The sequence below is a fragment of the Neoarius graeffei genome, chromosome 10 (genome assembly GCF_027579695.1).
Source record: "Neoarius graeffei isolate fNeoGra1 chromosome 10, fNeoGra1.pri, whole genome shotgun sequence".
Lineage (NCBI taxonomy): Eukaryota > Metazoa > Chordata > Actinopteri > Siluriformes > Ariidae > Neoarius > Neoarius graeffei.
The window spans coordinates 92,091,629-92,163,717 of NC_083578.1; the positions used below are offsets into that span (position 1 = coordinate 92,091,629).

Sequence of the window (72,089 nt, forward strand, 5' to 3'; positions counted from 1 at the left end):
CCATGGTTCTCGACCAGAAAAGGGTGGCTTGCCCTCTCCAGGTTGGTGGAGAAGTCCTGCCTCAAGTGGAGGAGTTTAAGTATCTCGGGATCTTGTTCACAAGTGAGGGAAGGATAGAGTGTGAGATTGACAGGCGGATCAGTGCGGCCTCCACAGTGATGTGGTCACTTTACCAGTCTGTCGTGGTGAAGAAGGAGCTGAGCCAAAAGGCAAAGCTCTTGATTTACTGGTTGATCTACGTTCCGACTCTCACCTATGGTCATGAGCTTTGGGTAATGACCGAAAGAACAAGATCGCGGATACAAGCAGCCGAAATGAGTTTCCTTTGCAGGGTGGCTGGGCACTCCCTTAGAGAGAGGGTGAGAAGCACAGTCACTTGGGAGGAGCTCGGAGTAGAGCCGCTGCTCCTCCACACCGAGAGAAATCAGCTGAGGTGGCTCAGGCATCTCTTTTGGATGCCTCCTGGACGCCTCCCTGGGGAGGTGTTCCAGGCATGTCCCCCTGGGAGGAAGCCCCGGGAAAGACCCAGGACACGCTGGGGGGACTATGTCTCTCGGCTGGCCTGGGAACACCTCAGTGTTCTTCCTGAGGAGCTGGCCGAGGTGTCTGGGGAAAGGGAAGTTTGGGCTTCCATGCTCAGACTGCTGCCTCCATGACCCAGCCCCGGATAAGTGGAAGAAGACAAGATGAGAGGTATAGTTATGATAATCATTATGCTTTAATGATTTATAATTTTTCAATAAAACTCAAACTTTAATTCAAACAAAAACTACCCAATGTCCCATTATGGTGTGTGTGTTGTTCCAACGTGTTACCTGATATGCAGTTTTAAGAGTTGAAGAGGATTGTCATCTTTTTCACTTTCTTTTGGTGAAATAAAACCAAAAGAAAATGAGTTGGACATGATGAGGGGGACAGACTCATGTTATGAATGAAAATAAACCGTGAGTGAATTCAGCACTGTTGAAAAAATCCCCCAAAATATTTTACGATATTTGTGATTGTTAATGTGAACCATGCAAAAGAAAAATACAACGAATGTCCAAATGAAACGAAGGTTCACCACAGATACAGGCTTGTAGTACTCGAGTCTGACTCATGCCCTAATTTTAATGACTTGTGACTCGACTTGGACTTGAGCACTGATGACTCGGATTTGGACTCGGACTCATGCTTTAACTGCATTCGGACTTGTAAATTGGAGACGAGGACTCAGATTTTTTCTTAATTTGTTGTAACATGCCATAATAATTTGGTATAAGATATTCATATCTACATTGATTTTTATACTAATTTTGTGCAAGAGAATGCACATTCACCTGTTCATACGTCATGTTCAGGAACAAACTATCATTAATGGCGCTAAAACGCCTGGACAGACGGCCCTAGGATTGTCCGCTTTGCTTATACAGACTTCTCTTGCAGTGGGAAAAAACACACTGCTGTGTGTTCCATATGTAGAAGAACTATCGAGGAGACGATGGGGACAACCTCGAACTTCAATCGTCATTTGGTAAGGCTCCACCCAGAGAAGGAAGTGACATCCTATGTTCATTGCTCTGTTGATAGTGTGCGGGGCTTGCTGAGTGATGAACTAGTGAGTGTTAACCCTCTCTCATGTTATTTGCCCTGTTGATAGTGGGCAGGGCTTGCTGAGCAATGAACAAGCTTTTTATCTGTAGCCCGTTAACTAAAATGGGGCAGTCGAGCAGCAATGTTAGTCCAACACAGTACACTTTCACATAAAGGCAGCAACAGACACCGTCACATGGTGCGGATGGAGGCTTGTTCTTGGACTCGACTCGGATCAGTAGTGGACTTGACTTGGACTCGACTTGAAATTTTCTTTAATGACTTTGACTTGACTCAGACTTGAACACTGGGGACTCGAGACTGGACTCGGACTCAAGGTTTAGTGACTCGACTACAACACTGCACTGATATTTACTTTAATGAGGTATTTAATCACCATTTCTCTGATTTTGATGAAGTCTAATAATCTGTCATTAGATATTATGACGTGGTTATTTTTACACACACCTGCTGCACTCGGCTTCCCTGGGATTTTGTAAACAATAACACGGCCGGATCACTAAGAGGATCAAACTAGGTGGGTTTTTTTTTTTTTTGGAAAGTTATTGACGTAACTCTGGAATAATTACTATAAAAATGGTGATTTTCAACAACTATTCGACTCGTCCCGGTGGACAGGCAGATGGGGATTTGACTTGTCCAGACCGAACATTCGGTTGTCCCAGACAGTTGGACTACCATTAATGTCGAGCCCTGTAAATAAATAAATACATACATAAATAAATAAAATTTTAAAACTTGCTAAAATTTGTATTACTATTGTTTTAATGTCAGTTTGATCATTTATCTGTAGGTGGAAAGTTGTTGACCTTTTAACAATTAATTTTAGCTATTTTCCATCACTAGTTGGCTAGCTAACATCTTTACAGGCTGAAAAGTGGCATTAGCACATGAGCTAAGTCCCTACCTGCTACCTGAAATATGCTAGCAAAGGTATTGATGATCAAATATGTTTCATGGCTGATTGTATGCACATTTTATGCTTTAATAATCCTTACAGAAATCCTCCTGTGAGCTCGTACCGGCTAGCTGCCCGGCGTTAGCCGCCTCTGAAGGGTTCAGTGGAGACAATGAAGTGTGCTGCATACAGTTCTGTTCTCGATCTCTGTGGAGATTTATCATGATTTTGTGGTGAAATTGTGGTGAACTATTTATTATGACCAACGTGTATTTACCTGCCCCGGTAATGGACTCGTGTGTGATGTTGTAGATTCTGTGTTCATGCAGTGAACTGATCTGCAGATGAAGTGTAACCTGAGCAGGTAAAGTGGAGCTCGGAGAACAACAATCCACTTTATTTTCACTGATTGTAGAGACACTAACCCCAAACAAGACATTATAGAAATAAATACTTCCTCGCTCAATTCAACACATCATATTTTTTTATTTAGGAAAAAATATTTTTTAAAAACTGATGTGATTATTTAAAGAAAAATAACAACAATGACAACAACAAGTGTCCTATTTTTGTCTCTATCACAAAAGTAAGGTATAAAACTGCAGCATTAAAGATAATATTGTTATTTTCTTTGGTATATGACATACAATAAAACATAACATAATAATATGGTGTGTTAGTATAAACACACAGGTGATTGTAGGAAATCATGCGCTCTGATTGGTTGAGAGATTCAGACTATTCCTCGATAATCACCTCGAGTGACTCGGCAAAATGGCGTCCAGTCACTTCATCACCGTAAGTGAGGAAGAATTACAGATGATGAAAGAAAATGCTGTTCCTAAAAGCACTAAAGATGCTCTGAGGTTTGGTCTAAAACTATTCAAAGGGAAGGTGGGACTGGGATTCATTTTATCAATTTCAACACAAAGGATTTTATGTGACTCGGCGTAGATCAGTGACACAAGTCTGCGCCGCAGAGTTATTACGCTTACGTGAAGATTTAAATTATTTTTAATATGATTTATTTTTGAACTAATCACCTGTGTATTTATACTAAAACATTTATCCACCTCAGGCTCGGTGAATATCAGTGAATAATAACCTCGACCTCGACTTCAGTGATTAATTGTTAAATACCATAATAAGAGTGTAGCTTTTTATTACATAAAGTCTTAACTTTAATTAAAAAAAGAAAGATTACGATTGAAGTATTTCCAGACATGGTCTTCTGTAATTAAAGTTCAATTTTAAAGTCCTCGAGTTTGCAGGTGATTTCAGAGAACTGACGCGCAGCAGTGTTTATCGATTATTGATTCCCTTTCTGCTTACATTCATACTTAATTCAAGTGATTAATTTAATAGTTCAGGGTGTACATACTACTACTAGAAATAATACTACTACTAAGAGGAAGAATAGTAAAACATCTGCTTATGAAACAGCTAAACCCAAAAAGTAAGAAAAAAAAAAACCCTTTGAGGTCCTGTGTGTGATTATTGAGAAGACAGAAATAAAGAAGTAATGAGCGAGTAATTGTCTGTGATTTGACCAACAAGCGGGTGACTCATAAAATTCCACAAAGTTTATGTACTCAGGAAATTCTTTGTGAGATGTTTTATCCTTTAGCTCCTTCTCGCTCGTCCTGGAGGCTGCTCTCAATCAGGTCCTGTAGGTAGGAGAAGGTGGGTCTGTCCTCGCTGTTGAACGCCCAGCACTGCATCATCATGCTGTACACCTGGATGACAGGTAAGAGCTCAGCTGTTACTCAGAATCAGATCCTCTTCTTAGATGCTAACTCTGAGAATGTCATGTGATCGTTTTCCGGTTCATGTATAACTGACTTCTCTGGAACTGAACCTTTGCATTACGTCTGTGTGCCATTATGAGTCTGGCTCTTCTGCAGTTTTCTCCTTTATCACTTTGTAATTATCGAATTTGGTTTCAACAGTAATTATATCATGATTAGTGATTAAAAAAAGCTTAAGGTGTAACCATAGCGATGCACAAACACATTATCATGCTCTCCATGTCAGTGACGTGTACGTCCTACTTTACATGAGTGACAAGGAACGCAAAGACATGGTGAAGTTACATTCATTCAGTTAATCTCAAACCTGCTGACTGCTGAACACAGCTACAGGTTTTAATTCCACAATAAAACAGTGTACTGGATGTCGGTTACCTCACTAGCAAGTGCATCACAAAATTATAGCATTTAACCAAATCAGATAACTTCCTCTGGAGGCATAATGTATATAATAAGTGCATAGTATGTCACTCGTGAGGAAATCAATTGTTTTGATAAATTTGGGGACTTTTTGTTTGTGAATGTGTTGATATAATAAAAAGAAAATCGCATGTTGGCTTGAAGATGTTTATGTTCTTGTGTTGAAAAACTCGCATTTTTCATATGAAATACATTGCGGATCTGAGTGACATATTTGCTGATATTTCACTCTGATGACGTCACTCCCAGTGTTTTCTCGCTGACTAGACGCGCGTTATCAAAATGGCGAGCCAGTTCAAAATTAAAATTCTTTTGATTAGCTTGTGTATTTTTTTGTGGATGTGCCCATATCCATATCTGCTAGTGGCTGTCCATCGCTAGCAATGATGACTGCTTCATTAGGATGCGCAGAAACACAGATGGGCCGCGAGGCCTGCATCAGAGTGCACCAGACTTGTTCTCCTCTCCTAATGAAGCGCCTTGCACGGTAAGGTAAGACAAATGATGTCATGCCCCCATCACGTTGTCTCTCTGGACCTCCAGACCTGATGTCAAGTGATGCACAAAAGTGCCACAGACCTGGTGGGTATGGCAGTCGCTCCGCAGTGACAACTGACTTGCCGAGTGATGCCATCTGTTGGCCATTTGAGTGGCTCTTCCACATGCCATCTGGCGGTGTGCCATTGACCCTGTTGGGTTCACCTACCACACTGCACCGAAAAGTTAAATAGTACATTGGTGATGTACTATTTAACCCATAGCTGGAACCCAGGCAGGTGCTACCACTCTGGGATAGAGCAGACCTGGAAGCAATGGTGATTAAGGGGTAACTCCACTTTCCCCAATATTCAAGTCCTCCTGGACCTGAGACTCACCACCGGCTGCAGTTTAAAGTCAGACCCAGGACTATTATATGTGTCCATATAATATAAAGAACATTACACTGTGGTGCGAAGATATGAAGTTTATCTTCTCATGTTGAAAAATATATACATTCACCACTTGAAGATAAAATTCATATCTTCACACCACTGTGTAACATCCTCGATATATAGGATAGGCTAATAGGTTTTAGAATATTGAACTAAATACTTTTATTTCTAATCAATCTGGATGCTGAATAATGAAGTTAATATCAGGATTAAGTTTAAATGTTCTTTCACAGTGACAAGTCTCCTGACCAATCAGAAAACAGGACAGAAGAGCTGACGCCCAGATGCCTTTTGATTTCTGCCACTCTGCTGTCTCACACGTGAATGGAGTGATAATGCTCACACCCCATCGGACCTGTTTGCTTAAATTCCTATCAAATTGGTTTGCCCTGATTTTGTGATGTAATCCCATAATCACAATGAGGCGGTTATTTTACACACCCCAGGGTTTATGATTGGAAACTTTAATGTACTCTTTCATCTGTGATCTGGAATGAAGTGTGTTTCTTACTTTTGGTGGACACATGGCAGGCGCTGGGAGCCTCCAGTTGTCCTTCAGGACGTTGTAGAGGTGAACAGCCATCATAGTGCCTTGGACGTCACCTCCGATCCGATGTAGTGACAGCTACATGAGAAAGCATCTTATAATTACATGTTTCACAAGTTTCCATTCATGAAAATAGGACTTGTACACTTTCAATGCTTTTGTTTAGATCTTTGTAATGGAAAAATACACATGCACTACCAGTTAAAAGCTTGGACACACCTTCTGATTCAGTGTTATTCTTTATTTTTATTAATTAAAAGGCACTTCATGTTTTAAAGTAATGATGGATGTCGTTTCTTGGTTACTTGGTTGTTTTGTTCTTGATATAATACGATATGGATTACTACAGGTGTGGAATAGTGCTATTTACTGAGTATTTTTATTATTTACTGTCAACTGTTTGATCTCAAACACATTACTAAGGCAAGATATTCCACTAATGACCTTTTAATGAGACACAACTGTTAATTGGAAAGCGTTCCAGGTGACTTCCTCATGAAGCTGATTAAGATAATGACAATAATGTGCAAAGCGTCATCAAGAGAAACGCTGGATACTTTAAAGAATCTAAAGTATGAAAAATACAGGCTCCTCCTCCCACCATCCTGACGTCATGGGATCATATTTTCCCCAAGCTCATAGAGCATGTTTTTCTTTTTTTTTCTCTGTCACACTTCACAACACAGCAACACCATAACAATCATTATCTGTTGTTACAGCTAAAAGGAAATTATGAAGCAAAATAACACACTTCAGGACTGGTCATGCATTTAAAAATATAAACACACCTGTCATGGTGATCAGAAATCAGAGCAAAAGTACACAAGATTCCTCACATACCCGCTTCGGGTTCCTGCTCAGCTCACAGTAGGAGAACAGCTCGTGTAGAAGAACGCCAAAACTCCACACATCTGATTTGTGGGAAAATTTATACTCTGATAATGATTCTGGTGCGTACCTGAGACAGATTTAGGACAAAACACGTGTTACATGTTGTTTAAAAGACCAGCATGATTCGTGTCAGAGCTTTACAATCTTTTTAAACTCATAATTTCTTCATATTATTTGAAATCTGCTGCAGAATTTTTTATGATAGCTTTTTACCTAATAACGGAGCGCATTTAATGTTAAAGAGATGCTCTTTCTTAAATTTCTACTTTCCTTATATGGGTGTATCTTCCTCTTCTCATTAACACACACCTTGTTTAATTAGCTTCACCCATTTCTTCTTTTCATCTATATATGTCAGGTCAGTGATTCAGCATGGTTTCTCTCAGAGTCACACATTCCTCACGCTGTGATTCGCCGCAGTGCTCTCATGCTTTATTTTACTTTTTTATTTCTATTTTTGTTTGTTTGTTTGTTTGTTTGTTTGTTTTTCCTGTACCTAATTTCCACATCATCATTGTGTTTAGTTGGTTTCTGATGTTGACCCCCTCCCCACCTGCCTCCAATAAAAGAATAAAAAAGCACTCAGAAAGCGCAGACCTCCGCCAAGAATCCTTTAAAAAAATCCGGGATCCAGAAGATGATCTGGATCACCGCCAAAATTTAATGGATTGTTACTTGTACCCAGTCACACCTCTGGAAAAAAATTTCAGAGCAATCCATTCATTACTTTTTCCGTAATGTTGCTAACAGATAAACAAACAAACAAACAAACCAACGCTACCGAAAACATAACCTCCTTGACGGAGGTAATAAAAATAACTAGAATTCATTTCTGGAGAAAATGCCAAAGTGTGCTTGCTCAGGTGCGCCACCATGTCGACCCGGCAAGAGAGGCGACCGCACACCCACACAACAAGTTTTGTGTCAACACGCGAAAGTTTGGCTAAGACACAAGGCGGATTCTCATATGGAGATGACAGGCTGGTTACAGGGACATCCCAGAGCATCACTAACATGAAAATGTAGATGTAATTCTAAATCCATAAAGAGATATGACCCAAAACACGTTTTTGCTCATTGTGGCGCCCTCTAGTGGCCAAAAGACACCAAATTTGATGAGGGTACATGAACTGGTGCTGAAAGTCATCTCAACAAATATGGTCTTGATACGTCAAAGCATTTCTGAGATATGAGCAAAAATACGTTTTTGCTAATTGTGACGCCCCTAGTGGCCAAATGACACCATATTTGATGAGGGTAGTTTGGATGGTGTCCAAAGTCATGCCACTAAATATGGTCTTGATATGTCAAAGCGTTTCTGTGATATGAGCTCACTTCCTGTTTGGTGGCTTCGCCATTGATTTTGATTGGCTGCCACGGGTGAACGCTTCGACATATGAGAGTGAAACAAATATCATTCATTAGGCATGGACTGGAGATCATGTGTGCCAAGTTTTGTGGTGATCAGACAAAACATGTGGCCAGGGTCACTCTACCTTCACTTTGGACAAAATTCAAAATGGCGGAAAGTCTAATTAGGCGGAGAATGACGTCATAGGGTGCGTTGGAATCGTCTAGCTCCAAGGATTCCAACGGCACCAGACTTATGAAAATCGGACATACGGATCAAAAGTTATGTGCATGAACGCATGTAAGACTGTGATCAGTTGGTGGCGCTAGAGCGTGAGATGTACCAACATGAAACTTAATGAAATCAATCAGAGTCCACTCCTCTATCAGTGTACCAAGATTCATGACTTTACACCTTACGGTTTGGCCTACAGAAGGAAAAATCTGTTTTTTGTGTCGCGCACCCATTCATTTCAATGGGGAAAAAATTAATCCTTTAAAAAAATCCGGGATCCAGAAGGTGATCCGGATCACCGCCAAAATTTAATGGAACTCTCAACAGGAACTCTCCACACAGAAATACGGCCCTCATTTTTGGACTTCAGTGACCAACTCTGAACACAGCCATTAATTACAGTTCTTTAAGAAATGTTTCCTAAACACTGTGGCATTTCTGTATCCTGAAGTGTGTATCATGATGATTTGATATGATTTATCCTCAGAGCAGGAACGGTAAATGCAGTACAGTAAAGGAGGAGGACGTGTCGGTGTATCTGTGATCAGTACCAGAAGATGGGACTCTCTCCAGACTGTGAGACTCGATAATACTCTTTATCCAGAGGGACGATCTTAGTGAGGCCAAAATCTGCAATCTTCACCAGTGTGTCACTCGACACCAGGATGTTCCTCGCTGCCAGATCACGATGCACATAACGCAGGTTCTGCAGGTACTCCATTCCCTACACACACACACACACACACACACACACACACACACACACACACACACGCACACAGTATTGCATACGAATAAGAAGAGTGTCCACAATGTGTGTGTGTGTGTGTGTGTGTGTGTATGTGTGTGTGTGTGTGTGTGTGTGTGTGTCTGTACCTTACAGATCTGCGAGGTGAACAGCAGCATTCTCCGTGTGGTGATGATGTGTTTGTTTTTCTCCATGTAGCTGATCAGACTGCCAAAGGGCAGGAACTCCATCACTAACCTCATACTCAAACGTCCTACACACACACACACACACACACAGAGGAAGGTATAGGTGTAATGTGATTATTTCATCATTTCAAACCGTGTGTGTGTGTGTGTGTGTGTGTGTGTGTGTGTGTGTGTGTGTGTGTGTGTGTGTGTGAGACCTGCACTGTAGCAGATTCCTCTGTATTTGACGATGTAGTCACAGTGCAGTGAGCTGATGGTCTGAATCTCTTTCTGGAAGTCGGCCATGTTGGACTGTTTGTTGGACTGCAGCTGCTTCACAGCCACCAGCTCCCCTGTATTATCACCCAGTGGGTCGTACCGACACAGATCCACCCTGCCAAAGTTACCCTACACACACACACACACACACACACACACACACATACACACACACACACACATACATACAGCAACATTATTTTCACTTGCAGCAGTAAAATTGTATTTCTAATCTCTGTAATTTCTACTTAAATAAATTACCACTGATTACATAACAATAATAGAGTATAATCTCATCTCATCTCATTATCTGTAGCTGCTTTATCCTGTTCTACAGGGTCACAGGCGAGCTGGAGCCTATCCCAGCTGACTACGGGCGAAAGGCAGGGTTCACCCTGGACAAGTCGCCAGGTCATCACAGGGCTAATAGAGTATAATGTAGTATAATACTTGGATATTATGTGTTCTGGATATTATGATATTAACATAATAATGCATTAGTCGTCCACATTAGACATCGTAATTAATTGGGATAATGTGCTTCTTTTCAGCTGAAATGCTTCTTTAACAGTAACAGACAGTGCAGTTTAGCGCACTAATAAGTCTAATTATAGTGTAAATACGCAGGTGATTACAGGAAAGTTCAAGTTCAGTCACTCAAATAAACGAAATTTCTGGAACTAAGATAGCAAACTTGACAACACTATATTTACACTTTATTTACAATGAAAATATATACAAACTAAAAAAGCTGGTAGAAACCGTATGTAATGAATGAAATTGAAATGTAAGCCAATCTCTTACAATACACCACAGCACTTGCAAATCCACATGGGACTGAACTGAAATTCACCGCCGCCTGTCTATAGTTGAAACGAGCTGTCAATCAAAGAAAATATCCGGCCGCTTTCACCAATCACCAGTCTCCTCGCGGAAACTGCCATGTCCCTCCCACTGTGAGGCTGGGAGTCCGGTGGGCGGGCGTTTTCGCAGTATTTGTCCAATAACCATCTTGCATTTTGAGATTGAAAAGCGCATAGCTCCCAAATGCCGTTGAAGTGCACTGAGGCTGGGAGTCCGTGGGCGGGCGTTTTCGCGGTATTTGTCCAATAATCGTCTTGCATTTTGATATTGAAAAGCGCAGAGTTCCCAAATGCCGTTGAAGTCCACTGAGGCTGGGCTGCATCGCACTGTCACAAGGGGGAAAAACTCACGCACACATTAGGCGAACTGGGGAAAGTTATAAGGGAATGATTTCGCACTGTAGTTGGGTTGAGCACATATATTTCTATGATTCTGGATCTGAAATTGCAATGTTATAAGGTCAGCTATAACATAAGCCTAGCGCAATTCATCCTACACGATGTTCGTCATTTTTAGAGGAGGCTGAGCCTCCCTCGCTGTCTTAGAGCAATCGCCCGTGGCACTAACCAAGCCATATATCCCATCATACACTGCAGTCACGCTGAAAGAAAAAAAAGTGTGTTGGGATGAACAGATGGAGGAAGAAACACATAAACGGGCATTCGAGTCCAATTAAAAATAGTAAGAGAATAGAAAATAAGCTAAAATAGAATAAAACAGATCAAAGACAAGAATAAAAGTTCCAGTGCAGAGTGAGGAATTAATCAAAAGCCTCAAATGTGATTTAATAAAAAGCAGCAGTGAAGAAAGAAAGAAAGAAAGAAAGAAAGAAAGAAAGAAAGAAAGAAAGAAAGAAAGAAAGAAAGAAAGAAAGAAAGGATTCAGTTTTGATGTAAAAGAAGTGAAAGCTGCAGCAGACATAAAGTACTGTGTATTGATGAATGTGGGAAATACACTCAGTATAATATGGATTTATCACAGAAACACATGCAGGGATTTATTATTTTGAGTGAAAACCCACCAGCTGACTGATCGGTACATTTTAATTGTGTGACAGTAATGATGTAAATACCAGTGGAGTAGTGTCCCAAAGTGCTTTTACATCTTACCAATGAGTAGTCTGGTTAACACCAGACCATATCACAAGTGAAATATGGCCTGGAATCCGCCTATTGAATTTCTCGTAGGGGAGGTGTGGTTTACGATTGTCAACGGCCATTTATTGGACGTTGCGAATGTCTATCATTTGGCCTATACATAGCCCATGGCCAATCATGGCAGTTGTACCTGGTGGCGTAGTTAGAGCGACAAACAAGACGAAGAGGCGAAAGACTGTAACGCCAAACGCTGTTCTTTTTTTAAAACAAACTTTCGCTCTAAACTATTCAGAACAGTGTCTAAAGCTTGATCAAAAGTTTGGTTCGTATCGCTCGCCGCCATGTTAAATGTGATCCGTAAACAGTCCCAAATAAACTACAAGCTTCCGTTTGTCGAGTAGTACGCGTCACCGTCTTTCCACCCCTCCCCACTCTCTGATTGGCTCCCTAACTCAGGCGAGCCTTTCGACCATAGTTTCCATGCTGTCTTTTCAGATCGGAACGATTGTGCAAAGCAGCATGGGATTTCCCAGGCTAACCAATGAGCTCACTGTATTGAGGTTTTTCACCCACGTGACCAAGTCATGTGATGCATCGTTAGGCTGCCATTTTGGACGTCACGGCTCGAATCAGTTTGAATGCGAGGAAGGCGACAAACGAAAAACATAAAAGAAAAAGGAGCGAGATGCAGAAAACACCTTCACTATCCAGCGACGTAGGGCATTTACAGGGCGAGCAGAGGGAGAGGGATTTGCAAAAATTGAGGTTAGCAGGCACGAAGCCCTCGTCTTTACCTGACTTCGGCCCACATGATCTGTATACCTATGTCCTGGGTGCGATTTGCTGGGGGGGATGGTGGGGATCATCCCCCCCTCTGGTTTTTATCTCTGCTGAAAAAAATCCTCGGGGACAACCCCGTCAATAAAACAAACAAACCAAAAAAAAAAAGTTGACATGACAGGCATGTTGTGACACAGTTTTCTATGGTTTACATTGCACTCACTTTCAAAATGACCCGAAGTGGCAGCTTTGATGTTCACGAACGTCCCCAGCAAATAGATACATTGTAGATAATAACAATATCTTTGCGTTCTATGCAGGGATGCAAACAGCGCGCCTTTTGGCGGATGCCGCCTTTTTCACGGCCGATTTTTTTTTTTAGGGAGGACGTTGGAGTGTCTGTTTATAATTTCAAAGTAAATTCTGTATTAAAATTACTAAATAAGCAAATCCGTTACAGTCCATGAAACAGGAAGTATAAGGATGAGAAAAAAAAACAGTTTAAATCGGAAAGCTGCGCACAATGTGAACTGTGCCATCAGAGCAAACTGTTCATTTAGTATTCATGTATTTTAGTGATTTTCGAGTCACTGTCCATTTAATCCGGAGGGAGAGAAACATCACAGCAACGCGACAAGCAATGCGAACTTTGTTGTGTTAGTGTTCGTGTATTTAGTCGGAGAGATAGGAAGATGAATTTACTATCTCTGGTTTAGTGTTTGTTTTCATTTAGTGTTATTCATTTGATATCATCGGATGTTATTGAGCTGTTAGCCTATTGTTACCTTAATTTTGTGACGTTTCATGATTAAAAAAAAAAAACATCCCCCCTTCTGGTTTTTTGACAAATTGCACCCTGCCTATGTCGTTAAAAACCCATCGCCATACACAGGTATTGATCTGAAAGTGTATAAGAGTTTGGATGCCTAGAAATATTTTGTGTCAGGCTGGGTAACATGCCTACATCAGCGGGTCGTCCCTGGAGCCGGTGGTCGCCATCTGATTACAGCTAAGGTTTGTTCACATTTTCATTTACTTTCGGTCCTCAGGATAAACAAAATGTTATTAAATGTCATTGAAATAACTTCTTAGTCTGTTGAGACATGGCCCGTTATAAATTTGCTGTTACCAGGCAATGACCAAGAACTGTATTATTAGGGTCGGTGTCTGTGTTGTAGCAGTGCACTAGCAGCTAGCTGTTAGCACTAGCTAATGTCAACAGCAGTAGCTGGTATGTTACTGTAGCAATGTTTATGTTCAGTCATTTGGATGACTGTTAAAACCTTTCAGTCTCAAGTTTTTCCTTTACTGGATTTACTAGTTTACTGTAATTATGATCCGGCAGCTATTTACACCGGATCCAGTGTAAATAGCTGCCGGAGCGCGCTGCTTAATTTGAGGGGGAGCAAGCCGGAGCGCGCTCCGGCAGCTATTTACACTGGATCCGGTGTAAATAGCTGCCGGATCATAATTACAGTAAACTAGTAAATACAGTAAAGGAAAAACTTGAGACTGAAAGGTTTTAACAGTCATCCAAATGACTGAACGTAAACATTGCTACAGTAACATACCAGCTACTACTGTATGTTGTTGACATTAGCTAGCTTGACCTTCAAAATGGTGGACACCGGGGCGTCACGTGACCCTGTGACGTCAGGTGAAAAACCTCAATAGTCCTCTACATAGAATTCCCTAGATAGTGAGTAGGGAGTAGTGAACGAGTGAGGGATTTCAGACACAGCCTCGGATGCCTCAATAATCCCCTCGAGCGACTCGGCAAAGTGGCGTCCAATCGCTTGGTCACCGTAAGTGAGGAAGAATTACAGATGATGAAAGAAAATGCTGTTCCTAAAAGCACTAAAGATGCTCTGAGGTTTGGTCTAAAACTATTCAAAGGGAAGGTGGGACTGGGATTCATTTTATCGATTTCAACACAAAGGATTTTATGTGACTCGGCGTAGATCAGTGACACAAGTCTGCGCCGCAGAGTTATTACACTTAGATGATTTTGAAGTTTAAAATACATTTTTTAAATACTATTATTATTATTATTATTATTATTAAATAATCCCCTGTGTATTTATACTAAAACAATTATCCACCTCAGCCTCAGTGAATAATTGTTAAATACACATCATGAAGAATAATCTCAATACATTTTATGTAAAGTATATTAATATAATGTCGAATATTGCATGAATATTGTGGTATTTTATACATCTGATTATCAGTGCTCCAGTAACACATGAAACTGCCTGAGAGACAGGATTTCATTCTGAGCCCAGAATTTATTTATGTATATTTATTACACGGTTTTGTTGAATACTCGATTCTGATTGGTCAGTTATGGCATTGCATTATTTCTAGATAATAAACCGTTGCTTTGGACCGCATCATTACCGGAAGCAATAAATCAACATTTTGTGTTAAATGACTGATTTCTTTAGCAAGTAGCCATGTAATAATAATAATAATAATAATAATAATAATAATAATAATAATAATAATAATGAGGGATGATGTAATGCGAGCTGGTCGTTAACATGAAACAGACACCTTCAGGGTGACTGAAAGCCCTCCATGTTACACCCTGCATTATTTATTCCACAGTACTGATGGAGCGTTATCCCTCATCCACTGTGTGTGTAATTACAGAAGTTCAGGAATATATCATTACACCATTAATTGTAATTAAAGTGGCTCGGCACACCTAAATGTTTTTTATGAGCTGTAAACTAGATGATCTTAGTGTACTGTGATGAAACACATCAATGCTGATGTTATTATTAACAAAATTACCATTTTTATAAAAATCAGCACGTTATGGGTTGAAAAAGGCTCAAAGCGTCATCTAGTGGTTAAAATCATCCTGAACCTTGTAAGGCCTCCAAGACCGAGGCTGACATAGAGTTGGGTGTTTGGTCCTTCTGTACATCATGAAATTTATATTTAAAAATTTTTTTTTTAAATGTTAACGCCCTCTGATCAGAGGTGGCCAGCCCACCTCCCCCAGGCCCCGCCCTTGAGTGGGAGTCTGTGAAACTGCACTCATTTTCAAATATATGCTGATCGAGACTTACTAAGCAACTCCTACCTCACACATACATGCCCCACCCTGAGCAACTCCTACCTCACCTCAGCCCCGCCCTGCTACGCCTCATACTCAAACCCTAGCTCACGGTTTACCATTTTTCAGAATGATGCAGTGGGCGGAGTTAGGCTCAGAGCTGCAGATATTTAAGCCAAACACCCAATTGTTTTTAAAAGGAATGAATAAAGCCATGCATGATGTGAACTAACTGCTACCGTGTGTGTGTGTGTGTGTGTGTGTGTGTGTGTGTGTGTGTGTGTGTTCACACCTTCCCAAGAGAAGAAATGAACTTGAGGTGTCTCTCCTCATACACCTGCTGGCTCAGAGCTCTCCAGAAGCTGTCTCTCTTTCGCACAGAGCCGCTGGCGTGCAGAACCTCATAATCTACACACACACACACACACACACACTGCTATAAACAGTTATTCATTAGAGTCACTGAGCACACCTTTAAATGATCTGCACAGAGTTTCACAAAAGTATCACAGCATAAAGATCATTATTAAATGGTTGAGCGAGCAGCACAATGGACACTCTCTCTCCTCATTAAGAGGCTTTTGGGAAACTCAGCACTGTTTATGTAAAAAAAAAAATGTACAGTGCAATATAACACACATCTTGGTTTGTGTGTGTGTGTGTGTGTGTGTGTGTGTGTGTGTGTGTGTGTGTGTGCTACCAGGAGTAATGAGGCCATTAAGGTGGCGTATGACGCTGCGAGAGGACGGTCTCAGCTCGGCCTGATACTGCATACACTGAGAGATGAGATCCGCCAGCTCGGCCCACTCCAAACATGGCAGCTGTGAGCGTCGATCATAAAACCACTGCTTCTGTTCACGTTCACAAAAACACACCGGTGTTATTCAGCCTCCGACTTCTGAAGCTGTAAATTTTGTTTCAGGACAGAAGAGTTAACGAAGAGCAGCTGTTGAGGGGACGAGTGTTTACAGCTGCTATAAGATAAGTGACAACATGAACTAACCTGCTTCACCGACGCTGCACACTATTAATCATAAATCAAGGACGTTATAAAGATAAAACAGGTCTTCAATAACTAAAATATTTCTTTGGTAATGTGTTGTGGTATAAGAGGAAGAAATCCTGCAGATGTTATTTTATAGGAAAACAATCTTATATTAATTAAGCATTTAACAGTAAAAACTAGCGATATCATAAACTGACATTTTGACGTCAATGGCATCATCATCAGAGCAAAATAAACAGTGTTTGAGTAAGTGATTCCGAGTCAGTTCAAGTTTTCAAGTAAAAACCTGGGCACGTATGGAATCAGATCAGATGTTTAGTTTTGGCTTTTCGCTTGGATGAGCAACATCTCATACAGTGGTGCTTGAAAGTTTGTGAACCCTTTAGAATTTTCTATATTTCTGCATAAATATGACCTAAAACATCATCAGATTTTCACACAAGTCCTAAAAGTAGATAAAGAGAACCCAGTTAAACAAATGAGACAAAAATATTATACTTGGTCACTTATTTATTGAGGAAAATGATCCAATATTACATATCTGTGAGTGGCAAAAGTATGTGAACCTCTAGGATTAGCAGTTAATTTGAAGGTGAAATTAGAGTCAGCTGTTTTCATTCAATGGGATGACAATCAGGTGTGAGTGGGCACCCTGTTTTATTTAAAGAACAGGGATCTATCAAAGTCTGAGCTTCACAACACATGTTTGTGGAAGTGTATCATGGCACAAACAAAGGAGATTTCTGAGGACCTCAGAAAAAGCGTTGTTGATGCTCATCAGGCTGGAAAAGGTTACAAAACCATCTCTAAAGAGTTTGGACTCCACCAATCCACAGCCAGACAGATTGTGTACAAATGGAGGAAATTCAAGACCATTGTTACCCTCCCCAGGAGTGGTCGACCAACAAAGATTACTTCGAGAGCAAGGCGTGTAATAGTCGGTGAGGTCACAAAGGACCCCAGGGTAACTTCTAAGCAACTGAAGGCCTCTCACATTGGCTAATGTTAATGTTCATGAGTCCACCATCAGGAGAACACTGAACAACAATGGTGTGCATGGCAGGGTTGCAAGGAGAAAGACACTGCTCTCCAAAAAGAACATTGCTGCTCGTCTGCAGTTTGCTAAAGATCACGTGGACAAGCCAGAAGGTTATTGGAAAAATGTTTTGTGGACAGATGAGACCAAAATAGAACTTTTTGGTTTAAATGAGAAGCGTTGTGTTTGGAGAAAGGAAAACACTGCATTCCAGCATAAGAACCTTATCCCATCTGTGAAACATGGTGGTGGTAGTATCATGGTTTGGGCCTGTTTTGCTGCATCTGGGCCAGGACGGCTTGCCATCATTGATGGAACAATGAATTCTGAATTATACCAGCGAATTCTAAAGGAAAATGTCAGGACATCTGTCCATGAACTGAATCTCATGATAATACTTGAGATTCAGATACTGAAAGCAAAGATTCACATACTTTTGTCATTTGTTTAACTGGGTTCTCTTTATCTACTTTTAGGACTTGTGTGAAAATCTGATGATGTTTTAAGTCATATTTATGCAGAAACATAGAAAACTCTAAAGGGTTCACAAACTTTCAAGCACCACTGTAAATCAAACAGTCCAGCTGTTTCTCAGTGCATTTTTGTCAAATAATAAATTGATTGCTCAAATCAGGGACGTCCAGGAGGCCACGCTTAGTCTTCAGGTGTTTATTAATAGTTGAGTGATGATGTTCTTCAGTTCGTTGGTACAGACCACACTTAAATAAATAAACAATGTTCTGTTGGCTAACCAGCGGTGGTTTGACTTCATGTAGCTTGACTTCCTCCTGGATTTTATGACTCGTGTAAACAGGAAGTAGGGCGATGTTAAGTCTTGCACTCAAAAATCCAAGCTGTCATCTCACCACATCAGACAACTGCTGGTCTTTAAAAGGCAAGGAAAAAATGAATGGTCTTCATGTCATCAGAAGCTTGATTGGCGGTAGATGATAACCTTAACTCCTTCATCATCTTGGAGTAGAACTGACTGAAGTTTGAATTAATTAGCTTTTCCGGGTATTTTAGGGCTTGAAAATTTTTCCTCAGATGATCACATTCTTCATTGAAGTCCTCCTTTGTATGAAAACTTGAACTGACTCTGAATCACTGACTCAAACACTGTTTATTTTACTCTGATGTTGATGTCAGTGACATCAAAATGTCAGTTTATAATATCTCATCTCATCTCATTATCTCTAGCCGCTTTATCCTGTTCTACAGGGTCACAGGCAAGCTGGAGCCTATCCCAGCTGACTATGGGTGAAAGGCGGGGTTCACCCTGGACAAGTTGTATAACAAAAGTTGTTTTAATTAAGCACAAACAGAATATTACTATAGAGTGGCTGGACAATGTCACCTTTTTTTGCTGTAGTTCACATCACAGACAGTAGAGGGCGCTAATCATCACACCCTACTGCTTTAAGCAGGTCTGTCTGAGACAATCTGAGACGATCATCCTCAAACCAAACAACTAATTGACACTGCATTCACGTTCATCTGTGATCAAATCTGAAATAAATCTGATGTTTGGTCCGTGTGTGTCACCTGACTGGGGTCGAGACACTGCAGAGGAGTTTCTCCTCCATTAAAAATCTCCCACAGTGTCGTGCCAAAGCTCCACTTATCACACTGCGGTGACAACTCCAGCTTCTCCAACACCTCTGGGGCCACCCATGGGATCCTGTCTAAAACCACTACACACACACACACACACACAGTACAGGTGTCATAACAGCATGTGAATATAAAGAGGCTCCTCCTGATAGCGAGTGTGTTTACACTGGGACTGGAAATCAGAAGAGCGGCACTTTTTCAAATAATATAACACTTTTTTTTTTTTTACATTTTTGACCTTTGACCTTTACCTTCTTTGCCCAGCATGGCCACACTGATGCCCGGATCACTGAGTTTAATGAAAGGCGAGTTTTCCGAGTTCGGATCGCCCTCTCGTGCCAGAAGCAGGTTTTTTGCACAGATGTTCCCATGAACAATGTTCTTCTCCTCCTGTAAGAAACACACACACACACACACACACACACACACACACACACAAGTCCCTGTGAATGTGCTGTTACTATAGAAACAATAATGTACTTGAAAATGTGCATTAATCCTAAATAAACCTGTGGTGTGCAGCTGCACTACGGTTAGAGCTGCTGTTATAGAAAATTAATCAACACCTTCTGACCAATCAGTGTGCAGAACTCAGCAGCGCTGTGGGACAAAGTTCATTAATGGTTGTTGTACATGTTGGTTTGTTTTCCGGATTTCTCTCACCAGGAAGTTGAGTATGCAGGCGAGCTGCTTGGCCACGTCCAGTTTCCAACTAAGTGAAACACTCGACCGCTTCAGGTAAAGATCCAGAGCCCCGTATTTCACAAACTCCTGAACCATGATGTCTACGGAACAGATTTTTTACACGCATTAGAGAAACTGAGCCAAGCTTGTAGCACTTAATGCTGTTTTATGATTATCTTTCACTGTCAGTAAAACTAGAAATGTAACCTGAACAGAAATAAAGGGTTAAATAAACAAACAAACATAAGAGCTTCAGTTAATGTTCACAATGTTCAAACATCAGAACGGGAAAAACTGTGATCTCAAAGTGTGACTTTCTTTCACTGTGGTCTGGGTGTTGGTTTGATCCAGATGGACTGGTTTGAGTATTTCAGAAGCTGCTGATCTCCTGGGGTTTTCACACACAACAGTCTCTAGAGTTTACACAGAATGGTGCAGAAAACAAAAAACACTGAGTGAGTGAGTGAGTGAGTGAGTGAGTGAGTGAGTGAGCGACAGTTGATAAAAGAGGGTCAGAGGGAAATGGACAGGTTGGTTTGAGCTTTTTCCCCAGGAAGGATATAGTAACTCATATAATCACTCTTTACAACCGTGGTGAGCAGAAAAGCATCTCAGCATGCAACAGCAGAAGAACACATTGGGTTCCACTCCTGCAGCCAAGAACAGGGATCTTACAATCAACAACACGTTCCTATTAAAGTGGCCGGTGATCATGTGACATGATGTCTCGGCAGATTGACTGCATTTACAGGGAAACAGTGTTTCTTTAAATTTATGTCCGGAATGTCCTTGTTCAGTGCGAGTCGTGGTTTCCACACTGCTTGCTCTACATGCTTTTGCCATCTTCTGTTTGATCGTGTCTCCACCCCGTGCTGTCATTGGCCAGTTACTGATTGTTCTGTGTTTCACTCACAGATCCCTTCCATACTATTATTACACAAAATGCGGTATGCAGGGAGTCTGAATACCCAGTCGGTGTTTAATAGTAGTACGGTACCTTGATGATCGACTACATCGATAGTCTGTAAACGTACCACACTACACTATCCCATAATTCAGCTGGAGCCTCTGAATAACCGAAGAAGAAGAAGAATTCCTCCGGGGAAAATAGAAAGACGATGGCGAACAGAAGCAAAGCCGGTCCAAGTGGTGTCTCTGACAGAATACAAATGTAAGTATCAGGAAGTTAACATTTGTCCCATGCATGCGTACACATCATCTGTGGACATCAGGGTTGGAGGACATGTCAGATGGAGGCGGAGTCTGTCTGAATTGTATCCTTAGTACTCACTCACATACTTATGGAACGCACTACAGTATCAGGCAGGTAGTAGGCACGTAACCACCAGTAGTGTGTACTGAGTGTTCAGATGTAGCCCCTGTTTCCTTAATGTTCAGTGTTCCATGCTTAGAACCTCATTACCTCTGGTTCCGTACCTTGTCTCCCTGTGCTCTGACCTCCACTTGGAATTATTACAATGATTACTGATGCTGAGACGCCTTTAATTAGTACCCCTTCACTTTTTTTACACACTTGTGTCCTTCTACATTAACACACACATTATATGATGCGGGGCGGCACGGTGGTGTAGTGGTTAGCACTGTCGCCTCACAGCAAGAAGGTCCTGGGTTTGAGCCCCGGGGCCGGCGAGGGCCTTTCTGTGTGGAGTTTGCATGTTCTCCCCGTGTCCGCGTGGGTTTCCTCCGGGTGCTCCGGTTTCCCCCACAGTCCAAAGACATGCAGGTTAGGTTAACTGGTGACTCTAAATTGAGCGTAGGTGTGAATGTGAGTGTGAATGGTTGTCTGTGTCTATGTGTCAGCCCTGTGATGACCTGGTGACTTGTCCAGGGTGAACCCCGCCTTTCACCCGTAGTCAGCTGGGATAGGCTCCAGCTTGCCTGCGACCCTGTAGAAGGATAAAGCGGCTAGAGATAATGAGATGAGATGAGATTATATGATGCCTTTATTAACAAATTCTTGAGATACATTTTATCCTGCAGACTTGTGGCTGTGTTCCAATACTATCTAGTTTCCCTTGTCTAGTTTCTATCCAGACCCCTGCCTTTAGGGCTTTTCAGTTACAGCATCAAAGAGTAGACCTCCACTAAGGACAAAAGTCCACTCTTGTATCTATGATATGCAAATTTGCAACCGCAATCACATTTACATGTCTGGATACACAGAGTTTCTAAAATTATTTGAATTAAGTGCTGACATGTGGATCCCAGAGGATCAGCGATACCTGCGTGGAATGTCAAGTGTGATCCAGAGTCATCATATTTCTACATTGGTTATGTTTTGTCACTATTGAACTTTACTGCCATCTACTGGATTTTAAGATGTATGGCATTGTTGAATACAGACTTCCACTGAGGCCAAATGCTGTATCTCACAACGTTAGCAAAAACTTTAAAGTCGACTGAAAGTTGTTGTTCTTTTTTCCTGGACAGCGGATGAAGAAATGCCTTCTAATCACTTACATCAAGGAGTGATGCTGACGTTAAAAATACTGACGTAACTGTTAGACTTAAGCTTTTGACTCTGAATAAGGATTGGAAGGGGGAAAAAAACATGTTTGGACATTTAATTTATTTGCTGCAGTTTTTGAAAAAAGAGAAACTTTTATGTGAAGAACCTGTGGAATCGACAGAGTTATAGGTTTCTATAAAAGGAAAAGAAGGTAGATGTACATTAAATGAAAATCATTAAATAAACATTAACTAACATCACTGTAGACTTATCAAACACAAATTACCCAGAAAGCCTTTCTTCAAAGAGCTAAAAAATAATAAAGTGAGTAAAACTTACTTTTTGATTTATGGACGCTGACTCCGTACACCAGCAGCAGGTGCTTATGGGAAATCTGGCTCATGAAGCTGGCTGCTTCGAAGAATGACTGAAAAAAAAAACACCAGATTTTATTCCAAATGACGTTGAGCTTCAGCGTGCTGTAAATCACTACTGAGTGTTTATTATTATTTGTGATTATGAGTTACATTTGAAATGATAAATACAGAAACATTATCAGCCTCATGATATATTTACACAAATAACGTTCTTATGCTAATAAAGAATAAACTTTAACTTTGTGCTGTTGTTGATAGATAATCAGCTCGTTAGCATTTAGCAACTGAGTGCTGGAATCAGCCTGAATCTCACCTCCCAGCTGTTCTTGTGTTCTACATCCAGAACTTTGAGCAGGACGTCCGTGGTGTGAGTCTCTCCATCCCGCTGGTCCACTTTACAGCCTCTGTAGATGTATGTGAAGGAGCCCTGACCCAGACTTTCCTTCTGAAAAATGTATAATTCATAAGAATTATTATTATTATTATTATTATTATTATTATTATTATTATTATTATTATTATCAGCATTAGTAATATTTTCATTAATTCTGCTAACAGTTCTCATTTCAGCTCTTCTTTTGCTTTTTGCACACTCAGTTGGACAGTACGGTTGGCTGAGAGCAGTTGTGTGTGTGTGTGTGTGTGTGTGTGTGTGTGTGTGTGTGTGTGTGTGTGTGTGTGTGTGTGTGTGTGTGTGTGTTCTCACCCAGATTAAGTCCTCGTGTTTGATCATGTGGAACTGAATGTGACTGGGTCTGTGTCGGTGCTGAGTGGGGGAGCTTGGCGTCTCACACACACTGCTGTTCCTGACGATGATCAGGTTCGAGAGTTCTGCACACAGGGACACTCACACTTAATCCAGCTGATATTCTGCACAAAGTATTGGTACCCCTCTAACCCAACCATGCAAGCACAACTCAACACTGTCCCACTTAAAATGACACCCATCTGTTCCACTCAGACACGGCACGCCTACCTGTCCCATTCAGACACACCCACCTATGCCAATCAGACACACCGACCTGTCCCATTCAGACACGCCCATCTGCTCCACTCAGACACGGCACGCCCACTTGTCCTAATCAGACACAACACACCCACCTGTCCCACTCAGACACACCCACCTGTCCCACTCAAACAAACCCACTTGTCCCACTCAGACACACCCATCTGTCCCACTCAGACACACCCATCTGTCCCACTCAGACACACCCATCTGTCCCACTCAGACACACCCATCTGTCCCACTCGGACATGACATGCCCACTTGTCCCACTCAGACACAACCATCTGTCCCACTCAGTCATGGCCACCTGTCGCACTCAGAAATAGATTAGATTAGATTAGATTAGATTAGATTAGATTAGATTAGATTAGATTAGATTAGATTAGATTAGATTAGATAGAACTTTATTGAACTTTAATATAGAAAGTTATAGAACTTTAATACCCATCCGTCCCACTCAGACACGCCCATCTGTCCCACTCAGACATGACACACCCACCTGTCACACTTAGAAATACCCATGTGTCCCACTCAGACACGCCCATCTGTCCAGTACCTTTAGCTTGAGGTGGACAGCACTTCCCCAGTTTGACAGGAATGTCGGACAGTATCAGTGTGTTTCCCTTGTAGAAGTTTGTCAGCTGTCTCAAACTGTCGAAAGAGCTGTGGATTCCTGCCAGGTGAAACTTGTCATTCTTCTCGATCAGACAGTCTTTATAGTCGATACCAAGTGGAGTCTGCGTTATACAAACACACCACACACTCACATCTCAGAGACACATCAGAGGATCATCACACACACTACTGATGATGTGCTGGATAGATATTATTTAAATGAACAACAATTTTCGCTGTCTGATGATTTTCCAAGTCTGAATGATAAGAGAAGATGGAGATGGTTTACAGGCTCTAACCCTACATTCACACCATCTCATCTCATCTCATTATCTCAAGCCGCTTTATCCTTCTACAGGGTCGCAGGCAAGCTGGATCCTATCCCAGCTGACTACGGGCAAAAGGCGGGGTTCACCCTGGACAAGTCGCCAGGTCATCACAGGGCTGACACATAGACACAGACAACCATTCACACTCACATTCACACCTACGCTCAATTTAGAGTCACCAGTTAACCTAACCTGCATGTCTTTGGACTGTGGGGGAAACCGGAGCACCCGGAGGAAACCCACGCGGACACGGGGAGAACATGCAAACTCCACACAGAAAGGCCCTCGCCGGCCACGGGGCTCGAACCCAGAACCTTCTTGCTGTGAGGTGACAGTGCTAACCACTACACCACCGTGCCGCCCCACTTGTTAAAATGACAGGATAAAATCAAAACATGCTGATATCTTCCAGTTTTGTGCGTTAAACAGTAAATGGGAACTAACTGCAGGTAGGAACTAAAGTTTTGAGTGGAGAATTGGAGCGCCGGACCACATGCACTATAAAATTGATCTTCCAGCTGATCGTTTGGATTTCTCGCCTTAGTGTGTCATTCCAAATTTGCATAGGATTGAGAAAATCTCCAGAAAATCTCACTGTCACTTGTTTCTTGCTCCTGTTGTTGAAATTGCAGACCCGTGTCTTTAAAAATGTAAAGAAAATGATGATTGCCTGTCAGTCTGTCACTCATTAGTGTGAACCCAGGGCCACAGTAAATGGAGTGTGTTACCTGTAAGCAGACCATGAGGAAGTACTTATCAAACTCCTTGGGGCTGCGCCGAAGAAGGAAAGTACCGTTTTTAGCTCCAGCCTTTTTCAGCTTGTGCACTGCAAACTCTGACCTGGAGTAGACCAAATGTGGAAAAATCTACCGTCATGCTTATCAGAGACCTTATCACAATACTTTTTCGCAGTGCCACTGAGTGGGTAAATATTTGGCGTACGTGATGGGGCCGTGGCAGTGACTGTCGATGTCCTGCAGGAGACTCGGTGGAGCCACTTCAGAGCAGAAATAGTGGCTGGAGTCTGTGGTGAGTCTGAAGTAATTGTCGATGAGTGATACAAAGGACAGAGCCACAGCCAGGACCTCAAACTCCACTTTCTGGTTTTCAGAAAGAACACATGCACATTTATTTTTTGCAACCATAAATTACATACTGTATTTATAATACTGCTCTTAGAATCTCTGATCATTATTACAGATGCTACCACCACCATGCTTCCCTGTGAAGATGGTGTTATGGAATATACTGCACTTTTTTTTTTAGATTCGTGACATAAAAATCTCAATTAAGCTTCTTGCAGTTCCAGATTGTAACACAACAGAAAGTGGAGAAGTTCAAGGGGGTGAATATTTCCACAACCAATTGTACATTTAGCTTACAACAATTCACCTCACAGTAGCAAAGGTTTTTTGGGGGAAAATCATTTAACATGAATCAATTTTTTTTTAATCAGAGTAGATCCACATCCTTTTATAGACCAGCAGTGGCGTACAGGTCATGTGGCTATAATACAGCAACTCTCAACAGTCATTAATTTCTTCTCACCAAGCATCTGCCATCCTGTCTGGTCAGAGTCACCACACGTCCCTCAGCAGGAAGTTGAAGACGCTTCATGTTGATTTCTCTGATTTGTGGGAAATCGCAAAATGTCTGCCACTCCTAAGATGATTGAAGAATAATTTGTTGATAATTTGTCAGGAGAAATCTCAATATTGCTTCTGCTCAAACTGGAATATCTGAGATACAGATGTGGTAAAGGTCAGATACGGATGTTCTAAAGGTGAGATACAGGTGTGGTAAAGATGAGATGCAGATGTGGTAAAGGTGAGATACAGGTGTGGTAAAGGTCATACAGATGTGGTAAAGGTCAGATACAGATGTGGTAAAGATGAGATACAGATGTTGTAAGGTGAGATACAGGTGTGGTAAAGGTCAGACAGATGTGGTAAAGATGAGATACAGATGTGGTAAAGGTGAGATACAGATGTGGTAAAGATGAGATACAGATGTGGTAAAGGTCAGATACAGATGTGGTAAAGGTCAGATGCAGATGTGGTAAAGGTCAGATGCAGATGTGGTAAAGATGAGATACAGATGTGGTAAAGGTCAGATACAGATGTGGTAAAGGTCAGATACAGATGTGGTAATGGCCAGATGCAGATGTGGTAAAGATGAGATACAGATGTAGTAAAGGTGAGATACAGTTGTGGTAAAGGTCAGATGCAGATGTAGTAAAGATGAGATACAGATGTGGTAAAGGTCAGATACAGATGTAGTAAAGATGAGATACAGATGTGGTAGGGTGAGATCCAGGTGTGGTAAAAGTCAGATGCAGATGTGGTAAAAGTCAGATACAGATGTGGTAAAGATGAGATACAGATGTGGTAAAAGTCAGGTGCAGATGTAGTAAAGGTCAGATGCAGATGTGGTAAAGATGAGATGCAGATATGGTAAAGATGAGATACAGATGTGGTAAAGGTCAGATACAGATGTGGTAAAGATGAGATGTGGTAAAGATGAAATACAGATGTGGTAAAGGTCAGATGCAGATATGGTAAAGATGAGATACAGATGTGGTAAAGGTCAGATACAGATGTGGTAATGGTAAGATGCAGATGTAGTAAAGATGAGATACAGATGTGGTAAAGGTGAGATACAGGTGTGGTAAAGGTCAGATGCAGATGTGATAAAAGTCAGATACAGATGTGGTAAAAAATCAGATGCATATGTGGTAAAGATATGATAACAGATGTGGTAAAGGTCAGATACAGATGTGGTAAAGATGAGATACAGATGTGGTAAAGATGAAATACAGATGTGGTAAAGGTCAGATGCAGATATGGTAAAGATGAGATACAGATGTGGTAATGGTCAGATGCAGATCTGGTAAAGATGAGATACAGATGTGGTAAAGGTGAGATACAGGTGTGGTAAAGGTCAGATGCAGATGTGATAAAAGTCAGATACAGATGTGGTAAAGGTCAGATGCAGATGTGGTAAAGGTCAGATACAGATGTGGTAAAGATGAGATACAGATGTGGTAAAGATGAGATACAGATGTGGTAAAGATGAAATGCAGATGTGGTAAAGGTCAGATGCAGATGTGGTAAAGATGAGATACAGATGTGGTAAAGGTCAGATACAGATGTGGTAATGGCCAGATGCAGATGTGGTAAAGATGAGATACAGATGTAGTAAAGGTGAGATACAGTTGTGGTAAAGGTCAGATGCAGATGTAGTAAAGATGAGATACAGATGTGGTAAAGGTCAGATACAGATGTGGTAAAGGTCGGACACAGATGTGGTAAAGGTCAGATGCAGATGTGATAAAGGTGAGATACAGATGTGGTAAAGGTGAGATACAGTTGTGGTAAAGGTCAGATACAGATGTAGTAAAGATGAGATACAGATGTTGTAAGGTGAGATACAGGTGTGGTAAAGGTCAGACAGATGTGGTAAAGATGAGATACAGATGTGGTAAAGGTGAGATACAGATGTGGTAAAGATGAGATACAGATGTGGTAAAGGTCAGATACAGATGTGGTAAAGGTCAGATGCAGATGTGGTAAAGGTCAGATGCAGATGTGGTAAAGATGAGATACAGATGTGGTAAAGGTCAGATACAGATGTGGTAAAGGTCAGATACAGATGTGGTAATGGCCAGATGCAGATGTGGTAAAGATGAGATACAGATGTAGTAAAGGTGAGATACAGTTGTGGTAAAGGTCAGATGCAGATGTAGTAAAGATGAGATACAGATGTGGTAAAGGTCAGATACAGATGTAGTAAAGATGAGATACAGATGTGGTAGGGTGAGATCCAGGTGTGGTAAAAGTCAGATGCAGATGTGGTAAAAGTCAGATACAGATGTGGTAAAGATGAGATACAGATGTGGTAAAAGTCAGGTGCAGATGTAGTAAAGGTCAGATGCAGATGTGGTAAAGATGAGATGCAGATATGGTAAAGATGAGATACAGATGTGGTAAAGGTCAGATACAGATGTGGTAAAGATGAGATGTGGTAAAGATGAAATACAGATGTGGTAAAGGTCAGATGCAGATATGGTAAAGATGAGATACAGATGTGGTAAAGGTCAGATACAGATGTGGTAATGGTAAGATGCAGATGTAGTAAAGATGAGATACAGATGTGGTAAAGGTGAGATACAGGTGTGGTAAAGGTCAGATGCAGATGTGATAAAAGTCAGATACAGATTTGGTAAAAAATCAGATGCATATGTGGTAAAGATATGATAACAGATGTGGTAAAGGTCAGATACAGATGTGGTAAAGATGAGATACAGATGTGGTAAAGATGAAATACAGATGTGGTAAAGGTCAGATGCAGATATGGTAAAGATGAGATACAGATGTGGTAATGGTCAGATGCAGATCTGGTAAAGATGAGATACAGATGTGGTAAAGGTGAGATACAGGTGTGGTAAAGGTCAGATGCAGATGTGATAAAAGTCAGATACAGATGTGGTAAAGGTCAGATGCAGATGTGGTAAAGGTCAGATACAGATGTGGTAAAGATGAGATACAGATGTGGTAAAGATGAAATACAGATGTGGTAAAGGTCAGATGCAGATATGGTAAAGATGAGATACAGATGTGGTAATGGTCAGATGCAGATCTGGTAAAGATGAGATACAGATGTGGTAAAGGTGAGATACAGGTGTGGTAAAGGTCAGATGCAGATGTGATAAAAGTCAGATACAGATGTGGTAAAGGTCAGATGCAGATGTGGTAAAGGTGAGATACAGATGTGGTAAAGGTGAGATACAGTTGTGGTAAAGGTCAGATGCAGATGTAGTAAAGATGAGATACAGATGTGGTAAAGGTCAGATACAGATGTGGTAAAGGTCGGATACAGATGTGATAAATGTGAGATGTAGATGTGGTAAAGATGAGATACAGATGTGGTAAAGATGAAATGCAGATGTGGTAAAGGTCAGATGCAGATGTGGTAAAGATGAGATACAGATGTGGTAAAGGTCAGATACAGATGTGGTAATGGCCAGATGCAGATGTGGTAAAGATGAGATACAGATGTAGTAAAGGTGAGATACAGTTGTGGTAAAGGTCAGATGCAGATGTAGTAAAGATGAGATACAGATGTGGTAAAGGTCAGATACAGATGTGGTAAAGGTCGGACACAGATGTGGTAAAGGTCAGATGCAGATGTGATAAAGGTGAGATACAGATGTGGTAAAGGTGAGATACAGTTGTGGTAAAGGTCAGATGCAGATGTAGTAAAGATGAGATACAGATGTGGTAAAGGTCAGATACAGATGTGGTAAAGGTCGGATACAGATGTGATAAATGTGAGATGCAGATGTGGTAAAGATGAGATACAGGTGTGGTAAAGGTGAGATACAGATGTGTTCCTGATGATGAGGTTGTTGTTACCTGGCCATCTGAGGAGCATGTCTTGATCCCGCCTTCTCCGGAGATTCTCACACTGCAGCAGGAAGTGATGAAGCACTCAGAGCCGTAGTTGGGTTCCACTGCACTCAGCTCCATCAGGTACTTGAGCTTCAGGCTTCGCTCTCCAGCTGAGCAGCGACCCAATTTCTTTAGGAAGTGTTTCAGGTTCTTACGGATCTGATAGCGTGCTAGCCGGGTCATTCGCTGAATTTCTTCTCGGTGTGTCTCAGGCAGGCACGACTTGTAGCTGGCAGGTGAAGATAATTTACTATAATTATATATTTTATTAAAGAATGTGTCTGAGTTCACAGAGAGTCATACATTATCAGAAAACTTCCAAATGAGCACTGATTCACTCTGTGAGTACCTGATGGTCTTACACACTTCCTTCACACTGTGGTTCTTCTCCTTGGCCTGTCTCCAGAGATCCAGCACAGCCAAACCTAAACACTCCTGAATGGCACTGACTGAAGGGCACACCCCTCCAGAGCTTGAGACGAAATCACTGCGGGACTGGAACACAAACACAGCTGCGTCAGGGTCAGGTTAATGATGTACAGACTCAAATACCAACATGAGCAAACCTCAAACACATGGTGCGTGAAGCCGAGTTACTTTTATCAATCGTCCCCTCACCAGCCTTTCTTTTATCGGGGTGTGTGTGTGTGTGTGTGTGTGTGTGTGTGTGTGTGTGTGTGTGTGTGTGTGATACCTGAGCGAAGAGATAGTCAATGACGCTGTAATCCAGCACAGCGCAGATCCTCCCAGAGCTCAGACTGTAACGATATGTTGCTCTGGAACCCTGACCAAACCATCCTGAGAAGAAGAACCTGCACACACACACACACACACACACATCACTTTTCCATAATTATTGTAAATTTCTAGAATTACAGCGCAATAACATGCTTATTACAGACAGTGTATCAATCACAGTCAAGAAAAAAATTAAAAATTAAAAAAAAATTTATCAAAAAATTAAGAAAAAATAAGGCAATTTTTAATTTGATGGCAGGAACATGTCTCAAAAAAATTTGAGACAGGGCCACGTTTAGCACTGTGTAGCACTTCTTCTTTTAACAACAGTTTGTAAATGTCTGGGAACTGAAGAGATGAGTTGCTGGAGTTTTGGGAGAGGAATGTTGTCCCATTCTTGCCTGATTATAGGATTCTAGCTGCTCAACAGTCCTGGGTCGTCTTTTTCATATTTTTCGTTTCATGATGTGCCAAATGTTTTCAATTGGTGAACGGTCTGGACTGTAGGCAGGCCAGTTTAGCACCCGTACTCTTCTACTATGAAGCCATGCTGTGTTAATACAGTAGATGTTCTCTGCAGTTTAGCACTGTCTTGATGAAATATGCAAGGCCTTCCCGGAAAAAGACGTTGTCTGGATGGGAGCATATGTTGCTCTTAAACCTGTATATACCTTTCAGCATTGATGGAGCCTTTCCAGATGTGCAAACTGCCCATGCCATTGGCACTAGTGCACTCCCATACCACCAGAGATGCTAGCTTTTGAGCTGTGCACTGATAACAAGACAGATGGTCTCTCTCCTCTTTAGTCTAGAGGACATGGTGTCCATGGTTTCCAAATAGAATTTCAAATTTCCATTCATCTGACCACAGAACAGTTTTCCACTTCACCTCAGTCCATTTTAAATGAGCCCTGTCCCAGAGAAGACGGCAGCGTTTCTGGATCATGTTCACATATGGTGTCTTCTTCTTTGCATGATTTCTGAAGTGTTCCTGAGCCCATGCAGTGATTTCCATTACAGAATCATGCCTGTTTTTAATGTAGTGTCGCCTGAGGGCCTGAAGATCAAGGCCTGAAGATTTTCGGCCTTGTCCCTTGCACACAGAGATTTCTCTAGATTCTTGGAATCTTTTGATTATATTATGTACTTTAGATGATGAAATATTCAAAGTCTTTGCAATTTTACATAGAGGAACGTTATTGTGAAGTTGTTCCACAATTTGTTGATGCAGTTTTTCACAGATTGGTGAAACTCTGCCCATCTTTACTTCTGAGAGACTCCGCCTCTCTGGGATGCTCTTTTTATACCCAATCATGCTAATGACCTGTTGCCAATTAACCAGATGTGTTGCAACATGTTCCTCCAGCTGTTTATTTTTAGTACCACTTACTTTTCCAGCTGTTTGTTGCCCTCGTCCCAACTTTTCTGAGACGTGTTTCTGCCATCAAATTCAAATTGAGCTAATATTTTTCATGTAATAGTAAAATGTCTCAGTTTAAACATTTGATATGTTGTCTTTGTTCTATTGTGAAAATATATATGGGTTTATGAGATTTGCAAATCACTGCATTCTGTTTTTATTTATGTTTTACACAGCATCCCAACATTTTTGGAATTGGGGTTGTATAACATAAACAGGTGATGAAGCATTACATCACTGGTTTAGACGATACTACTGCATGAAAGAAGAGAGACATTATGTACCATTACATCACTCATCAGGAACAGAGTCTGATGAAAAGAAGAAAGATGTTTCTGGTCAAAGTAACCGTCATTAAGCAGAGAGCAGAATGTGCAAAAGGACAAATCTCAAGGATTTAACGAACCAAAACAAGGAGCAATCAGAACCGCCTATACCAAGCATGCCAAACATATATTTGTGTGTGTGTGTGTGTGTGTGTGTGTGTGTGTGTGTGTGTGTGTGTGTGTGTGTGTGTGTGTGTACACTCACCGTACTCTGTAGTGCACAGTTACACTCTCGTCACTCTTAAACATGTGTGTTGGTGGATACCAGAATGACAGATCTTCTGATGCCAGAGCGAATAAACTCTGGAACACAGGGAGTATCCCTGCACACACACACACACACACACACACACACACACACACACACACACACTAATATAACTCTATCACCATGTGAGGTGGAAGAAGTGAAATTAAAAGATGAGTGGAGACTAGATGAGTGCTAGCTCTGCTACCTTAATGCAACAGACAGCTTCATACTAACATGAGACTTATGACATGTTTAATGATCTCACTAGCTGAGCAGCGAACTGCATCCATGCTGTCATGATTGTGTGTATTCGCTCCAGTGTGTGAGAGCCGACAGTTTCTCTGTGACCTCATTAAAGTTTGAGAGAAGCAAGAAAGTAATACTAATGAAGCTCAGCCCCGCCCAGATGACTATCCAAACAACCCAGAACAGTTAATCCATCAGGAAGAAGTTTGATAGGATGAGAGCATATCTCACTGAGGGTTTGGGGCTAAATTAGTGTTTGCTAACTCACAAAAAATGAAAACAATCTTTGGCTGTGATGTCAGATCACTGTATGTATACTGTGTGTGTGTGTGTTACCGCAGTTTTTTGCTGCGAGTACGCAGATGCTCTCGGCCGTCACGTGTCCTGCAGGGATGGAGAGCGTGCTCTCGCTTTTTGACGTCGTGCTGTAGTACAAGTGCACGGTCATGAAGGAGTCGCAGCTCGACTTGTGACTTCCCGAGCACTCGCACGTCATCAGTGGCCTCATTTCCTCTTCGCTCATGTCCATGACTGTGTCACACACACACACACACACACACAAACTTTAACTTTTTAATTTTTACCAAAATAATATCCCCAGTGTCTTTTTAGCCCTTAGCATTAGGTTAGCATAACACTTTAAGTTACTCTCTGATGCTAATTTGTGAACGTTTGATTGATGCTGTTGAGGGAGTGTGTGTTTATATCTGCTGTAACGTAACACAACACGAACAAACTCTTGACTGGTTTTACAAAGTGAGAAATGTAACTCTAAACAGATAAAAAGTATGAACTGTTGTTCTTTAATGAATAATAAATAACACTCCTGGGGGCATGCTGTTGCAGAAAAATAATCAACTTTATCATGGTGGTCGCTTCACTTTATCACACACCACCCTGGTCTTGATTATTTTACTGTAACAGAATGACACTGAGGATTTTATAACACATATAACACTTTCTTAATAATGTTCCTGTGATTAAAGCTACGAATTCAGATGGACCTCAGAGACGAGTCTCTGTACCTTTTGTACAGTTTAATATTTTTTTCTAATAGTGAAGTTATTTCTTTTATTATTTCTTTACAGAACCCTGACTGTGATTAATATGGGGCCAAAAATATTGGAGATGTCAAAAATTGAAAATAAGAGCTGAAAAATCTGTAAAATGCTCAGTCAGGCTGTGAGAGGGTGTCGAAATTGTTATCTGAGGTAATCTCACACACACACACACACACTACAAACCAGTGTCTCGAAATTAGTATGACCTTTTAAAAGAAAAAAAAGGAGGGGAAGAAGGAAAAAAGGAGGAAAAGGGAAAAGGGGGATAAACGGTGGCTACTTTGAAGAATCTAAAATATGATTTTTTAAAACCATTTTTGTTTGTCACAGTTCAGAGTGTGTTCCAGATGTTGTTTCAGAGTTTCAGCTGTGTCTGAAATCCCTCACTCGTTCACTACTCCCTACTCACTATCTAGGGAATTCTATCTAGAGGACTATACAGTGAGCTCATTGGTAAGATGTAAAAGCACTTTGGGACACTACTCCACTGGTATTTACATCATTACTGTCACACAATTAAAATGTACCGATCAGTCAGCTGGTGGGTTTTCACTCAAAATAATAAATCCCTGCATGTGTTTCTGTGATAAATCCATATTATACTGAGTGTATTTCCCACATTCATCAATACACAGTACTTTATGTCTGCTGCAGCTTTCACTTCTTTTACATCAAAACTGAATCCTTTCTTTCTTTCTTCACTGCTGCTTTTTATTAAATCACATTTGAGGCTTTTGATTAATTCCTCACTCTGCACTGGAACTTTTATTCTTGTATTTGATCTGTTTTATTCTATTTTAGCTTATTTTCTATTCTTTTACTATTTTTAATTGGACTCGAATGTCCGTTTATAATGTGTTTCTTCCTCCATCTGTTCATCCCAACACACTTTTTTTTCTTTCAGCATGACTGCAGTGTATGATGGGATATATGGCTTGGTTAGTGCCCATCGGTTGTTCATGACTTTTCACAGTGCATTGTGAGATACTTTGAGTCTTCAGTATTATTCTGCAGTATAGAAAACTGTCAAAATACAGAAAAACCTATGAATGAGTAGGGGTGTACAAACTTTTGACTGGTCCAGTGTACATATATAAATCACTGAAGGATTTAATTTACACTGTCTATTGTCTTTGTAAAAAAAAAATTAGCACAACAGCTTGTGTGTTTTGTAAAGAAAGAAAAGATGTTTTCCAGATGTTTCTGGTTCTCGGCCATGTGGCTCAGTTTCAGTTTAAATTCAGCTGAGATCAAAGACTCTCGGAGATTAAAAATGAAAATTATAGCATGAGAACAAAATAGAAACACAACATCACAAACAAATATCAAGTCAAGTCAAGTTTATTTGTATAGCGTTTTTAACAATAAACATTGTCACAAAGGAACTTTACAGAATTTGAACGACTTAAAACATGAGCTAATTTTATCCCTAATCTATCCCCAATGATGAAGCCTGTGGCGACGGTGGCAAGGAAAAACTCCCTCAGACGACATGAGGAAGAAACCTCGAGAGGAACCAGACTCAAAAGGGAACCCATCCTCATTTGGGCAACAACAGACAGCCTGACTATAACATTAACAGTTTTAACATGAAGTCAGTTTCATTGATGTTATAAACTCTTCACTGATGGAAACTTGAGTGCAAAACTGTTCATGACAACTGCAGTCCTAAAGTTAGCAAGTCAACTGTAGTCCTCAGCCATGAAAGCATTACTGTAAGAGTCCAGAGCGTCCTCCAAGATGTGTGTGTGTGCGTGTGTGTGTGTAAAGGGCGGGGTTTATCACTGATGTACTGAAACATGTGGTTTATCCCCTCAGTAATTCTGTGTGTGAGAGTTAAACCCATCATCGTTCCTCTTTATCTTTCACACTCCTACAGTTACCGTGCCGTGTTCTGGCGTGTCACTGTCTCCTCCTGCTCGCGAGTCGCGACTCTTTATGGAATTTCTGTGGGATTAAACGGGGCGTTTCCCTTCCCACTGAGTCTCACAAAACATCTGATTCAAAATAAAAGGTATAAATCATAGTAAAGCGTTTATTAAATCCATGTTGTTTTTGCTCTTTACAAATGTACCTCAAGATAAAGGAAGTAATTTTACCATGACGTCATCGCATCACTTCAACACTGCATCAAAGTACAAAAACAGAAACATACAGGACTTTTACATTTTCTAAACATGTAACTAATATAATATATGTAATGTATAACTCATAAAACATGCAGTGACACTTTGGTTAAAAGTCACCGACACTGAACCTTCATAACACATCCGTAAGCGCTATAAATTAATTATAACAATGTAATGAGTAGTTTATTAGTTAAAGATTAATAATCATTTAATGATCAGTGAGTAAATCATTATTGTATAAATGTTAGATAACTTTTTAATAGTATGTATGATTATTTTCTCCACATTCACTGGATATGAGCAATTGTGCACTCTGATTGGCTACTCTACTACTAGGATATCAGCTCATATACCCTGAGTAGAGAAAAACAAAATGGTGGAGTGTGTTGCTGAACCAACCGAGTATGAAATAAAAACTCTACTCGAAAACAAAACCCCAAAAAATACAAAAAAAGGCAACAAAATATGGAATAAAAGTATTTGATGGTAGGAACCATCCAATACTTTTTAATTTTTCAAGAATTATTATTATGGCATTTTTCACAAATTGCTCCTGTCATTTCGCTGGTTTGTTTACATTCTAAGTGGAAATGATTTTGTCGGACGTTTTGTATAAAGTTTTTATTTATTGAATTTTCGAAAAAGAAAAATGCTCTGTTTCTCAAAAACCAGTGAATGTGGATAGAATAAAACAGTTATTCCACTCAACCTCGTCATACATGGATTATGGAGCACTTGCATGTGATGTCACAGCCGATCCAGATTGTGACAGATGCCATCTTGTCGGTCAAATGCCATATTTCCGCCTTCTACTTCTGCTTCTGCTTCTACTTCTACCTTTTCTTCTGGAAAACCCTACTATATACAATTCTACTACAACGGCTGCGGCTACAAGCTCTCCCTACCTGTGCACAGTTTTTATGTTTTTTGTGTCTATTTTTGCGTGTTGTTCGTCTGTACCAGACTTCAATATCCACTACAACCGTATGGACTTACTGGACATTGGTTTCCAGCAGAAAATGACGGTTTGTAGCGATTTCCATCGCATGCACAACATTCCGGACGAGAAAAAAAAAAACATTCCGGACGAGATAGCGAGACCAGCAGGGTCTCCGTGGATTGTTATCGAAGCAAAGCGAAGGAGGCGGTGCCGGGAGCGGAAGCAAAAGCGAGGCTGTAGAGCCGGCCTGTTGACTAAGCTCAGAAAACAGCCACTCAAACCTCCACTGCCAAGCCTCTACCTCTCCAACGCCAGATCCATGGTAAACAAGACGGACGATTTGGAATTACAGCTGGAATTACCTTATTCTATTCTATTCTATAATCGGCTGGTCAGTGCAGTACTAGTAATACTTAAGTGACTTACCCGTCCAATGAGGATTATTTTCTTGTTTACAAGATGCCACATCTGAGTCACTGACAAATCCTGAATTTCTGTAAAGATAACTGTCCAGAGATTTATAAGCACGCAGTGCTTCACCACTGAACAGCGAGGGAAAGTTAATGAGGTAATTATACACGTCTGGGTATTCCGCTGGCAGTTCAAAATCCACTGACACGGTCGTGAAAACTCCGTCCAGTAAGCCATAAGGGTCACTAATCTGTAGATCGTTTATTTTAGACATATATCATAGTTATCTGTTCATTAGAAAAATGAGCCGTGTAGTCCGTCAGTTGAAATTGATCCATTCTGTACACGAGTGCAGCAGTATTCAGCTGTGTTTTTTACCGACAAGATGGCGTCTGTGTACTTTCCGGTCACGTGACTGCAAGATCTCTATAGACAACTTGGTGCTACGTGCCTCATCAGCTATCAGCTCATGTACGACTCGATTTCAGGGAATAACTGTTAAATACTGTATTTGCAGTGGATATAAAAAGTCTACACACTCTGGTTAAAGTTGCAGGTTGGTTTACTTGACAGAGCAAGTGAAAACATTCCAATGAAAAACTAATATTTTCAGAAAAAAGATTAATAACCTGGTCATATAAGTTTACACACCCTTCTACAATGGGTCATGTGACTGTGCTCAGAATGAACCGATCACATTCGCATTCGTGTTGGAAAGTAACGATCACACACTCGTCATCACTGAAGTGATTCTGAGGAACCCCAAATAAAGATCAGCTGCTTCTCTATGAGCTTCTTTACGTCTTCTTGGTTTCATCTGGAAGAATTTCCCAAACATCAGATGTACCATGGAACACCATGAAGGCCATCATCATCATCATCATCAAGTGGAGAAAACAGAGCACCACAGTGATGTCACCAAGCACAGGACGTCCCTCCAAAACTGACCAAAAAAGAAATCTTCTCAGGGAGGCTGCTGAGGAACCGACAGCAACATTAAAGATGCTGCAGGAACATCTGGAGAGCTCTGCTCACTCCCTGCATGAGATCCCATCACCTCAAAGCATGCAGCAAAATCTGGTATGATCTGAAGAGACCACAGTAGAACTTTAATTCTAAAAGAGATGTTTGGCACATAAAGGAGACGGCTCATCACCCAGAAACCCCATCGCCATGATGAAGCATGGTGGTGGCAGCATCATGTTCTGGTTCTGCGTCTCTTCAGCTGGGACTGGGGCTCGAGTCAGGGCAGAGGGAATCATCTCCAAATATCAGTCTGCTTTAACATGAACCCTGAAGGCGTCTGTTAGACAGCTGAAGATGAAGAACAGTTTCACCTTCCAGCACGATAATGACCCAAAGCACAAATCCAAATTAATGAAGGAACAGCTTCAGAAGAAGAAGATCAGCGTTTTGGAACAGTCCAATCAGAGGTAAGATCTAAAGCCTACTGAAACCCTGTGGAACGACCTGAAGAGGGTTGTGTGCAGGAGATCCGCTCCATATCGGAGAGAGTGGAATCAAATCACTGAATGGAGACGTGAAGTCCAGAGACTCGTACACACACAACACTGAGCGCTGAATTACAAACAAACGCTGCTTTAACACAGTGTTAGTTAAGGGGTGTGTTTACTTATGCAACCAGGTTACTGTACTTTTTTCTTTCTTCCCTCTAAAATGTTCTGTTTGTTTTTCACTTCATCTGACAGGCAGTGCTGTGTGTGAACGCACTGAAAGAGTGCTGTTTATTGAATGTACTGATGTTTTGGGTGAACTGAATGAAACAGTTTGCAGATAATGAATGTGAACGTGAACATCGCTTACTCAGGAAAGAGCGAACCACACTCACACAGCAGAAGGAGGAATAACAGGCAAACATGTCACTTTCATTCTGTGATATGAAATATGATGTGTTACGATGTCTCAGGACCATCCCAATGTTCTCACACGTTCCTCCCCTGATCAGCGTTGTATTCTACAGCGATGGGTTCTGATCCGCTGGTCGGGACATGACTGATTTACGTCTATCAGTAAAGTAAACTCCAAGAGTTTTCTAATGGGAGGTGAAATTTGATCGTTTAACTGCTGATCAGAAATTTCACTCTGGATTCAGAGCAGCTTGTTAAGGAAATCCAGAAGTAATGAACGTGAGCATGAACAAATTCATATTAATGAGTGTGAACTGAACTCTGACCTCGCTCTCATCAGATCCATTGATTTACTTTTATTGATTGCAAGTTGGGAATTTGTTTAATTAATTGTTGTTTAACTAATTAGTATGAATGATTGCCATTTATTATTATTATTAAATTAAATAAAGTATTAAGTCAAGTTCATTTCTATAGTGCTTTTAACAATACATTGTCGCAAAGCAGCTTTACAGAATTTGAATGACTAAATATTAATAAATAAATAGTATTTATTTATTTATAATTATTGTTGATTAAATTATTAATTAATTAATGTTTAATTAAGTGTGACTGTTTAAATAATTGTTGTTTAACTAATTAGTAATTTATAATTTGTATTTATTTATTATTAATAATTTAATTTTTATCATTATTATACATTTAATTAATTATTATTTCTTAATAATTTGATTAATGGTCATTATTAATTAAATTATTTATTAATTATTGTTTAATTAATTGATGATTAAGTGTGATTGTTTAGTTAATTGTTGTTTAATTAATTGGAAATTATTATTATTATTATTATTAGTAGTAGTAGTAGTAGTATTATTTATTAATCCTTATTTATTTACTGTCTTTATTATTTCATTTATAATTATTATTAATTGACTTATTAATTAATTATTGTTTCATTAATTGTTTGTGTGAACTTGTGCAACACTGATCACATTAAAGGTGTTTCTCCATTACAGATACCTGCAGGTTTAACACAGGGCTCTCGAACCCGTTTCTCTCCACTGCAGGTATCGAATTAAACCTGTATAAAAATTTTAACTTTAAATGACTTCAAATGTTTTAACTTTAAATGAAGTTAAACCATTTGAAGCATGTTTTAACTTCCTGAGAAATGTACAGAAGTGTGTAAAGGTCGGAGACACTGTTCAGTTTTCAGTCAAACAGCCGTGCAGTCCTTACTGCTGAACGTCATTATTAAAGTTCACTATTACAGATAAAATATTTACAGATTTCACACCGCTGGAGACTTGTGTGATTTCTCAACATTAACAGTAAAGAAGAGAATGAAGAGAAAATTAACAGAAAATCATCACGTTCTTCACCACAACAGTACAAACAACATGAAATGTGTAAATATTTTACTTGCAATAGTGAAATTATATTTAACTGAAAACAGAATTAATGTACTGAACATTTTCCAAATAATTTACAGTCAGTACTGAACGCTGACGTGACTGAAAACAGAATGTTGCTGTCTGACTTTTCCACTAAAGTTTACTGTTAAATTAACAAAGCAGGGTTTAATAATTAGTGAGCTGAGTATGACTTTCACATGTAAATATTATAAATATCTCATTACTGAACCTTTAATCAACGTGTTCCTCATGAATCTTTCAGGTGATGTGAATGTGTTTAAATGTTTTTATGTTGTTCGAGAAAATACTTCAGTGTTCATTATAATTTGATTTAAAACAGTTTATTCTGATGCTATTAATCATTATTTCATCTTTACGAACAGCACATTCAGCGCATGATGCCTTCATAAAGTCCTCATACAACTTCTGTAAACTTATTGTAAAACGTCAGCTGAATGAGTATGACTGGAGTAAACAGTTTATCGAAGGTCTGTTAAAGTTTGGTGAATGTGCTGTTACTAAAAATAAACTAATAACTTCTGAATCATTTTCAAGAAAAGGGAAAAAAAACATTCAGACTTGAAGGAACAATCTTGAAGAATCTAATCATAAAATCCTTCTCTTTCATGTAAAGACATGGTGATCTACAACATAAAATAACAAACACAATGTCACCTCATGGGATTCGATATTCACTGTTAGTTTATAAATCTTTATAAATATAATGCTTATGAATGTGTTATGAAGCCCAGATTAGTGTCTCTTTAATGAAGCATATGTTTGAGACATGCAGGATGTAAGCGCTATTAGTATAAATACACAGGTGATTATAGAAAATCCTGCACTCTGATTGGTCGAGAGAATCAGACTATTCGATAATCCCCTCGAGCGACTCGGCAAAATGGCGTCCAATCGCTTTGTCACCGTAAGTGAGGAAGAATTACAGATGATGAAAGAAAATGCTGTTCCTAAAAGCACTAAAGATGCTCTGAGGTTTGGTCTAAAACTACTCAAAGGGAAGGTGGGACTGGGATTCATTTTATCGATTTCAACACAAAGGATTTTATGTGACTCAGTGTAGATCAGTGACACAAGTCTGCACCGCAGAGTTATTACACTTACATGATTTTGAAGTTTAAAATACATTTTTTAAATACTATTTTTATTATTATTATTATTATTATTATTATTATTATTATTATTAAATAATTACCTGTCTATTTATACTAAAACACTTATCTACCTCAGACTCAGTGAATATCGGTGAATAATAACTGAGACAAATAATTGTTAATTAGCACTATTATTATTATTATTATTATTATCCATCCATCCATTATCTGTAGCCGCTTTATCCTGTTCTACAGGGTCGCAGGCGAGCTGGAGCCTATCCCAGCTGACTACGGGCGAAAGGCGGGGTTCACCCTGGACAAGTCGCCAGGTCATCACAGGGCTGACACATAGACACAGACAACCATTCACACTCACATTCACACCTACGCTCAATTTAGAGTCACCAGTTAACCTAACCTGCATGTCTTTGGACTGTGGGGGAAACCGGAACACCCGGAGGAAACCCACGCAGACACGGGGAGAACATGCAAACTCCGCACAGAAAGGCCCTCGCCGGCCACGGGGCTCGAACCCAGGACCTTCTTGCTGTGAGGTGACAGTGCTGACCACTACACCACCATACTGCCTATTATTATTATTATTATTATTATATAATTTTCACAATGCTAACTGGTGGCTTTTGTTGTAATTCTTTGCGAGCAACATTAGCATTAGTGTGACAAAATTATAAAATTTCATTACAGGTGTTTAGCAGATGCTCTGATCTACAGCAGCATCCAACACACCCAGAGCAGCCTGGGGGGCAGTAGGGGGTTAGGTTCCTTGCTCAAGGGCACTTCAGCCATTCCTGCTGGTCAAGGGAATGAAACCGGCAACCTTTTGGTTCCAAAGTTGCTTCTCTAACCTTTACTTCACCATTTACTTCAAATTGTCTAAAATTACAATCCATTTCAAAACATCTTATGTTTTTGTTGTTTATGTAGCATTACTTTCACATGTTTAAGGAATATTTCTAATAATACGTAATGTAATGTATAATATAATGGAATCTCATGCATCATAACTGAACATTAATGTAAAGTTTAAACATTTACAGCTTCGCTGAATAAAAAATAAGAATTTTGTTTGAATTAAACATTACATAATGGACAAACCCATATATCATGTGCATGTAAATGAAACAAATCATATTTTTTCGTTTAGCTTATTTTATCTATCTGTAAGACATATCGAGAAAATAGAACGTGATACACTGTTAGGAACAGCAGTACAGTAGGAGTCTATTTCTGTTCCCCAGGGTACAGTCTACACTAATGTCCCCCTACAGCTCCTTATTGGACCTCACGGTAAGTATGTGTTCCTTTTTAGGGCCAAACACGTACACATATGTTCCCAAGCAGTATATAAAGGGTACTGTACAAATAAATACCTGACAGGGTTCTGCCCCAGCGAAAAGCCATCGTACCCCTAAAGAGACAATAATATACTTTATTTTATGAGAGTGTATAAACTAAATGAAATAAAAAATTATGCTCAAATATCTCTGATATGAAATCATCCATCCATCCATTATCCATAACCGCTTATCCTGTGCAGGGTCTTGGGCAAGCTAGATCCTATCCCAGCTGACTACGGGCGAAAGGCGGGGTTCACCCTGGACAAGTCGCCAGGTCATCACAGGGCTGACACATAGACAACCATTCACACTCACATTCACACCTACGCTCAACTTAGAGTCACCAGTTAACCTAACCTGCATGTCTTTGGACTGTGGGGGAAACCGGAGCACCCGGAGGAAACCCACGCGGACAACATGCAAACTCCGCACAGAAAGGCCCTCGCCGGCCACGGGGCTTGAACCCGGACCTTCTTGCTGTGAGGCGACAGCGCTAACCACTACACCACCGTGCTGTACAATATGAAATCAACTGTGTTATAAAATATATATATAAATATGTAACTGTGTTGTGTAAATGAGTCGTGTTTACACTGATATGATTTTAATATGTGTTATTTTATACATCTGTGTATAACTGTACAGTGTCCTCCACAATTATTGGCACCCCTTTTGAAGATGAGTAAAAAGTGTGAGAAAAAATCTACCTTTTGCTGAAGTCGCTTCATCTCACACTGAAAACATGAGAAAAATCCTACCTTTTAATTGAAATAAATTTATTCAGAGAGAAACAAATCCCTCATCAAGAAATAATTATTTTCAACAAAAACACATGTGCCACTATTATTGACCCCCCTGGAAATGATAGTGAACACACTGTACCTGAAACATGTTTCCATTTAAATTGCCCATGTGTGAGTTGGTTGGAGTGTGTAGGAACTTTCAAGCTGTAATCCATGACTTCCTGATGAACTGGGGAACAAATATGAGGCGACACAGAGGCCAAATTCCCTCAACATCACCATGGGAACGATCAGAGACACACAAACCCACTGAGGGAGAAGGGTGTTGACCTTCATAAGTCAGGAAATGGGGATAAAAAAAAATCTCCTCACCTGAAAATGTCCATTTCTACTGTTAGGACAAAAATAAAAAAGTGGACACCAACTGGAACTGTTCCACACTCACCTGGAAGAGGAGCCGAGTTTATTTTACCCCACGGACAGTGAGGAGGGTAAGAGAGGTCAAAAATCCCCAAGGGTCACTGTTGGTGAATTACAAGAAAAAGTCAAATCTTGGAGTTTCCGAGTCTCCAAAACCCCATCAGACTCCACCTCCATACCAACAGATTATTTGTAAGGTTCCAGAAAAAAAGCCTTTTCTGTCAGTTAACCCCAAACATAAGAACCTGAAGTTTGTGAAACGCTATGACAACTTTGACTGGAACCGTGTTCTCTGGTCTGATGGAACAAAAACGGAGCTTTTTGTCGATAAACACTTGCAGTGGGTTTGGAGTAAACAGAAGGATGGCTATAATGAACATAACCCGATCCCAACTGTAAAATATGGTGGAGGTTCTGTGATGTTTTGGGGCTGTTTTTCCTCCAAAGGCCTGGAAACCTTGTTAGGGTCCGTGGCATCATGGACTCCATGTAACACCAGGACATTTTAAATCAGAATCCAGCTCCTCTGACAGGAAACTAAAACTGGGTCATCATTAGATCTTCCAGCAGGACAATGATCTGAAGCATCTGTCCAAATCAACACGAGCTTCGCTGCCTGAAGCTTCCTTTGTGAATCCTTGGTGATTGGTGATTGGGTTGCGCATGTACATTCTGTGCTACGCACTTCCTGGTTCCCGAGTTGTTTGCAACGAGTCTTTTTTTTCCACGAGTGTTGCCGTTAATTACTAATCTTTTAAAAAAATTTTCTACAAATAATTTTCCAGTGTCCTCTTCATTTTTATTGTACTGTCACTTTTTGTACTTTCCACTTTCACTTTCCTTTTTCTGGTTTTTTCCTCTCTCTTTTTTTGGAAGAACGCCGAGACTGGAAGCTTTTTTCTCCTCCTGTGTAAAGATGATAAGCAGAGGCCATCCACATTGGATCTGCTTTAATATCAACAGATCTTCGATTAAGGTATGTGAATCCTTTCATCATGGCACACCTTCAGCCTGTTCAGTGCGTTGAGTGCAGGATGCTTAGTCATTCTTCTTCCATCACTAGCGATAGCTTTATTTGTGATGAGTGCAGATTAGTTAGCTCTCTGATGGAGAAGATTATAGTGTTAGAAGTGCATATCCAGGCTTTAGAGAAGGTCAGTGAGAATGAGAACAGTGTAGTTTGTGTAGGGGAAAGTCTGGATGCCTGAGGTGGAGTTAGTAATCCCCCAACTCCAGCATTAGAGCCCTTACAGTGGGGCGAATGGGTGACGACTCGGCGGCATAAGCATAGAGCCAAAGCTACCGCTGAGGCTCGCCCACGGGAGCGCCACTCCTCTCCGCGTCACGTGTCGAACAGGTTTGCTCTCCTTAGTGATGCACCTGCTGATAAACCTGAAAGAGCTCTGGTTATAGGGGACTCTATCATACGGCACGTGAAATTAGCTCAGCCTTTAGGGGCACCAGCAGCTTTAGTCAGGTGTATACCGGGAGCCAGGGTGCCGGACATAGCAAGTAATCTTAGGGTCCTAGGCAAGCACAGGTTCTCAAAGATAGTTATCCATGCAGGAGCTAATGATATATGCCTTCATCAGTCTGAGGTTACTAAGAGTAACTTTGTACACTGTAAAAAATGTCCGTAGAATTAACAGTGAATTTATGTAAAATCATGACATAAAAAAACTATAAATACAAAAACAATGAAGCAGTGTGTAATTTACATCAATATACTGTAAAACTCCTAACCAAATACCACTGTTAATTTAACAGTAAGAATATGTTGAATTGATCATATTTTTTTGTAGAATTTACAAATTGTTGTAGTTTAAACACAGACAAACTGTAATACTAAAACAGAATGTGATAGTTAAAATTACATCATTGCCCTGTTAAAAAAATTAAAAAGCTGCCACCATTGTGGCTCAGTTGACTAAGGCACCATACCATGAATCCAGGGACCTGGGTTCGATTCTGACCCAAGGTCATTTCCTGATCTCTCTCCAGCTCATTTCCTGTCTCTACACTGTCCTATCCAATAAAGGTGAAAAAAGCCCCCCCCCCTGAAAATATGTCTAGTAGATCATTGCTTGTAACCATTTTGAATCATTGTTTATTGTACAATGAATATCTGTAAAATTAAGAGTTATGTACTGATTATTGTACATTGAATACCTGTAAAATTTACATTTAGTTATCATTAATTGTACATGGAATCCCAGTGAAATGTACAAGTTATTCTGTAATGTTGTTTACATTTCACTGTATTTTTAACAGGATTATTCTGGCAACCACAGCTGCCAGTGTTTTTCCGTAAAAACAACAGATTTTTTTTTTACAGTGTAGAGGTGTTTAAATTAGCGAAGGCGATGTCCGATGCTGTAGTATGCTCTGGCCCCATCCCAATGCGGCATGGCGATGTAGCTTACAGCAGGTTATGGTCACTGAACTGCTGGTTGTCCAGGTGGTGCTCTGAAAACAGTGTGGGCTTTATAGATAATTGGGCTAATTTTGAGGGCACTGCTGGCCTGTTAGGGCGGGACGGTATCCATCCCACTCAGGAAGGTGCTGCTCTCATTTCCTGCAGCATAGGTCATAGTCTCAGAACAGGCCTAGTTAATTTCTGACAATCCAGAGCCAAGGCCAGGGAGCAGATGAACAGGCTAAACCGACTGTCTGCTAGTTGCACAGAGTCGTTACTCAGGGTCCACTACATCGAGACTGTGTCTGTTCCCCAAGCTCAACAAAAAGGTAGAAATATTCAGAGAGTTTGTTCCAGTAACCTAATCAATATAAAATTAGATCATACTGACTGTACAGCTGCTACCAGCACCTTTGATCTAAAGGTGGGGCTCAGTTTCTCAAAGATTAAGCCAAATGAATATATACTGTATACTGTAGCATTAAATGAAGCGAGTCCTCCTGGATACAGTTATATACACCAGCCTTGTCAAACTGGCAGAGGAGGAGGCGTTGCGGTTATTTATAATGATTATCTAGGTGTAACACAAAAACCTGGTTATAAATTTAATACATTTGAAGTTCTTCATACTCATATAATGTATGTAGCCTCGAAAAATAGGTCTACCCTATTTTTTCAGATCATAAATGCATCCTTAGAGACTGGCATTGTTCCTTTGTTCCTGAAAAAAGCCGTTGTAAAGCCCCTACTTAAAAAGAATAATCTGGATGCTTCAGTATTGAACAACTACAGGCCAATATCAAATCTACCATTCATCGGGAAAATCCTTGAAAAAATTGTCTTCAATCAATTAACTGCCTTCTTGATATCAAACAGCTGTTTTGATAACTTTCAGTCCAGATTTCGTGCCAATCATAGCACTGAAACAGCGCTGATTAAAGTTATAAATGACATACGTCTTAATACTGATGCAGGCAAAACATCAGTCCTGGTGTTACTGGACCTCAGTGCAGCTTTTGATACTGTTGATCACAACATACTGCTATATCGACTTGAACACTGGGTTGGGTTGACTGGTAAAGTTATCAATTGGTTAAAATCATACTTAAAAGATAGAAGCTTCTTTGTTACCATGGGAAATTGTACCTCAACATCAATGTCCTTGACCTGTGGTGTCCCCCAGGGGTCGATTCTTGGACCATTACTATTCAACCTTTATATGCTCCCACTTGGACAAATTATCAAGAACAACTCAATTTTGTATCCCTGCTATGCAGATGACACCCAAATTTATTTTGCTCTATCACCTAATGATTATGCCCCCCTTGAATGTCTCTACCAGTGTATCGACTGGATGTCACAAAATTTTCTTCAGCTGAACACAGATAAAACAGAAGTAATTCTATTGGGGAAAAAAGATGCCAGAACATGCAAACTCCACACAGAAAGGCCCTCGCCGGCCACGGGACTCGAACCCAGGACCTTCTTGCTGTGAGGTGACAGCGCTAACCACTACACCACTGTGCCACCTATTCAATTTTATCTTTGTTATAATAAATTATTATTGAAACTGTGTCTTTGTTTGTTGTGCCTAATAATATACTTGAAGTCATCCAATCTCAAAAGAATTCTAAAGGTGCATATAAGTTATGTAATATGGTAAGTGATCATAATAATTTGGAATATACCATAATTTAGCTGTTTGGTAATTTATTATTGAGCACCAAAATTAATGGTATGATTCAATGAGACTGATTCAATGAAAATGATTCCAATGAAACTGATTCAATGAAAATGATTCAATGAGACTGATTCAATGAAAACGATTCAATGGTATGATTCAAATGAGACTGATTCAATTTTAATTATTAACCTTCAGATTTAATGAGACTGATCACTCAATTACCCAATTGCACCTACATCATCATAGCACAGAGACAGCACTGGTTAAAGTAGTAAACGACCTACTGTTGGCGTCTGATCAGGGCTGTGTCTCGCTGCTTGTGTTGCTTGACCTTAGTGCAGCATTTGATACCATTGATCATTCCATTCTTCTGGATAGACTAGAAAATGTTGTGGGAGTTAAGGGAACGGCCCTCTCCTGCCTCAGCTCTTATTTAACTGATCGCTATCAGTATGTTGATGTAAATGGTGATATTTCTAGACATACTGAGGTAAAGTTTGGTGTTCCACAAGGTTCTGTCTTGGGTCCACTGCTTTTTTCTTTATATATGTTCCCTCTGGGTGATATTATTCGTAAACATAGTATTAGTTTCCACTGTTATGCTGATGACACACAGTTGTATGTTTCTGCAAAACCTGATGAGAGACACCAGCTTAATAGAATTGAGGAATGTGTGAAGGACATTAGACACTGGATGCTTATTAACTTCCTTCTGCTTAACTCTGACAAGACTGAAGTACTTGTACTCAGACCACATGCAGCTAGAAGTAAGTTTTCTGATTCCACAGTAACTCTGGATGGCCTTTCTGTTTCTTCATGTGCAGCAGTAAAAGACCTCAGGGTGATTATTGACCCCAGTCTTTCATTCGAAACTCACATTGATAACATCACCCGGATAGCTTTCTTTCATCTCAGAAATATTGCTAAAATAAGAAATTTAATGTCACTACATGATGTGGAAAAACTAGTTCATGCTTTTGTTCCCTCCAGGTTGGATTATTGTAATGCCTTACTGTCTGGATGTTCCAATAAGTGCATAAACAAGCTCCAGTTAGTTCAAAATGCAACAGCAAGAGTCCTTACTAGAACTAGAAAATATGACCCCATCACCCCTGTCTTATCCACACTGCATTGGCTCCCAATCAAATTTCGTATTGATTATAAAATACTACTATTGACCTTTAAAGCACTGAATGGTCTCGCACCACAGTACCTGAGTGAACTTCTGCTCCTCTATGACCCGCCACGCCGACTTAGACCAAAAGGTGCAGGCTATCTGCTGGTACCTCATATAGTGAAGGCTACATCAGGGGGCAGAGCCTTTTCTTACAAAGCCCCACAGTTATGGAACAGCCTTCCAAGTAATGTTCGGGAATCAGACACAGTCTCAGTGTTTAAGTCTCGGCTGAAAACATATCTGTTCAGTCAAGCCTTGTGTTAATGGTGTTTATGAGGTAAAGGTGTAGATCTGGAGGATCCTCAGACAGAGTGTTTTGGTAAACTGGGATGTATGGATGCTGTCAGTCCCCACTCGCTTGCTCACTCGAGTTTGTTGACGGTGTAGTGGCTGCTGCTTTATGTCCCGGGGCTCCCTCATGCCTGTGTTACCTTCTGGCTCTCCCCTTTTAGTTATGCTGTCAGAGTTAGTTGCTGGAGTCCCTGCTTGTACTCAGTGCAATATGTATACTGTTCCTACTTATTCAGGTGACATTGGGCATACCTAACAACCTGTGTTTTCTCTCTCTTCCCCCCCCCAAAAAAAAAATCTGTCCCTCTGACTTGCATGTTAGTCCTGGGATCAAGATGCTGAACCTCTTCTGCTCCTCAGACCTGCCTGATCCATCCTGGTGCCCTGTGTCTGGTTGGAGTCTCATCGCATCGCTCCTGTGGAGGACGGCCCCATGTGGACAGTTGGGAGTTGCGCCTGGAGGACGCTCTGGACTCTTGCAGTGGTGCTTTTGTGGCTGGGGACTGCAGTTGACTTGCTGACTTTAGGACTGCAGTTGACTTGCTGATTTTGGGACTGTGGTTGTCGTGAATGGTTTTGCGCTTGGGTTTCCATCGGTGGGGGGTTTATAGCATCAACGAAGCTGACTTTATGTTAGGACTGTTAATGTTATAGTCATGTTGTCTGTTGTTGCCCAAATGAGGATGGGTTCCCTTTTGAGTTTGGTTCCTCTTAAGGTTTCTTCCTCATGTCGTCTGAGGGAGTTTTTCCTTGCCACCGTCGCCACAGGCTTCATCATTGGGGATAGATTAGGGATAAAACTAGCTCATATTTTAAGTCGTTCAAATTCTGTAAAGCTGCTTTGCAACAATGTTTATTGTTAAAAGCGGGATACAAATAAACTTGACTTGACTTGACTTAAAATGGTTCACTGAGCACAGACTCAAGCTTCTGCGCTGAACATCTCAGTCCCCTGAGCTGAACCCCAGTGAAAACCTGTGGGCAGGGCTGAAGAGGAGTAGAGGTGGATAGGAACAAAGTACATTTACTTGAGTACTGTACTTAAGTACACTTTTTGAGTATCTGTACTTTATTTGAGTATTATTTTTGGAAACTTATGACTCTAACTTCACATTTGAAAGACAAATATCAAATGTTTCACTCCACTACATTTCCATCAAGGTCCTCGTTACTATGAAGCAGCTTTGAAAGTGGATGTTTTTTCTTTTCTTTTCTAAAATGTGATTGGTTTTTTCGCAGGTGACACTGATACAGTCTATCAGTAATCACTAGGGTCACATCACGTCCATAGACTGTATAAAATCAAGTTCAGTGATTTCTCAGCAGCGTTATTTAACATGATCAGTTGATGGTCGAATGGAAGGAGACGGTTCTTCTGGGGAATGCTCGCACTCATGGCTATAGCTAGAACCCATGTTTCAGTTTTCTGAAAGGAATAAAGAGTCATTTTATTTTAAATGTTTGCTTTGTTTGCCAAAAACGAACCACATCACAGCCTACAAAAACTCGCCATCTGACCTGCAGAAGCATATTGAGGTCTGTAAATGTTTTTATTCCAAGAGAAAGCTTGCAATGAAGTTGTTTGTGCTTTTAGAGCTAGTGATAACATTGCAATAGCTGTGCAGTCTGGTTAGTCAAATGACTTTTGATGGATTTGCCCGCCAAGTTGCCATAGCCTTGTCCACGGCTAACATTAACAAATAGCTAGTTAACTCAGACACTGTTAGTTAGCATGTAAACATGGAGTTATGCTAACATGAATAATGTTAACTTATCTGAAGTTCTTTCAGAAATATGTTTTAGCATAATCTTGCCAAATAAAAAAAATGTAGACATCTTTCTTTTCTAGTAGCGTTAGCTACCCAATATGATTTCAAGTTTGAAAAGTGTTTGCTTGCATGTCAGGTGGAGTTTCACTGACTAGCTATCTTAACATTAAACCACCATGATGGCACAGCATGTGCTCATTTTGTGAATTCACATTTCTGTCTTTGGTCACGGCATTAGGTTTTGTAAGCGTTGTGGCAATAATCCAATGATGCGTTGACAGAAAATGTACTTTTAATACTTAAGTATTTTTAAAAGCAAGTACTTCAGTACTTTAACTTAAGTAAAAGTTTGACTGTCCAACTTTCACTTGTATCGGAGTCACATTTGATCAGTGGGATCTGTACTTTGACTTAAGTAATGAACTTGGGTACTTTGTCCACCTCTGAAAAGGAAAGAGCACAAGAGAGGGTCGAGGACCCTGGATGATGTGGAGAGATTGTGTAAAGAGGAATGGGCTCAATGCCCTGCCCTGGATCTCCAACCTTATAAAGTGTTAGAGGAGAAACTCAGCACTGTTTTACTGGTAAAAGGGGTTGGACAGAGGACTAAACGCAGGGCTGCCAGTAATTGTGTTTTTGTTGAAAATAATTATTTCTTGATGAGGGATTTGTTTTTCTCTGAATAAATTTATTTAAATTAAAGGTTGGATTTTTCTAATTTTTTCTAGTGGGTAATGAAGCAACTTCACCAAAAGGTGCATTTTTTTCTAACCCTTTTTACTAAGCTTTACAAGAGGTGCCAATAATTATGGAGGGCACTGTGTGTATATATATATATATATATGTATGTATATGTATATGCTAGATGTAGCAAAGTGAATGAATTATAATGAAGAAAACAAACAGGATGTGATTTACAAAATAAATAAATAAATAAATAACATCATAAATGTGAAATTAATTAAACATTTTTCATCTGTCGTTTAATTTATCCTTGGTGTTTTTATTTATTGGCACCCCATAACTATGGAAACAAAAATGTCTTCAGTCAGGAAGTACAAAAAAAAAAACCTCATCTGCGTCATACGAGTGAAGTGACTTCTCACAAATTTCAGACACAAAGTTATTTTAAAAAACAAAAACAAAGTCATGTCTTTATATAAAGAGATAAATATAAATACGTAATGTTTCAAGAGAATGAAGTTAAGGATATAACTGTGTATAAAAATATAAATATACAAATAACCTGATGTCAGTAAAATTGTTCATAGACCTGTCAGGCTTCATATATCGACAATCCAGATGATTATGTTTATATTTATAAGATGGAGAAAAACCATCACTCAGATGTTTAGTATAAATATCGAAGACTTGATTACACACACACACACACACACACACAGCGCTATTACACAACACGAATTTTAACCATTAAACACCATCACACACATGCAGATGTTCTAATGCTCTAACGTAGGATATAAAATCCAGATGTTTACCTTTTTTATTGATGATGATGATGATGTTTTTCGTCACTTTTCATCCCAATGAAAATGCATTTTGTGTGTGTGTGTGTGTGTGTGTGCATCCGTGTGTGTATGCATGTGTGTGTGATGTTCTTCCTGAGTTCAGTGTATGAGTGTGTGTGTGACATCACACTGATTTCCCGTACCATAACCGCACACACAGACGTTCCTCCCCCTCAATGTTCGCTTTTATTTTTCTATTTCTTCTTCGTGGTGTCTCATTTTTAAACTCTACAGTTGAGGAAAGACGAAGTATCACTTCCTCTTTCTCACACAAATGGATGGCTTTACATAAGCTACCTCAAATAAAGGAAATATCGTTTTACTAACAAAACCATGTGGATAAAAATAAAGTGGTGATAAATCTATAAAGTTATTCTTGAGTCGAAAGCACACACTAGAGAGACAAAATATTATTAAATAAAATAAGTGTGAAGTTCATGAAATTCATTGAATCTGTTATTTAACCATGAGCTAGTTGGTGATTATTTGCTTAATTTTTTATATAATATTAATATTATATATTTTTAATTGATACCCTAAGTAGCAATTGTTTATTTTTCGTAAAAGCATGAAATATTTAGGATATTAAATAACCATTTTTAAATAATAATTTTACTGCTGATGATGTATGTAAGACACAGTAATGTTGTTATAAAAATAAAGGTGTGTAATACAGTATATTAACAATCAGTGTTGTTGTTGGCTCTTTCGATTTCGAAAGATCGTGGTGATCTGCGCCAGGGGTCATCCATCAGTTGTCGAGTAGCAGCGCCTAGTATGACTGTATAGGCTGATGCGTGAGCCGCACGGTCTGCTACAGTTGCTGCAGGTGAAGTTGCTTGGTCGGGTTTCTGCTGATGCCGTCTGCAGTCTCCGCTGTCGTCGGAGCCTCCTCTCCCTCCACCGGGTCTCTCTCTTTTCCCCGGCTTCCCCAATGATGGCCTTGGTGGTGGACCACCAGCCGGCGCAGTCTGAGGCCACCGTCTCCAGGTCTGCAGGGTTGAAGCCACCTGCCCTCAGGTTGTGCTTGCACACATCCTTGTAGCGTAGTGCGGGTCATTCTGTGGGTCTGGAGCCTGTGGCCAGCTCACCATACAGCACGTTCTTTGGGATGCAGCCATCGTCCATGCGGCTGACGTGGCCTAGCCAGTGCAGGCGTCTCTGGGTCAGCATGGCAAACATGCTGGGCATCCCTGCCTTGGCCAGGACATCGGTGTTGGTGACATGATCCTGCCAGGTGATGCCCAGAAGTCTTCTGAGACAACACATGTGGAAGGCGTTCAGTCTGCGTTCTTGGTGGGAGTAGAGGGTCCATGCTTCACTTCCATAGAGAAGAGTGCTCAGCACGCACGCCTGATACACTCTTATTTTGGTGTTGGTCATGAGCATGGTGTTGTCCCAGACTCTCTTCACAAGATGGGCCATTGCTGTTACTGCTTTGCCGAGCCACACGCTCAGCTCGGTGTCGAGAGAGAGGTTTCTGGAGATGGTGGAGCCCAGATAGGTGAACCTATCCACCACTTCGAGGGTGTGGTTGCCGATGGTGATGTGGGGAGTTCTGCTGACGTCCTGGCCCATGATGTTGGTCTTCTTCAGGTTTATAGTGAGCCTGAACTCATTGCAGGCGTCTGCGAAGTGGGTAATGAGTTGCTGTAGTGCTTCCTCGGTGTGGGTGGTGAGGGCGGTGAGGGCGGCATCGTCTCTCTCTGATGAGGACCTTCCGCACCTTCGTCTTTGCTCGGAGGCGTGCCAGGTTGAAGAGGCCCCCATCACTCCTGGTGTGGAGGAAGATGTCGTCTTCTGACTGTCGGAAGGCATGGCGCAACAGCAGGGAGAAGAACACGCCGAAGAGAGTTGGCGCGAGGAAGCACCCCTGCTTAACACTGCTCTTGATTGGGAAGGGGTCCGAGGATGATCTGTCATACTGAACAGTGCCACTCACGTTGTCATGGAAGGACATGATCATCCTCAGAAGCTTGAGGGGACATCCAATCCAGTGTAGGAGGGTGAAGAGTCCTTCTTTGCTGACCAAGTCGAACGCCTTCACTGTAAAAAATATAAATGACAGTTGTTGTTCAAGCTCACAATTTTATTGTAAACTGACTCAGAAAAACAATTTTGACATCTAACAAACAAACTCACGTTTGTACAACTCATTTTTCTTAGAAAATAACTAACAAAGATACTTGATTAAGCAAAACAAGTTTTTCTTAGTTTCCCTCAAATTTCTAAAGACTGTCCTACTCTCTAACAAGAAGTTTTAAGTTTTCTTACTTTATGTTCATTGACACGCCTACTACGGGGTTTCCTTCCTTTCTCCACAAGCCCAACGTTTTCTCCTTTGGTCGCAAAGGAGGTTGACACGATTGGCTGTCTCCAGAGTTTCATAGGTAATTATCGTAATTTCTTGACCGTAAAACTTTATAGAAGACATATGTGCCCTGTTCATAGGGCACGAGTCTGTGAATTCACAATTGTAATGTGAAATTTTCAAAATGGTGAATAAAAGGTTTTTTTTTTAACTACACTTTGTGTTGTGTTGAATGATGGGGTGTGGTGAAAATTGTTAGAACTCAAAAAACAAAATTGGTAGAAGTTAGATTTTACATATGAAACTGAAAGTCTTTGTTGATCAAACTTAGTATAATGAGTTTGTATTATTAAAAACAAAAGGTTGGCAGAATTCGCAAATTTGTGTTGTGTCAACCTTTGGCTTATTTAGGTAAAGAGAACTCAAAAAAACAAATGCATCACGTTGCCTAGATAATTTCAGTTCTGTCAACCATTTTTTTTTTTACAGTGTTGGTCAGGTCGATGAAGGCGATAAGCAAGGGTCGTCTTTGCTCATGGCACTTCTCCTGTAGCTGTCTCAGGGAGAAAACCATGTCGATGGTCGATCTGGCTGCTCTAAAGCCGCACTGTGGGTGTGGGTACACCCGCTCGGTGAGGAGCTGCAGTCTGTTGAGGACAACACAGGTGAAGGCTTTGCCGACAATGCTGAGGAGCGAGATACCGTGATAGTTGTTGCAATCGCTGCGGTCCCCTTTGTTCTTGTACAGCATGATGATCTTGGCATCACACATGTCCTGGGGCACTGTCCCTTCCTCCCAGCACTGTAGCAGAAGCTCGTGTAGGTGGCCCAAGAGGGAGCTTTCCTTGCCAGCTTTGATGACTTCAGGCGGGATGCCATCACTACCTGGAGCTTTACCACAGGCTAGAAGTCGATGCCCTTGCTGAGCTCCTTGATGGTGGGTGGGGTGTCCAGCTCCTCCATGATGGACAGTGGAGTGGTCTCTTCGATGGCCGTGCATTGTGACGGTGTTCTCCCTGGAGTAGAGCTCCTGGTAATGCTCCACCCACCTCTCCATCTGTTTGCTGCGGTCAGTAATGACTTGCCCAGAGGCAGATTTGAGGGGAGCAGTCTTGATGATGCTTGGGCTGAAAGCTTTCTTCATGCCATTGTACATGGCTTGGACGTTGCTAAGGTCTACCGATACCTGGATGTCCTGGCACAACTTCAGTCACTACTGGTTGGCGCATCTCCTGGTGGTCCGCTGGGCGTTGCTTAGAACTGTGCATAAAGCAGAAAGTGTCTTCGCTGAGGGCTCTCTATTGTAAGACAGGAGACCGGCTCGCTTGACGGCAATGGCAGGCTCCATTTTGACAATCCCTGCCTCGAACCAGTCCTCATTCTTCCTCTCTCTCTTCCCGAAGGTGTCTGTGGCAGACTGGTACACAGCATCGTGAATGTAGTTCCACTGTGTTGTGGCACTGTCGGTGGGGCAATCCTCAAGGGCACCGTCAGTGACTCTGGCGAAGTGCTCACACAGTTCAGGCATTGACATCCTAGCTGTATTGATATGGGGATGACTCTTCTGCTTGGGGTGGTGGACTCATCTGGGGCGAAGACGTACCTTGCTGACAACCAGGGAGTGGTCAGTGTCGCAGTCGGCACTGTGGTAGCTGCGTGTGATGAGCACCTGGTTCAGTAGGGATCTTCTGGTGATGATGAAGTCCAACTGGTGCCAGTGACGGGACCTGGGCTGCCTCCAGGACACCCTGTGGTGAGGCTTGGTGGAGAAGAAGGTGTTGGTGAGGCAGAGGTCGTGGTAGGAGCAGAGCTCAAGCAGTCGCTGGCTGTTCTTGTTGAGCTTGCTGATGCCAAAGTGACCAATGCAGTGGGGCCAGGAGCTGTGGTCTGCACCTGCTCGGGAATTGAAGTCACCAAGCAGGAACAGGTGCTCCTTTGCGGGAATCTTTTGAATCCTGGCCTCGAGCTCCTCATAGAATGCATCCTTAGCCTCAGCTGTAGAGCAGAGTGTGGGGGCGTAGATGCTAAGGATGTTTGCTGGTCCAGAGGAGGTTGTGAGGCAGAGGGAGAGGATTCGTGCTGATCCCGCAGAAGGTGGTTCAATTGAGGACAGGAGTGAGTTTCACACTGCAAAACCTACACCGTAGAGTCGGTGCTTGTGTGGCTCCTGCCCCTGCCAGAAGAATGTGTAATTCTTCTCCTTGAGGCTACCATTGGAGGGGAGCCTCATCTCCTGCAGCACAGCAATGTCGATGTTGAGTCTCTGTAGCTCCCGATCGATGATTGCTATTTTCCTGGCATCCTTAATTTGCTGGAGGTTGTCAGAGAGGCCAGGACACATTGTTCTGACTTTCCAGGTTGCCAGCCTCAAGGTTGGCGTCTTTGTCTTGTTTTCTTTCTTGCTTGGTGCAGTGATTACAGTCTGTCTTTCGGCTTTTGGCCTACTCTCCAAGCACCCATTGAAGTGGGAGGACTGTGGCGGGCCAACACCTTACTGGCTGGGGGCTGCCCAGCTTGAGGTGGGTGGTAGCTGGCCAGTGGGACATGATGATCCCTCCCACCGTCGGAATACAACCCATAGCACCGTGAGCTTACGCCAATCCGCTCTAGGCTTTGAACTCATAACTGCTGTCTTCCCGTGTTGTTGCTGCCACTGGTAGCGGCACTGGAGTGACCTCTCCAGGGCGCAGGCCTAGGCGATAATATGGAGATCCTGGGATGCCCAGTCGTCAGGATCCCCTTCTCGGCTTTGCTGGCAGTCTCCAACGGAAAGGACGAGCCGATACGGTTGGCGCCAGCACAGCTGCAGGAGTTGCCGGATGGTGACGCAGTGTGATGACCATCCACCTTCGGGGCTCCACTCCAAATTTTTCTGTCAGGGTTGTCTCCCTTAGCCTTGTTCACTCCCGTGACAACCACAAGGCAGTGGTGCTATTTGCCCATAGCTGGGGGTTTGGTTTGTGGGCACCAGGGCGTGTTCCACCATAGAGATGGGCCATGTATGCCACACATCAAGGGGGCCAGACCTCCTCCCCTCATCCCTGTAGTACAGCCAGTGTCCAATAGGTCACTGTTACCAGGTATCGGCACGAGGAGCCACTAACATAGGACATTGCTGGTGAGAGACTACTATACTGACAAGGCAAAACTTATGCACTCTGCTTGCCTTTTTGCGGTGCTGCAAGCAGCGTTGCTAGTCAGTGGTGATGGCTGAAAGCGAGATGTGACAAGCACATGCACACTTCACCAACACACTAGACGCATCAGTATATGTGTATTTAATTATATATATATATATATATATATATATATATATATATATATATATATATATATATATATATATATATATATATATACATACACTCCCTGGCCACTTTAATAGGAACTTGTTGATTCTAAGATCCCTGTTCTTGGCTGCAGGAGTGGAACCCAATGTGTTCTTCTGCTGTTGCATGCTGAGATGCTTTTCTGCTCACCACTGTTGTGAAGAGTGATTATATGAGTTACTATATCCTTCCTGGCAAAAAAAAATCTGTCCATTTCCCTCTGACCCTCTCTTATCAACAAGGCGTTTGTTTCCACCCACAGAACTGTCGCTCACTCACTCAGTGTTTTTTGTTTTCTGCACCATTCTGTGTAAACTCTAGAGACTGTTGTGTGTGAAAACCCCAGGAGATCAGCAGCTTCTGAAATACTCAAACCAGTCCATCTGGATCAAACCAACACCCAGACCACAGTGAGAGAAAGTCACACTGTGAGATCACACTGTTTCCCGTTCTGATGTTTGAACATTGTGAACATTAACTGAAGCTCCTGATTTGGATCTGTGGGATTTGATGCATTGTGCTGCTGTCGAGGGGTCGGCTGATTACAGAACTGCAGGTGGAGGTAGGGGTGTTCCTAATAAAGTGGCCAGTGAGTGTATATAACATGTATATAGAATAATGTAATCCATATCATCATTTCTACACTGCTGATTGGCAGTAACAGGATGTTAAGTAATGTCCTGATCTATTAAAGTGTGTGTGTGTGTGTGTGTGTGTGTGTGTGTGTGTGTGTGTGTGTGTGTGTGTTGTTTTATGTGCAGTATGTGTTATCTAACAACACTCTGAACACAGGATAATGATAATTATACAAAAATATACTAATAGTCCAAAAGTAGCATCATTATCATAACGCTGGATGTCACACACTTTTACTCGATGCTGATTGGTGACTTTCTCAGCAATAAATCTCCATATTTTGAGGTGCAAAATATAATAATGTAATAAAATATCAGTAAAAGTGAAATAGATTACAATAATTTACAGTAAAGCCATCACATGAACTCATGAGTAAACACTGAGTCACATACACACACACACACACACACACACACACACACACACACACGTCTGTTCTGATTTTAACTTCAGCTCATGTACAATAATTCATAATTACACTGTTATTAAATGTTATTAAGTGCATATGTCATGAGTATACTGTATGTGTGTGGGGGGGGTCTTTCTATAGACAGGAAGATAATGCTGTATGAATGCTCTGTGTGTGTGTGTGTGTGTGTGTGTGTGTGTGTGTGTGTGTGGTTTTCACTCGTTCCCTTGTTTCCGTTGCAGCTGAAAAACAAACCGAGGCTGTTTAAAGTTTAAAGAAACAGAGTTCAGTGTGAAACTGGTGTTTAAATTGTGTTTTATTGCTTCACACTGAATCCTTTAAAGCTGCTTGAGGAAAAGTGACTCTGCGTTTCATCACAGTTCAGGATCCGTTTATCAGAAAGAGCAACACTGTGAAAACATCTACAAATAGACAAGTTGACAAGATCCCCCTGCTATCAGAATGTCAGTGTCATTTCTAATTTAAACCTCGTTTCATCATGAATCATTACTGCCGTCATCACTGTGGCTGCTTTTTAATAATTTGATCATTTTCTCTTTTGCTTCTGTTCACTTTCGGAACCTCAGACGACTTCCTGTGCCCTGTGTGGTATTCTTCCTGATTTAATGAAAATAAAATAAAACATGGCGATGAGTTCACACTGAAGAATTATACACTGGATATTCGTAATTATGATCTCTGTCACATAAACAAATGCCAGAACATCTGCACCACATGTGTGAGGCCATGGACATCAGCTGTTTTTGGAGAAGTACATGTTGTAATTGACGTCGCTTCACAACTTTGAATTAAAACTTTACAACACAAACCTGTGCTCTTTATTAATATGTGGCTGCGTTTAATAATCTCATGTGACCAAATCACTGCCATGTATTATTATTATTATTTTTATCCTGATTTTTTGCTCATCCAGCCGGAGTCCAGGCCAGATGAGCTTATGCCATCACACGCCGTCTCTCGTCGTCCGTCCACAATTACAAAACTCGCTCCTCCTCCTACAGGATTGATCAGATTTCAATCAAACTCACATACACTATTCCCCAGGTGAGTGTGCATAAAAGTTGCCAAGACAGTGGTGCCACTTGTCATATTTAACATTTTATAGGCTTTTGAAAATTTTGGGTGACTCATCACACCAAACACTACTGTTCATAAACTGCTGGGACATTTTCACTGAAACTCACCCAGAAGACTCTAAAGACATATTCCAACAAGAATTGCTCACCAGGTGGTGCCACGTGCCATGGATGCAGCTACACAGGGGTCACATGCAATTTCACAAAAATCACTACTCGTCCCACAGGATTGATCAGATTTCAAGCTCGCTCACACACAACAGTGGCCGGTATGAGCTCCAGCCTCATTGAGGCTTTTTTCTTTTTTTTTTTTTGCGCCGCTGTAAATCGTTCCTTTCCAACTCTCAGTGTTTCTTCAGTGTTTAATCTCAGCTGGAGTCCACTGATTCTGCTGCTGTAATCATAAAGACTCACCTGAAGACCCTCGTTCACACTCTGCTCACACTGAACATCCTGCACACACACTGCACACTCATACTGCCTGTCTTTACTATCCTATTCCTGTATATCAAATGATTTATAACTCGGTGAGTTTGCTCCTGTCTCCATTGCCTCTGGTTTGTTCAGTAAAGATCTAAACCTACATCCAGATCTCTGTAAAGCAGCTTTGTGAAATTGTCTACTGTTAAAAGTGTTTGTTTAAATAAGCTGAATTATAGATTAGCGTGTTTAGGGAACAATTTGTGTATATACCCATCAGTGATTGTCAGTTTTACTGCACTGTTTTTAATGCATTGCATTTATGGGTGATATTAAATAATTAAATGTTTAATCCAGTCTGACTCAGCAGAGTTTCATTATTTTAATCTCCTTCCTTTTTAGTCTGTAAATGAATGTGTGTGTGTGTGTGTGTGTGTGTGTGTGTGTGTGTGTGTGTGTGTGTGTGTGTGTGTTTGATTATGAAACAGACAGGTGTGGTGCAGGTGTGTGGTGTAACTGAAGAAGTGTTGAATGGTGTAGCAGAAATTTGTTAATTGAAATGTATTGAAATAAAGATCAGATTGTCAACACTACTGAATCAGATCTCATGAGGAATGTAGGAATGTGTGGAATGTTAGACGTTAAATCTCTGTGTACTTGTGTCTGTTGCAGTCTCACACACACACACACACACACACAGAGAGAGAGAGAGAGAGAGAGAGATCAAATGAAATCAACAGAAGATTTATTCATCATGAATTAATCACCCCACTGTGAGTATTTGGTTGTATATGTAAATATAAAAATGCACACATTCATAAAGACATACGTCCTCTCCTCGGCTAAATCCACAGCCAACACAAACGTTCCTCACAAAACAGAAACAGGTTTCTGCTCTTTATCAACAGCTTTTTCAGGGTTCAGTAGGACGACAGTGGGATTCAGGGTCATCATTTCACCCTGTAGAGGAGAAAAACATCATGAGAACTTGAGATTCTTCATCACTTCTACTGAACAGAATGATGAAAAGTTTCCACAATTTCCCCATTGTATTTAACTCCATCTAAAGGTTTACATCATAATTCTGTTCACCACAGCAGAGTGAATGTTTTCACCAACATGTGGGATTGTCAGGATTGCAGGTGACAGACAGATGTAAAAGCTGAAAGAGACTTCATTCAGGCAAACTGGCAGACAAATCCAAATCATGAGGCAAAAAGGCAGAATCAAGAAACAGGCAAAGGTCAGGCGAGGCACAAGCAGGATATCAGAGGCAAATGCAAAAAGAGCAAAATCCAAAGTACAAACAAAGTCAAAGCAGATAAGCAATGCAAACAACAAATGCAGACGTGACAGAGATCAAACTGTCACTCTGACTGAGGATCCAATCACACAGGGAATCATTTACAATCTTAAGGAATCAAGAAGGATGTTGTTTACAAACATACAGTAACTGAATTGAGGAATTTACCAATGTGATTGAATTTGAATCACTCAAGGAATCATTTACCCAAATATATGGTTCACTGAGTTAATTAGCATGTAACTGAATCATTACATTACATTAATGGCATTTAGCAGATGCTCTGATCCAGAGCGACGTACAACACACCCAGAGCAGCCTGGGGAGCAGTTGGGGGTTAGGTGCCTTGATCAAGGGCACTTCAGCCATTCCTGCTGGTCCAGGGAATAGAACTGGTGACCTTTCGGTCCCAAAGCTGCTTCTCAAACCATTAGACCATGACTTCCCCATGACATCAGTCAAGGAGATGTTCTCAAGCTTAAGAGAATCACCAAAGGAGATATATTTGTAAATGCAATTGAGCTTCTCATCTCATCTCATTATCTGTAGCCGCTTTATCCTGTTCTACAGGGTCGCAGTCAAGCTGGAGCCTATCCCAGATGACTACGGGTGAAAGGCGGGGTTCACCCTGGACAAGTCGCCAGGTCATCACAGGGCTGACACATAGACACAGACAACCATTCACACTCACATTCACACCTACGCTCAATTTAGAGTCACCAGTTAACCTAACCTGCATGTCTTTGGACTGTGGGGGAAACCGGAGCACCCGGAGGAAACCCACGCGGACACGGGGAGAACATGCAAACTCCGCACAGAAAGGCCCTCGCCGGCCACGGGGCTCGAACCCAGAACCTTCTTGCTGTGAGGCGACAGCGCTAACCACTACACCACCGTGCCGCCCGCAATTGAGCTTCATCATTTTAAATTTGATTGAATCTGCATTACTTGAGGAGTCATTCACACAAAATCACAGTTCACTGAGTGGATTCTGTATTTGTGCTAATCAGCATGTAAACCTGAATCATTGTCAGATTTGTGTTTGTAGATTCCTCACAGGGCAGCACGGTGGTGTAGTGGTTAGCGCTGTCGCCTCACAGCAAGAAGGTCCGGGTTCGAGCCCCGTGGCCGGCGAGGGCCTTGTTGTGCGGAGTTTGCATGTTCTCCCCGTGTCCGCGTGGGTTTCCTCCGGGTGCTCCGGTTTCCCCCACAGTCCAAAGACATGCAGGTTAGGTTAACTGGTGACTCTAAATTGAGCGTAGGTGTGAATGTGAGTGTGAATGGTTGTCTGTGTCTATGTGTCAGCCCTGTGATGACCTGGCGACTTGTCCAGGGTGAACCCCGCCTTTCACCCGTAGTCAGCTGGGATAGGATCCAGCTCGCCTGCGACCCTGTAGAACAGGATAAAGTGGCTACAAGTAATGAGATGAGATGAGAGATGAGATTCCTCACAAGCTCTATTTACTTTGATGGAGTGAAATTTTAGGTCTGAGCTTACTGTGCTTTCCTGAGGAGCATCACGATGAGGTTTCAGATCCCACCACAGCAAACCAGGCTGGATCGAGCCTCTCTGTGTTGGTCCTAAAAAATACATTTATTTAACTTTTCTGAATCGAAGGTGATAATAAACACAGTCCTGATGGAATTATGAAATGGGGTGGAATCACAAAATCTGCTCAGATTATTTCAGAAACAGATTATTTATTGAACAGAAACATGGATTAAACCAAATGAATATATAGCATTAAATGAAGCTTGTCCTCCTGGATACAGTTATATACAGTACACCAGCCTCGTCTAACTGGCAGAGGAGGCATCATGGTTATTTATAATGATTATATAATAATAATAATAATGATAATTTCAATTTATATAGCGTCTTTCTCAAAACCCAAGGTCGCTTTACAATTATTGGGAGGAAAAAGAAGTCCACCAAATAGAGGTCAGGATGTCATTCCAATGGTGTAGCAGCCACAGTCCCACCAAAAGGGGCATGAAAACAAGTCCCACACCGCCAGCACAGCCACCTCAACGCCGCCGGGCAACATCGCTCAGAACATCACACCATGGATCCACAAAGCGAGCACAGAAGCACCGCCACACAGAGCGCTGGTATGTCCCAAACCGCCTGCACAGCCGCCACGACGACACTGAGCAGCATCACTCTGAACATCACGCCAAGCACTAAAGCACAGAGCTGCCCCACCATCGGCAGACAAAAACACTCGAACAAAAACAAACATCAAACTACACAAACACAAAAAAAAGAAAAAGAAAAAAAGGAGAGAAAATAAAATAAAAAGCTCCTAGGCGGAGCACAAAAACCTGGTGATGAATTCAATGTGTATGAAGTTCTTTATACTAACACGTGTAGCCACAAAAAATAAGACTACCCAGTCAACTCTGTTACTTATTATTTACAGGCCCCGGGGCCAGATTCTGAGTTTCTTTCTGAATTTGCAGATTTCATCTCAGACCTGGTTATTTCCTTAGACAAAGCTTTAGGTGTTGATTTTAATATTCACTTCGATAACCCAGAAGACCCTTTGAAAACAGCGTTTGTGTCCATTCTAGACTCAGTAGGAATTAATCAGAATGTCATAGGACCGACCCATAATGGTGGTCACACCCTCGATCTAATACTAACATTCGGGTTAAATATAGAAAACGTAGTCACACTTCCACAGTCTGAAGTTATCTCGGATCATTATCTCATCTCATTTAAAATGTGTTTTAGTAATAATTGATGTACTTCGCTACACTATGCACACACAGTGGGGTCCAAAAGTCTGAGAACACTCATGAAAATGCTTCTCTTTGAAATTCACTTCTAATTAAATACAACAGTTTTCATTACAGATTATATCACTGACAACAACTTGAGTGAAAAGTAGAATATTTGAAATATTTATATGAATTTCAGGGTTTCTTAGTATTTGCTCCGCCCCCTTTTTTGCTTTAATGACAGTGTGCACTCAAGCTGCATGATTCCACAAGTCTATGTAAAATCTGATAATCCATTGAAATCAAATCCATCAGCATGTCGTCTGATTACACATTCAATAGAAGAGATTAGACATGAGGAAAATCTGACCTTTTGTACAAAGCAGGTAACAGAGTCAATCTCGCACATTTGTGTATTTTTAAACAGGGACCTTTTGAATATTAAATATTCGAGATGGTGAACTTTCTTTGTTTGAAATAAATACAAATTCTAAAACCTTCTGTTTATTTTTAATTTTAAATTTTAAAAAAATCTCAGATTTTCAATATGGTCTCAGACTTCTGGATCCCACTGTAGTCTTATCAGTAATCTCACAGAGTTAACAACTTTAACTGTTGATCATTTGATTGTTGTTTTGTTTTCTGTGTCTCTGATCTGTCAAGTTTTCTTTTGGTTGATTTGCTTCTCTTTCTGTGTCCTGCCATTACTTTATAACGTATCCTTGGGTTTGTGAAAGGAGCTATATAAATTAAACTTGTTGTTGTTGTTGTTGTTGATGATTGGATCACCATAAGACCCAACAGAACTTGATCAGGCAACTGAATGCTTAGCGCCAATGTTCCACTATACTTTAGATAATGTAGCTCCACTTAAAAATATATAATTAAAAAAAAAATTAGCACCCTGGTTCAGCCCTGTGATGACCTGGCGACTTGTCCAGGGTGAACCCCGCCTCTCGCCCATAGTCAGCTGGGATAGGCTCCAGCTTGCCTGTGACCCTGTAGAACAGGATAAAGCGGCTACAGATAATGGATGGATGGATGGATGGATGGATGGCACCCTGGTATAAAAATTACACTCGCACCTTAAAACAGACCACTCAAAAATTAGAACATAAATGGTGTCAAACAAAATCAGTAGCGTTCAAATTTTCAGTAGTGTGGAAGGAGAACTTCCTAAAGTATAGAAAAGCTCTTAGTGATGCGAGATCAACATATCTCTCCTCCCTAATAGAGGATAACAAAAATAATCTTAGATTCCTATTTAATACTGTAGCAAAATTAACTCGGAATAAAAGCACACACACACACACACACACCTTCATTATGTAGGAGTGACGACTTTTCAATGACAAATTTGAAAATATCAGACAAAAAATAGAGACTATTAATTTAAAGCCAGACAATTTTATAACTAACTCTGTAGATAATATAACAATAAGCATTATAACTACAGGTTCTACATGCTCAGGGTTCCCGTTTGAGTCTGGTTCCTCTGGCTTGTTCATTGGGGATAAATATATAAATTTAAAATGTATTTCCAGATTTCTATAAAGCTGCTTTGTGACAATGTCCTTCGTTAAAAGCGCTATATAAATAAAACTGAATTGAATTGAAATTTGCAGCATCCTATTTTAAATTGGGCGTGTCAGTCTCACCTGTTAGGTAGCTAACCGCTAATCCAACTAGCACGGATGCACCAGTGGACAGAGCTCCAAAGTAGAGGTAGGATATGGAGTAAAAATCTTGAAGACCACGATACCTACAGCCAAGAGCAGCAGAGACGATAAAGCAAAGTGAAATGTGTCACTTAAAGAGTAAGTCAAGAAAAGACAACAATTAACATTGTGCTAGGAATATGTGTGTGTGTGTGTGTGTGTGTGTGTGTGTGTGTGTGTGTGTGTGTGTGTGTGTGTGTGTACCACATGACAGTGAACAGTTTCCACAAACCTGGAAAATAAATCTCTCTCTCAGTCCCAGGAGGTGTTTATAAATGATGGTGTCGTTTAGAAATGTATCTGAATCAATCAAGGAGTTGTTTACAAATGTAGTGAATCACTCCATGAGCTGTTTAAAAGTATAAGTGAATCACTCACTAAATTGTTTACAAACTTAAATTAATTACTCAAAGACGTGTGATAACTTGAGAAGTCATTTACAAACTTAAGTGAATCACTGAAGGAGTTGTTTTAGAAATGTAAATTAATTACTCAAGGAGTTGTTTCATGAATCACTCTCGGAGCAATGTGCAAATGTAATTGAATCACCTGGGGTGATGTTTAGAAATGTAAGTGATTAATTCATGAGACATTTAGAAATGTAAGTGAATCCCTGAAGAAGTAAGTTAAAATTGAATTGAATCCCTCTTTTAAAAAACCTCATTTCTTTGTTGTTGTTTTTTTTACAAACTTAATCACTCACAGAGTCTTTTTTAAATGTAAATGAATAACTTAAAGCTTGTAAAAAAAAAATACATACAATGATGTCCAAATACATTTAATAGTGTATAATAATGCATTATTGAACAGGAAACAGTCATTTTAGTGGAATTTGTTTCCCAAATATAAAGATGTTGCTGTGACTTTGTGAAATAATCGACCAAAAAATTGCTCAACATCAAGATGTTAGAAATGTTGACCTTAAAGTGAATGTAAAGCCCCTAAACCCCACTTTTCTTCTTGTATAAAACAACAATCATTAAGTTGATTGAACGTCTGTTTTTGAACCATAGCTGATCCAAAAGACCATAAATTCATGGAAAATCAATAAGATCAGCTGATTTTCATGGAATCTGCCAAGACCGAACCAGAAGATCCCAAAGGGCTGCGTGACGTCACATGTGTAGCAATTCAGGTATTGGTTTCGTTCCTGTGCACAGCAGTGGTTAGAGCAGTCTCGATATGGAATCATGTTTTGGAGAGAATTCTGATAGTGATCGGGGTTCTTATATGTCGGATGAAGGGGCAGATGATTATCAAGGATATTCTGGAGTAAATCGTTCTTTTCGAGCCCCCAAGACGAGAAACAGATGCCAGTTTACTCAGTTCACCACAGTCTTCCTCTGTAGTGCATGCGAGATAGATAGATAGATAGATAGATAGATAGATAGATAGATAGATAGATAGATAGATAGATAGATAGATAGATAGATAGATAGATAGATAGAACGAACAGGGTGGTTACCTTTCATCATGTTTTCCTGAACAAAACTAAAAACAAATCGAGTCTTGCGATATTGCAATCTGAGAGCATTTAACATGTTTCAGTTAATAATTAATGATGATGATGATTGCGCATGCGCATTTTTCTTCCTGTTAAAGTACATCAGATATGATAAGATCAGATGACGTGAGCATGTAAATGTTGTTCATAATCCTGTGTGTGTGTGTGTGTGTGTGTGTGTGTGAGTGAGATAACAGGGGAATTGACAAACTGTCCAAATGTCAAATCAAATGTCATTTATTAAATCAATGGGTTTCTTTTTGCTCCAGTAATTCCCATGTAGTCGTTCTGGTGGTGGTGAACACTTGATGAATCAGATTTATTATTAGTAGGTGACACGAAATCTGCCCACTTCGTTTGCACAAACCCCACCCACTGTGGCTTTAGATTAGTGTCATTTCTCAGAAATTCGTGAACCAAATGTCCTGTTGTATATGGATTTGAACATCCAAACACAATGCAGCGCTTTCACATCATTATTTTTGTAAGATTCCAACAACAATATCCAATTTCAGCAAGTAAACAAGCACGGAGTCAGAGGAACCGAAATGACCCAGATAACCGCTGTTCCACATGTGACGTCATGCGAGATTAGCCCTGGGACAAGGCTGCCTTTTTCTGGGATCCAGAAGCCACGATTAACCAATAGTTTTGTGCTTGATGATAAAATAACAAATAATTAATATTATTTTCCCCCTGCTTTATTAATTCAATTTGGTCGTTACTAATGATAAATTTTAAAGCATTACAGTAAGGCATTACATACACTTTAAGAGCAGTTTAGCAAACAAATTTAAATTCATCCCTGCCCCCTTTACTCCAAAATCCTTGTAGCTCCTTCGTCCTTATGTTGGACTACTGTCTCCATTTTTATGTGTTTTACTCACCGGTTCTCTGCAGGTCCTGAAGGTGATAGCGTTGGTGATGGTGTTGTTAGCATAGTGGAGTTGTGTGTAGTGTTAGATGAAGGGCAGTAGTCTGCGCTGGTGTGTAACACGCCCATTCTCTCTTGGGTTGGAGGATAAATGGAGCTTCCAATAGCAAGCCACAGAGCAAGAGAGAACCCCACCGCCACGCCGGCAAACGCACCCTGAGAACCCGACATGGAACAAATCCAAAAGCTCATCTGAGTTGTTAAAATAAGAAGAACCAAACAGCTACAACTCTTTAGAGTCTTCTCTGTAGAACCCTACAGCACAGTGTTTCTCTGTCAGAAAGGGTTCAGGTCATACCCTTCAACAGGAGGATAAGAACCTTCAACTATCCAAATAAATCACTACATACTCGAGTACCAAGAAGCTAAATGTTCTAGATATTAAGAAGAAAATAATGAGCAATAATTTGCACGTTTGTACCACACACACATTCTGATTTAATACACTGTCAGAAATAAGGGTTCTTTAAAGGTTCTTTAAAGTTTGATTTTACAGTGCCTTGCAAAAGTATTCATACCCCTTGAACTTTTTCACATTTTTCCACCTTACAACCACGAACTTAAAAGTTTTTTATTGAGATTTTATGTGATAGACCAACACAGAGTAGCACAGAATTGTGAAGTGAAACGAAAATGATAAATGGTCTTCAAAATTTTAAACAAATAAAAATCTGAAAAATATGGTGTGCATTAGTATTCAGCCCCCTGTACTCTGATACCTCTAAATACAATCCAGTGCAATCAATTGCCTTCAGAAGTCGTCTAATTAGTTAATAGAGTCCTACTGTGTGTAATTTACTCTCAGCATAAATACACTTGTTCTGTGAAGGCCTCAGTGGTTTGTTAGAGAACACTGAAGAACAAACAGCATCATGAAGACCAAAGAACTCACCAGACAGGTCAGGGATAAAGTTCTGGAGAAGTTTAAAGCAGGGTTAGGTTATAAAAAAATATCCCAAGCTCTGAACATCTCAAGAAGCACTGTTCAATCCATCATTCAAAAATGGAAAAAGTATGGCACAACTGCAAACCGACCAAGACATGGCCGTCCACCTAAACTGACAGAGCAGGCAAGGAGAGCACTGGTCAGAGAAGCAGCCAAGAGGCCCATGATCACTCTGGAGGAGCTGCAGAAATCCACAGCTCAGGTGGGAGAATCTGTGCACAGGACAACTATAAGTCGTACACGCCACAAATCTGGCCTTTTTGGAAGAGTGGCAAGAAGAAAGCCATTGTTGAAAGACAGGCATAAGAAGCCATGTAGGGGACACAGCAAACATGTGGAAGAAGGTGCTTTGGTCAGATGAGACCAAAGTTGAACTTTTTGTCCTAAATGCAAAGCGCTATGTGTGGCGGAAAACTAACACTGCTCATCACCCTGCACACACCATCCCCACTGTGAAACATGGTGGTGGCAGCAAAAAAAAAAAGTAAAAATGTTACATAGAAATGTTTGCATTTAAAGAAAGATATTCAGAAATCAAGCACTTTTCAGATCAGTGAATTCCATAACGGAGACTGTTCTGATTTTCCTGCAGAAACTGAAGATGAACGATGGCAGATTGTCCAAGATGCAGGAAAAGCCTCCTGATAAAACCATACAAAAGGGAACCTGAGAGAACTGACGCAGCTTGAAATGTCAAATATTGATTTCATTTAGTTGAACAGTTTCCTGATGTTCATAGTTAATTATTTATTTGTACTTTTGAAGATGATTTTTGATTGTCAGAATTTCCTCCCATGTGCCACTCAGAATCAAATATCTACATGATTGATCTGAGATGGAGCGTGAGACAAAAGCTATATTTTTATGACCTCAGCACAGTCACAGTAATATTAATATAACTTCAGTCAGTAACAATGGGTTTTGAACAGAACTGTAAAGTGGAGATAAATTCCCATGATGCACTGGGTGCTTAATGTTAAGGTTCTTACCGGTTTATTTGCAGGTGGGATGAACATACCCAGGATAAACGTGCCCAGAAGAGGTCCATTAACCACGCCCATGACTGTAAACGAGCCCTGTGATTGGATACAGGATACAAGAAGGAGAACAAGTGCATGTACTGTATACTGTCTTACTCTGTTGTTAAGCCCCCCCCCATCATCAACTTCCCAAAAGGACTATGAAGTGTGTA

General features: G+C 40.8%; 2 protein-coding genes across 6 annotated transcripts in view; both read right to left on the reverse strand.

Annotated features, from left to right (window-relative positions):
• Positions 1–2,957: 2,957 nt before the first annotated feature.
• jak3 (Janus kinase 3 (a protein tyrosine kinase, leukocyte)) lies at positions 2,958–53,677 on the reverse strand. 2 transcript variants are annotated; one of them, XM_060932645.1, is made up of 25 exons: positions 53,537–53,677; positions 43,571–43,608; positions 33,580–33,774; positions 32,953–33,070; positions 30,958–31,075; positions 30,613–30,758; positions 30,228–30,492; positions 26,362–26,475; positions 25,756–25,913; positions 25,542–25,653; positions 24,426–24,606; positions 23,570–23,694; positions 23,177–23,308; positions 22,826–22,913; positions 19,996–20,117; positions 19,584–19,722; positions 19,264–19,412; positions 16,377–16,527; positions 15,969–16,084; positions 9,808–9,997; positions 9,551–9,675; positions 9,226–9,398; positions 7,039–7,156; positions 6,163–6,276; positions 2,958–4,227 (listed from the first exon to the last, which is right to left on the reverse strand). In XM_060932645.1, the coding sequence occupies exons 2-25, from the start codon at positions 43,599–43,601 to the stop codon at positions 4,108–4,110; spliced, it is 3,300 nt and encodes a 1,099-aa protein (XP_060788628.1). In that variant the 5' UTR covers positions 43,602–43,608; positions 53,537–53,677; the 3' UTR covers positions 2,958–4,107. The 2 variants fall into 2 exon arrangements, with proteins under 2 accessions (XP_060788628.1, XP_060788629.1); XM_060932646.1 differs by lacking the exon at positions 43,571–43,608.
• Positions 53,678–62,527: 8,850 nt separating this feature from the next.
• slc5a5 (solute carrier family 5 member 5) overlaps positions 62,528–72,089 on the reverse strand; it is a 43,863-nt gene continuing 34,301 nt past the window's right edge. For all 4 annotated transcript variants that reach the window (XM_060930983.1, XM_060930982.1, XM_060930984.1 and 1 more), the window contains exons 12-16: positions 71,887–71,973; positions 69,905–70,107; positions 67,454–67,557; positions 64,570–64,652; positions 62,528–62,728 (exon numbers count right to left, since the gene is read on the reverse strand). In XM_060930983.1, coding sequence (XP_060786966.1) covers positions 62,639–62,728; positions 64,570–64,652; positions 67,454–67,557; positions 69,905–70,107; positions 71,887–71,973 — 567 coding nt within the window. In that variant the 3' untranslated portion in view covers positions 62,528–62,638. The remainder of the gene's footprint in view (positions 62,729–64,569; positions 64,653–67,453; positions 67,558–69,904; positions 70,108–71,886; positions 71,974–72,089) is intronic.

Bases quoted from the DNA above. Each gene is read 5' to 3' on its own strand.
- jak3 (XM_060932645.1), bottom strand. From the start codon at position 43,601: ATGGCTTTTCGCTGGGGCAGAACCCTGTCAG. The intron at 25,914-26,361 runs GTGAGAAGAAAT...TCTGAAAACCAG, and splicing joins GACAGGATGGCAGATGCTTG to AAAGTGGAGTTTGAGGTCCT. The intron at 24,607-25,541 runs GTAACACACTCC...TGTATAACGCAG, and splicing joins TCCTCATGGTCTGCTTACAG to ACTCCACTTGGTATCGACTA.